At 42.0% G+C, this 72,089-nt stretch overlaps 3 protein-coding genes and 1 pseudogene across 4 annotated transcripts in view; all 4 read left to right on the plus strand.

The window, feature by feature from the left end:
- The first annotated feature begins 2,708 nt into the window (after window positions 1-2,708).
- On the plus strand, window positions 2,709-15,969 carry IFIT3 (interferon induced protein with tetratricopeptide repeats 3). Of its 2 annotated transcripts, none has more exons than XM_054503506.2 (2): window positions 2,709-3,118; window positions 13,670-15,969. In XM_054503506.2, the coding sequence occupies exons 1-2, from the start codon at window positions 3,114-3,116 to the stop codon at window positions 15,135-15,137; spliced, it is 1,473 nt and encodes a 490-aa protein (XP_054359481.1). In that variant the 5' UTR covers window positions 2,709-3,113; the 3' UTR covers window positions 15,138-15,969. The 2 variants fall into 2 exon arrangements, with proteins under 2 accessions (XP_054359481.1, XP_054359482.1); XM_054503507.2 differs by lacking the exon at window positions 2,709-3,118 and adding an exon at window positions 7,181-7,663.
- Window positions 15,970-21,798: 5,829 nt separating this feature from the next.
- On the plus strand, window positions 21,799-37,950 carry LOC129045065 (interferon-induced protein with tetratricopeptide repeats 1B-like; annotated as a pseudogene).
- Window positions 37,951-53,036: 15,086 nt separating this feature from the next.
- Window positions 53,037-60,305, plus strand: IFIT1B (interferon induced protein with tetratricopeptide repeats 1B). Its single transcript, XM_054503508.2, has 2 exons — window positions 53,037-53,208; window positions 58,419-60,305. Exons 1-2 carry the CDS (start codon window positions 53,204-53,206, stop codon window positions 59,836-59,838), a joined length of 1,425 nt encoding a protein of 474 aa, XP_054359483.1. The 5' UTR covers window positions 53,037-53,203; the 3' UTR covers window positions 59,839-60,305.
- A 6,865-nt stretch (window positions 60,306-67,170) lies between these two features.
- The window catches only part of IFIT1 (interferon induced protein with tetratricopeptide repeats 1), a 12,165-nt gene continuing 7,246 nt past the window's right edge, over window positions 67,171-72,089 (plus strand). The window contains exons 1-2 of the mRNA XM_054503509.2: window positions 67,171-67,537; window positions 67,766-67,948. Of these exons, the coding sequence (XP_054359484.1) occupies window positions 67,944-67,948 (5 nt within the window). The 5' untranslated portion in view covers window positions 67,171-67,537; window positions 67,766-67,943. The remainder of the gene's footprint in view (window positions 67,538-67,765; window positions 67,949-72,089) is intronic.

Genomic DNA, 72,089 nt, shown 5'->3' on the forward strand with positions numbered 1-72,089 from the left:
TTTGCTATTGCAAATAGTGCCGCAATAAACATACGAACCAACATGGCACATGTATACTTATGTAACAAACCTGCACATTGTGCACATGTACCCAAGAAATTAAAGTATAATAAAAAAAAAGAAGTTTCTTCCTTCAGATACCCTAAAAAAAAGAATATGAAAAAATACTCAATGTCACTAATCATTAGAAAAATGCAAATCAAAACCACAATGAGATATCATGTCATACCAGTCAGAATGACTATTATTAAAAAGTCAACAAAAATGACAGATGCTGGTGAGGTTACAGAGAAAAGGGAACACTTACAAACTGCTAGTGAGAATGTAAATTAGTTCAGTCATTATGGAAAGCAATGTGGTAATTTCTCAAAGAACTTAAAACAGAAGTACCATTCAACCCAGCAATCCCATTATTGGGTACATACCCAAAGGAATATAAATCATTCTGCCATAAAGACACACGTACAAGTGTGTTCATCATAGCACTATTCACAATAGCAAAGACATGGACTCAACCTAAATGCCCATCAACAGAAGACAGGATAAGGAAAATGTGGTACATATACACCATGGAATACTATGCAGCCATAAAAAAAGAATATCATGTCCTTTGCAGTAACGTGAATGGAACCGGAGGCCATTATCCTAAGTAAACTAATGCAGGAAGAGAAAACCAAATACTGCATGTTCTCACTTATAAGCGGGAACTGAACATTATGGACACAAAGAGGGGAACAACAGACACTGGGGCCTACTTGAGGGTAAAGAATGGGAGAAGAGAGAGGACTGAAAAACTACCCATCATGTACTATGCTTATTACTTCGGTGACTAAATAATCTGTGCACTAAACCCTCATGACATGCAATTTACCTAAATAACAAACCTGTACATGTACACCTGAACATAAAATATAAGTTTAAAAAAAAACCTACAATGAGATATGATCTTACCCTAGTTAAAATTGCTTTTATCCAAAAGACAGGCAATAACAAATGCTGGCAAGGATGTGGAAAAAAGGAAACTCTTGTACACTGTTGGTGGGAATGTAAACTATTATAACTACTATGGATAACAGTTTGGAGGTTCCTCAAAAAACTAAAAATAGAACTACCATATGATCCAGTAATCCCACTGCCAGGAATATATCGAAAAGAAAGGAAATCAGTACATCAAAGAGATATCTGCACTCCCAAGTTTATTGCAGCACTATTCACAATAGCCAAGATTTGGAAGCAACCTAAGTGTCCATCAGCAGAAGAATGGATAAAGAAAATGTGGTACATTTACACAATGGAGTGCTCTTCAGCCATAAAAAGAATGAGATCCTGTCATTTGCAACAACATGGATAGAAGTGGAGGTCATTATAAGTGAATTAAGCCAGGCACAGAAAGACAAATTTTACATATTCTCATTTGTTTGTGGAAGCTAAAAATATTAAGACAATTGAACTCATGGAGATAGAGATTAGAATGATGATTACTAGAGGCTGGGAAGAGTAGTAACGGGGGAAGTGGGGATGGTTAATGGGTACAAAAATACACTTAGATAGAATTAATAAGATCTAGTGTTTGTTAGAACAAGAGGATGACTATAGTCAAAAATAGTTTATTGCACATTTCAAAATAACTAAAAGAGTATAATTGGATTGTTTGTAATACAAAGAATAAATGCTTGAAGTCATTTACCCTGATGTGATTATTACTCATTGTATGCTCACATCAAATATTTCATGTACCCCATAAATACATATATCTACTATGTGTCCACAAAAATTTTTAAAAATAAGAATTGGCTTAAAAAATCCAGTTTCCTGGGCCCCACCCTAGAATGATCGTCAGATACCTAATGTTGACAAAAAAAGTCAAACTCTGTAAAACATTTGGAGAGATTTATTCTAAGCCAAATATGAATGACCTATGGCCTGTGACACAGCCCTCAGGAGATCCTGAGAACATGTGCCAGGCCACAGCTTGGTTTTATACATGTTAGGGAGACATGAGGCATCAATCAATACATGTAAGGTGTACATTGGCTAGGTCCAGAAAGGTGGGACAATTGGAAACAGGGAAGCAGGGCAGCTTCCAAGTCATAGGTAGATTCAAAGATTTTCTGATTGACAATTGGTTGAAAGAGTTATTATCAATAGAAAGGAATGTTTGGAGACATTCAATAGAAATTCAATAGACAATCAATAGAAAGGAATGTCTGAGTTGTGGAGACCAAGGTTTTATTATGCAGATGAAGCCTCCAAGTAGCAGGCTTCAGAGAGAATAGGTTGTAAATGTTTCTTATTACACTTAAAAAGAGCATGTTCTGGCTGGGTGCAGTGGCTCACGCCTGTAATCCCAGCACTTTGGGAGGCCGAGGTGGGTGGATCACCTGAGATCAGGAGTTCAAGACCAGCCTGACCAACATGGCGAAAACTCATCTCTACTAAAAATACAAATATTAGCCAGGCATGGTGGTGGGTGCCTGTAATCCCAGCTACTCGGGAGGCTGAGGCAAGAGAATCACTTGAACCCAGGAGGCAGAGGTGGCAGTGAGCTGCGATCATGCCAATGCATTCCAGCCTGGGCAACAAAGTAAGACTCTGTCTCAAAAAAAAAAAAAAAAAAAAGAGTGTGTTCTATCAGTAATTCCAAAAGGAAAAAGGATGTAATGAGGCATATCCAGCTTCCCCTTCCCATCAGTTTTCAGGTTCACTTTGGAATGCCCTTGGCCAAAAGCAAGAGTCCAGTCACATGGTTAGTGAGTATGGCCTTAGAATTTAATTTTTTGGTTTACATTAGGAATGCTTCCACATTCTCTCAAACAAATTTTAGTCACAGTTTTGAATAATGTACTCTGGCTCAGCCATTGCAGGTCTCAAGCCGTTAGGTTTCATTTTCCTCCTCCTGACGATTTTAATTTAGTTTCACTTTCCAGTTTCCTTTTCCTTCCCCTAAAAGCAATTACTTAAAAACGGAGAAAACATCAGCTGATGCGTGCCCTACTCTCCCACCCCTTTATATAATTCCTTCAGTATTTACTTGAGGCAGACAGGAAGACTTCTGAAGAACAAATCAGCCTGGTCACCAGCTTTTCGGAACAGCAGAGACGCAGAGGGCAGTCATGAGGTCAGTGAAATAAGAATGCATAATCATGCTTCTTTTTGAATGCAAATTGTAAGTTGAGTTCCTTACTGTGTAGGCACGTTCCTGAATTGTCCTGATGTTTATAGATTCAATATGTCTTTATCAGTCTGAGCATTTATAAGATGTTTGAGGGGTTTTTCCCTGTGGCTTCTTTTGGTGTACACACAGGATCCTTAAGTTTCTGGAACTGTTCTCCATGGAACTATATACGGGGGAGGCAGAGTGGGGAATCCATCAGCTCGTTTCCTCCCTGTGTGCAGCTATTTCCTGGGATGAGAGGAAGGCTTGGCAGGAGCAGTGTATTTCACTCAGCCACAAACTTGGCTGATTCAAGGGTAGACCTAAGGGAATTACTCTTTTGGGCTTTTCTGTTATTTTCATTTTGTTTGAAAAGATAAGTCACAGGTTTTTTCCTTGTAATTTTAAAAAGAGGAATTTATTTTCAACAGATATTGTGAAAGATATAATCAGTACTGCAAACCCACTCATGAACAGGGCAATTTTGCCCTGAAACGTTGCATTACTTTAAGGTGGGAAGTAGAAGAAACAATTCTTACAAATGGGCATTTTTGTCATTTCTTATATAAAAACGAACCCAAAGCTTAGCATTTATTTTTATTGATGTAGTGAATGCTGGTCAGCAGCAGAAAAGAATTTCTCCTCAAAAGTGTAATGACCTAATCTATAATCTAAAACTAGTCTAATCTCTGATGATGGGAAGCAGATCAGTGGTTGCCTGGAGATGGTGGGGATTGAGTAGGAAGGCTCCCAAAAGAATCTTTTGGAATCATAGGAATAGTCTATAGGGAGGTAGTGATGGTGGCTACATAAGCACAAACATTTACCAAAACTCATCAGACTACACACTGAAAATGGGTGCATCTTATTGTATATAAAGCATAATCTCAGTAAACTTCATTTTTAAATATATATATTGACCTCCTGGAGTTCTTCAGGGGATAGCATGTCAGGGAGAACTAAGAGAAAAGGATGCCTTTCCCACCAAGCATCTCTAGGGAAGGAGTGAGAAGGTAATTGCCAGGGAGGGAAGACCCCATCGACCATTCAGGGGGGCAGAAAAGGAAAACTGGATTCCCTACCTTACTCTGCCCCAAGGACTTGAAGATGCTCTGCAATGTCGTGTTTGGGGATGAGATGGGTAAGAGGAATTCACTGCCAAATACCTCAGGCTAACCCTTTTATATAGAATAAGTTCCTGGTCAAGAGTGATGTTAACTGTGTCTCTGTGAGTGGGATTGACCAGAAAGCCAGGCACTACCCAGCATCTTAGTAGCCAGCTTGCAGGAAAGGTTTTACAGGGTCCTGTCTTTAGGTGTGTCTATAGCCACTGACCTGAGGAGGTCTGAGGGGGGCTCTCTGAACTATGCTGGACTCAGGTTCACATCAAGGTGCTCCTATTTCCAGAGGCTATAGGAACAGGAAGAGGTTGGGCTGCTCCTCCCCAGCTGTGTTAAAAATTTCCAAATGGGAAAATCACCTGGAGAACTCACTGGCACATGCCAGCTGATGGGCATCCTCCTCTGCCCCATCCACTGAGGAACTCTGTTGCCCCCTGTACACACTCACAAATTCACTTAAAATTATAACACAAATATATTAATACCAGAAGTCATGGTGGTAACATTTCTTTGTGATCTGTAGTTAGTGGTTTCATGCACGTCCGTGTGAAGAGACCACCAAACAGGCTTTGTGTGAGCAACGAGGCTGTTTATTTCACCTGGGTGCAGGCGGCCTGAGTCCGAAAAGAAAGTCAGGGAAGGGAGATAGGGGTGGGGCCATTTTGTAAGATGTGGGTAGGTAGAGGAAAATTACAGTCAAAGGGGGGTTGTTCTCTGGCAGGCAGGTGTGGGGATCACAAGGTGCTCAGTAGGGGAGCTTTTGAGCCAGGATGAGCCAGGAGAAGGAATTTCACAAGATAATGTCATCAGTTAAGGCAGGAAGAGGCCATTTTCACTTCTTTTGTGGTGGAATGTCATCAGTTAAGGCAGGAACTGGCCATCTGGATGTGTACGTTTAGGTCACAGGGGATATGATGGCTTAACCTGGGCTCAGAGGCCTGACAAGTGGGCACTGTGTTAAACACATTTTACACATGACCTCATATCACTCTTCCAACAACCCTAGGAAGTAAGAGCTATTATTTCTATTATTAGCCTCATTTTCTAGATGACCAAAATGGTGCTTAGAAGGGCAAATTACTTGCCCAAGACATCAGATAGAGAGCAGGTGTCAGAGCAGAGTCATTAATGGAGGCACCAAACTCTACTGCTGATCATCTGACTCTATGCCCGATGGCCAAAAGGTGAAAGATCTTAATGCTTTCAACTACGCTCACTTTAGAGAGGGGGCCAGGGATGGGCTTCCTATCTGGTGAGTGAGGGCCAGTCTTTGATAGTTACCCACCCCTCAGAGTGGCCAAAGCCACAAGAACTGAACGCAGATCTTGGAGAAGGGTGAAAGTGGTTCTCCCCAGGGCATAATTTTCTATCATTTGGATGAAGGCAAAAAGGAAATTCATCCCAGGGCATTTTAAGGTTAAGGGAATGAGACTCAGTGATGTGACTCAAGAAATATCCCAGAACTAAGCAAAGAGGTCCCTGAAATCCAGGTGTCCTGTGGTTTTCTTCCCTTCACTCAAGATTGTCTGATAATGCTGCTTAATTCACCACATTAGCTCCACAAATAAAGGGGAAAACTGCTTTTTAAAATATCTCTATGACAGCACTTCTCAAAATGTGGTACAGGAACTCCTGCACTGAATTTCCAAGGCACTTGTGAAAACACAGGTTGCTAAGCTCACATCAGATTCACTGCACCAGAATCTCTGGGAGTAGGACCGCATAATCAGTACTGTCAACATACAATAATCAGAAGGCTCAGGATCCAGTTAAAAGAGTTTATTCAAGCGAAAAGTTGAGGGCAGCAGTCCCAGGAGTGGAGCTATACCCAAGAATGGTGAACAGTACTTCCAGTGTAGAGAAAAATGAGGACTGTTTACATAGGCAAAGACAGAGGTGTTGAACAGAATGACAGCTTCTCTTGTTGTTGTTGTTTTTGTTGTTGCTGTTGTCGTTGTTTTTGAGACAGAGTCTCACTCTGTCACCCAGGCTGGAGTGCAGTGGCCCCGATCATGGCTCACTGCAGCCTCAGACTCCTGCGCTCAAGGGATTCTCCCACCCAGCCTTCCAAGTAGCTGGGACTATAGGAGCACGCCACTACCCCTGGTTAATTTTTTTGTATTTTAGCAGCGATGGGGTTTTGCCATGTTGGTCAGGCTGGTCTTGAACTCCTGACCTTAAGTGATGCACCCACCTTGGCCTCCCAAAGTGCTGAGATTACAGGCGTGAGCCACCGTGCCTGGCCAACATTTTCCATACAGAGGCTAACATACAGATATATAATTTGATTGGCTACTATTGATCACAATCCAAGGGAATTGCTTAATATTCTTTTGTAAAGAGGTAACATGGCTGGCCGCAGTGGCTCACGCCCGTAAGCCCAACACTTTGGGAGGCCGAGGAGGGCAGATGCTTGAGCTCAGGAGTTGGAGACCAGCCTGGGCAACATAGTGAGACCCCGTCTCTACTAAAAATACAAAAATCAGCCAGGCGTGGTGGCATGTGCCTATAGTCTCATCGACTGGAGAGGCTGACGTGGGAGGATCGCTTGAGCCTGGCAGGCAGAGGTTGCAGTAAGCTGAGATCGTGCTACTGCACTCCAGCCTGGATGACAGAGTGAGATCCTGTCTCAAAAAAAAAAAAGTAACAATCAAAAGGGTCTCTATTTCCATAACATGAGGTCTACGTTTTAATAAAGACTAGGTTATCTGAGGCCAGGCACGGTGGCGCACGGCTATAATCCCAGCACTTTGGGAGGCCAAGGCGGGCAGATCATGAGGTCAGGAGTTCGAGACCAGCCCGACCAACATGGTGAAACCCTGCCTCTACTAAAAATACAAAAATTATCCAGGCATGGTGCTGCACGCCTGTAATCCCAGCTACTCAGGAGGCTGAGGCAGGAGAATCACTTGAACCCGAGAGGCAGAAATTGCAGTGAGACTAGGGAGTCTGGTTAACATGTAAGCCCTCACCACACAGGTCAAAGAGCAACAGTCATGCACCTGAGAAAAAAACAGTCACGTTACATGAGTCAGTTTTCAGGGCTTAACTTTGCCTCTTGACATAACACATTTGGAAGCTTCTAAAATTTTATTTTCTTTTCACAGTGCCTTTTTACAACTTTCAAACCACAGTTTTCCAAATCTGTCTGGAACATGTTCCTGGCGTGAGTGAGCTCAGTTCTCACAGATTCTGTTTCAGTTTCCCCTCAAGAGGGATCTTGATAGGGTTCCATCAGTTTCACTTTCTTTTCCCGTTTCATAAAAGCACAGACCTAACAGCACCCTGGGTGGAAACCTCTTCAGCATTTGCTTGGAATCAGTAAGCTAAAAATAAAATCAACCGGGACCCCAGCTTTTCAGAACTGCAGGGAAACAGCCATCATGAGGTAAATAGTCCCTGCTTCTCTGATAGGAAACAGAATTTCTTATGTACAACTTCCTGACTTATGCTATTTCAGTGTTTGCTTAGAGATGAAATATGCATTTATCTAATTCAAGCATAAATCTGCCTTACCAATTCATGCATTTTTATTTCTGTAGCTTTTTGTGATGTATAGAGTTAGACAGCCAAAGGACACAGGGAAATGGGAGCTGGGAGCTGGGAAGGGATGGGGCATATTGAGAGATCCTAGAGAGCCCATGCTCAGATCCTTTCAGGTAAAATCGGGCCAGTGAAAGCTGGGGCCTGGAGGGAAGTTACTGGAGGTCCTGGTTCATCTTTTGTTTCTTATATTTAGAAAGCCTAAGTCAGAGGTTTGTGGTTTTGTTGTGACTGTGGTTATTTTTAAACCATGCTTGCTTCTCAGCAAATGTGTCAATAATTAATTCGGCACTGCAAAATTCCAATTTATGTTGAAGTCACTTTTACCTTGAAATGCACTTTTTCATAATTGGGGGATATGTCTACTTGAGTTGTCCTCTAGCAGGTCTAGTGACCTGCTAAGCCTCCCACGTGATCAATGAACAGGGAGAAAGTGTTGCTTGCAGTCTCTCAAACCGTGTTCTGTGAGTGGCCTGAGTCACATCAACCTGAGTCTTCTAATAGAATGCAAATTTCTAGGTCCTGCATTCTGAAATCCTGATTAAGTAAAACAGAAATAAGGTCCAGAAACAAACATATATTTAAAGAGGACCACAAGTACTTCATAGGCACACTGAATGGCTTACAGAAGAAATGTCCATCTCCAAATCCTCTCTTCCTTAAATGCATACAAGGCTTCCTGCATTGTATGTGTGTAAATGTGAAGGAGGAAACCCCAAGAGGCAGGAGGGGGGAGGTGTGGGAAGAATGTTGAAATAAAGCAAAGCTTGTGCCTGGGCACAGTGGCTAAGCCTGTAATCCCAGCACTTTGGGAGGCTGAGGCAGGAGGATTGCTTGAGCCCAGGGACTCGAGACCAGAATTGGCAACAAAGTGAGACCTACAAAAAAACAAAAATAAAATAAAAATAAAGCAAAGCTTGACTGTTTAAGGGGTAATTTAAGTATGGGAAACTGGTGATTGGAAATCACTGCCAAAAAGGGAAGTCTTCCCAGAGCCTTGCTGCTCACAGTGTGGTCTGAATCTGAGATCCCCCGGGAGGTTGTAAGAAAGGTAACATCCCAGCTTATCTGAATCCAGATCTGCATTTTAAAAAGATTTCCAGATGTTTGCGTCCATATGTACATTAAAGGTTGAGAAGTCCAGCTCTGGAGAGTTCCTTCACTTGCTTTCTGAAGTGATGGACTCCTTGGATTGGGCCTGTTCTGATCAACCAGCTGAGTGCAGGTCTGCCAGTTCCTTCACGTAGTCAGTTGGAGCATAACCAGCACATATTGGGGACAAGCTGCACATGTGCAGACAAGAGTGGGGAAATCCCCACTCTTACCACTTCAAGAAGGCCACTTTCTGAAAATTTCAAGATTCTACTCTAGTAATAGCTTTGACTGGGAAGGAGATGTGGTATCTACCCTGGAGTCTGTGGGCAAGACAGGTGGTCATGATCTGGGTTAGGTGAGAGACTGTAACTATGTTGATTCTGGGGATTTCCTAAGGACTAGCAGCACTAGCTTTAACTGCTTTAGTAAGCGAAATCTTGTGTCTGCAATCTGAGGTCATGGGAAATCTCTTTCTGGACCTGAGGGAATCCTATCTCCCTAAGGTCTTCTACTAGATGCAGATCCAGGTAGGACTGGCATTCTACTCCCCACATTTCACCTGAACCTAGCTATTCTTTTTTTTTTCTTCTTTTTTTTTTTTTTTTTTTTTTGAGACGGAGTTTTGCTCTTTCGCCCAGGCTGGAGTGCAGTGGCCCGATCTCGGCTCACTGCAACCTCCGCCTTCCGGTTTCAAGCAATTCTTCTGCCTCGGCTTCCCGAGTAGCTGGGATTACAGGCGCCTGCCACCACGCCCGGCTAATTTTTGTATTTTTAGTAGAGACGGGGTTTCATCATGTTGGCCAGGCTGGTCTCGAACTCTTGACCTCATGATCCACCCGCCTCAGCCTCTCAAAATGCTGGGATTACAGGCGTGAGCTACCGCGCCCGGCCACCTAGCTGTTCTTTATCAAGTGACTGTAGTCATCATCCCACCTGCCTGCTTGTATTTCTTTAAATATCTGCATTAATTACTGTTAACTAACTTATTTATACATATAAGAAGTATTCAGAGTAACTTTCAAAAACGCATATGAGATAAATTATTAAGTGAGGAAACCTTGGCAATTGGAGTATTTGTTTTAAGAGGGCAATAGTATTATAATGAAAACCTCCTGACCTCTGGGTCTGGGGTTCATGTTTCTTCTGATCGAGGTCTTAGGCCTTCCAGTCCAATATATTTTGCTCCAAATTTTATTTCAAGGAGACATCAGGTATCAAATACCTCATCCAATTGGAGACTTTAGGGAGTAAGGCTTAGGAAAAATCAAGAGAATCAAGGGACCCAATTTTCCGTGGGTTTTATAATCATAAAGCCACATGAGTAATTGACTATCTTCCTGAATAAATTGTTCCATGTTATCATTAAATGTCTCAGCCTGGCCATCTCTGGCATTGGTAAAGCATTGGTGGGGATGGAATATCCCTGAGAGATCCATATTCAGAGCTCTTTCACAAGTCCAGAAATGTTCAGTGTGCTTTTCTGCTTGTCCAACGCTTTCTTGAGCAATTGATATCTTCTGAAGCTGATACATGACAGGGTGGAAGTATGATTCATCTCAGAGGGAGAATCTTGAGCTATAAGTGCTTAAAATTTAGTTTGGTAAGATCCCTGGTGCTTTGATATGTCAAAGCCCTCTGCCCTCCAAAAAAAAAAAAACAGAGAGAGAGAGAGATAGTGTCATCAGACTTGCAAGGTGGTTTCTGGTTTCGTTGAGGCAAATACATCCAACAATACATCCAACGTCACCTGTCATTCTGCAGGTCCACTGGATACTCTCTATTAATTACTAGAGTGTTCAGCTATTATTTTCAGGCACCCATATGTACCTACAAATCTGCAGATACATTCTATTGATCTGAGACTCACCCTTTCTCCTTTTAACCTTCCTAATTCACCCATCAGCAAAGTTAACTCACGTTTCCACGACTTTATTATGATTTAGTGGCATAACAGATATAAGCAGAGTTGTTCAATTATCATCGTTATAACTTACTTTTGGTATTCGTTTTTTAAATAATTGCTAACTTGACTTTTGACTTGTAGTCCTTCATACAGGGTGGTTAGAATCCCCAGGTGAAGGCAAATTAAAAACCCCTAGAGCCAGGTGTGGTGGCTCACACCTGTAATCCCAATACTTTGATATGTCGAGGCAGAAGGATTGCTTCAGACCAGGAGTTTGAGACCACTCTGGGCAACATAGTGAGACCCTGTCTCTGCAAAAAAAGGAAGGAAGGGAGGAAAGAAGGAAAATAGGTGACCACTCTGGGCAATATAGTGAGACCCTGTCTCTGCAAAAAAAGGAAGGAAGGGAGGAAAGAAGGAAAATAGGGAAGGAAGGAAGGAAGGAAGGACCCTATAATAGACAGGGAAGATACTGACACTGGAACCCTAGACAGGGACCAAGAAAAGGAGAAGGACTCTCCCCAAATCGAAGCACACACATAAAGAGGCTATCTGGATGTAGATGGCAACTTCCCTCCTCACTCCCATTGCCCTTGAGTTGATTCTGCATCTCTCACTATAAAGCATTTCATGTGCAATCACATTGGGTCAAAAACGGTTTAGATCAGCATTACTGGAGAGAGAGACAGGAAGTATAATAGATCAGTGCACTTGCAGTAGCGGTGTGGGGGCCAGTGCTGGTCCATGGTAAATTGCAAATAAAGTCAGTGGCTCCTTGTAGAACCAAATGCATTCAATTTAAAGAATTTTGTTTATTCTGAGATTACTTTTTCAGTGGCAAGGAAAATACTTTCTTTCTTTTCTATCTTTTAAAATAAAATATTGGTCAGAATAGATGGTTGGTATCTTTTCAGATACATTAGCAGCCGTATTTGGTTCATAACTTTTTTTCTGAAATTGTGCTTGTCTGTGAAATCCAAAAATAAGGACACTTGGTTTAATGATTTCTGGAGGTTCTTTCCAATCTTATGGTGCCATGACTCTACTGGTAAGAAGGAAGAAGCACAAACTCAGAGTGAGGGACATACAGCCCAAGCCCCAGGCAAACGTAGATAATGGGAATACACTTTGAGAACTCTTGCAATTTATCCAGCTAAATAAGGCAAGTGATCTCCTTTAGTATCTTCCAACTACAAAACAAAAATGTGTCCATTTTGTTTGTTTGTTGCAACAAATTCATTCTGTCTGGGAATCTGGCCTGTGTGATGGGGAGACTACTTCAATCAGACTCAAGCTGAGCCTCCGTGGGTCTGTTTGTAAGTGGTGGAAAAGATGAAGGGAAAAATACCTAAATCACATAACATGTTGGCAGACATACCTGGGCTTTTATTTCTTTACATGTCTCCTAACAAAATTGCAAGCACCTGGGGGGCAGAGAAGGTTGCGATAATCTCTATTTTTCTTAGTATCCATAATATCTAATAAAGTGACAAAAAGAGGTAGCCCAATAAAGAGTCATTGGATAGCTAAACAAACCTTACCCAGAATGTACAAGGAATGAGAACTGACTTGGTATTTTTTAATTTTTATTCTTATTTTTATTTTTTTTGAGGCAGGGTCCCACTCTATCACCCTGGCTGGAGTGTAATGGTGTGATCTCAGCTCACTACAACTTTTGCCTCCTGGGCTCAAGTGATCCTCCTGTCTCAGCCTCCCGAATAGCGAGGACTACAGGCATGTACTACCATCCCTGGCTAATTTTTGTATTTTTAGTAGAGGCAGGCTTTCGCCATGTTGCCCAGGCTGGTCTTGAATCCTGGGCTCAAGTGATCCACCGGCCTTGGCCTCCCAAAGTGCTAGGACTACAGGCATGAGTCACCATTCCTGGCCTGACTTGGTAATTGAGCAGAGTGAGAGAGATCTCATTTCCTGTCACTGAAGCTGCCTCCTCTTACCCATCTTACCTCACCTCCTGCATATCTGCTTACACGGTGTAAGGGATGTGCTTTGTGGGTGTCTGCACAGACTGTAGCTATAGAAAAGTGAATGTAGGAAGCAACTTAAAATTTTTCCAACCTTGCGATGGTACAAAAGTGATAATTCCATTCTTTTTTTTCACTTACGATACAGTATTCAATAAGTTACATGAGATACTCAACACTTTAGTATAAAATAGGCTTTGTGTTAGGTGACTTTGCCCCACTGTAGGCTAATGTAAGGGTTCTGAGCACATTTAAGCTAGGCTAAGCTATGGTAGGTTAGATGTATTAAATGCATCTTTTTATTTACAATGTTTTCAATTTATGATGGGTTTATCAGGATATAACCCCATCATAAGTCAAGGAACATCTATATATAAAGAGATTTATTATGAGGAATTGGCTGACCTGATTATGGAGACTGGTAAGTCCCATAATCTGTTGTCTGCAAGCTGGAGACCAAGGAAAGTTGATGGTGTAGTCCCAGTCCAAGTCTAAAAGCCTGAGAACCAAGTAAGCCAATGGTGAAAGTTCTAGTCCAAGTCTAGTCTATGAGCAGAAAAAGACCAATGTCCTAGCTCAAGCAGTCAGGCAGAGGGAGAATTCTCCCTTCCTCTGCCTTTTTGTTCTATTAAGGCCCTCAACAGAATGGATAACGCCTACCCATACTGGGGAGAGCAATCTGCTCTACTCAGTCCACCAATTCACATGTTCATGTCTTCCAGAAACAACCTCATATACACACCTAGAAATAATGTTGGACCAAATATCTGGGCATCCTGTGGCCCAGTTCAACTGACATATAAAATTAATGATGACAGGGTGCAGTGCTTGGCAGTGTACATCACAGTGACCATGTTTATTTTCTCCACAGTGAGGTCACCAAGAATTCCCTGGAGAAAATCCTTCCACAGCTGAAATGCCATTTCACCTGGAACTTATTCAAGGAAGAAAGTGTCTCAAGGGATCTAGAAGACAGAGTGTGTAACCAGATTGAATTTTTAAACACTGAGTTCAAAGCTACAATGTACAACTTGTTGGCCTACATAAAACACCTAGATGGTAACAACGAGGCAGCCCTGGAATGCTTACAGCAAGCTGAAGAGTTAATCCAGCAAGAACATGCTGACCAAGCAGAAATCAGAAGTCTAGTCACTTGGGGAAACTACGCCTGGGTCTACTATCACTTGGGCAGACTCTCAGATGCTCAGATTTATGTAGACAAGGTGAAACAAACCTGCAAGAAATTTTCAAATCCATACAGTATTGAGTATCCTGAACTTGACTGTGAGGAAGGGTGGACACAACTGAAGTGTGGAAGAGATGAAAGGGCGAAGGTGTGTTTTGAGAAGGCTCTGGAAGAAAAGCCCAACAACCCAGAATTCTCCTCTGGACTGGCAATTGCGATGTACCATCTGGATAATAACCCACAGAAACAGTTCTCTACTGATGTTTTGAAGCAGGCCATTGAGCTGAGTCCTGATAACCAATACGTCAAGGTTCTCTTGGGCCTGAAACTACAGAAGATGAATAAAGAAGCTGAAGGAGAGCAGTTGGTTGAAGAAGCCTTGGAAAAGGCTCCTTGCCAAACAGATGTCCTCCGCAGTGCAGCCAAATTTTACAGAAGAAAAGGTGACCTAGACAAAGCTATTGAACTGTTTCAACGGGTGTTGGAATCCACACCAAACAATGGCTACCTCTATCACCAGATCGGGTGCTGCTACAAGGCAAAAGTAAGACAAATGCAGAATACAGGAGAATCTGAAGCTAGTGGAAATAAAGAGATGATTGAAGCACTAAAGCAATATGCTATGGACTATTTGAATAAAGCTCTTGAGAAGGGACTGAATCCTCTGAATGCATACTCCGATCTTGCTGAGTTCCTGGAGGGGGAATGTTATCAGACACCATTCAATAAGGAAGTCCCTGATGCTGAGAAGCAACAATCCCTTCAGCACTACTGCAACCTTCAGAAATATAATGGGAAGTCTGAAGACACTGCTGTGCAACGTGGTTTAGAGGGTTTGTCCATAAGCAAAAAATCAACCGACAAGGAAGAGATCAAAGACCAACCACAGAATGTATCTGAAAATCTGCTTCCACAAAATGCACCGAATTATTGGTATCTTCAAGGATTAATTCATAAGCAGAATGGAGACCTGCTGCAAGCAGCCAAATGTTATGAGAAGGAACTGGGCCGCCTGCTAAGGGATGCCCCTTCAGGAATAGGCAGTATTTTCCTGTCAGCATCTGAGCTTGAGGATGGCAGTGAGGAAATGGGCCAGGGCGCAGTCAGCTCCAATCCCAGAGAGCTCCTCTCTAACTCAGAGCAACTGAACTGAGACAGAGGAGGAAAACAGAGCATCAGAAGCCTGCAGTGGTGGTTGTGATGGGTAGGAGGATAGGAAGACAGGGGGCTCCAACCTGGGATTGCTGAGCAGGGAAGCTTTGCATGTTGCTCTAAGGTACATTTTTAAAGAGTTGTTTTTTGGCCAGGTGCGGTGGCTCACGCCTGTAATCCCAGTACTTTGGGAGGCCGAGGTGGGCGGGTCACGAGGTCTGGAGTTTGAGACCATCCTGGCTAACACAGTGAAACCCTGTCTCTACTAAAAATACAAAAAAATTAGCCGGGTGTGGTGGCGGGCACCTGTAGTCCCAGCTACTTGGGAGGCTGAGGTAGGAGAATGGTGTGAACCTGGGAGGAAGAGGTTGCAGTGAACCAAGATCGTGCCACTGCACTCCAGCCTGGGCGACAGAGCAAGACTGCACCTCAAAAAAAAAAAAAAAGAGTTGTTTTCTCATGTTCATTATAGTTCATTACAGTTACATAGTCAGAAGGTCTTACAACTAATCACTGGTAGCAATAAATGCTTCAGGCCCACATGATGCTGATTAGTTCTCAGTTTTCATTCAGTTCACAATATAACCGTCATTCCTGCCCTTCCTGCCAAGGGTCATAAGTGGTGCCTGCCTAACAACAAAACTTGCAGTCTCATCTTATTTTCATCCAGACTTCTGGACCTCAAAGATCAACTTTTGACTAACCCTGGAATATCTCTTATCTCACTTATGGCTTCAGCCATGTATTTATATGTATTCTTGATAGCAATACTATAATTAATGTGTATTCTTGATAGTAATGCTACAATAAATCCAAACATTTCAACTCTGTTAGAATAGAGGTAATTGTGTGGTTTGTGTATGGGACTATAACAGTAATATTAATTCCCAAAATTTCTCCTACTAGGAACAGTGGGTAATTGCTAAGCCATACCATACTATTCTCGACATGTTCATTTGAGCCCCTCCCTTAGAATGAACACCCTCCCCCTGAAGCCAGCCTATCCTTACATTATAGGAACTATGACTGTCTTTCCAGCCTAGGAGCCCCAACTAAGCCCCATGCCCAGTTAGCAGCTGCTGCTGTTGACAGGGTTGCTGTAAGCCCAGGAATATCTGGGCAAATGCCTCCCTGACAGAGTGTGAGGGACACCAGTGTGAGGCTGGTCAAAAGGGCAGAGATCCATCCAGGTCTACAGCAGTCCCTTTCAAACTGCCAGCATCTGACATGGTGAGCTCCATTTTGTTCAGGTTAAAGTCAGACCTGGACAGCAAGGGTCTCTTAAACACATGTGGAATAGTCTCCATGGACTCTTAAGATTGTCTTCTGCAGTCCATTTTTAATTCACTCACAAATGTAATATCTAGTCACAGGGGTGTAAACAGAAAGGTAAAAGTATATAAATGTATAAGATGATCATTTGAACACTTTCCTTTTAAATTCCTTATCCCCTAGGAATTAATGTAATATTTGAAATAAATTCTGAAATGATTCCCTAGCTGATTTAACACCTGGAAACTTGCTTGTAGGTTCATAAGTGGCAGAAAGACTGTGGCCCTAAAGGAGTTCATCTCTCTGAATTTAGAATATAGACCCTACACCAGGAACCCACAAACAGTTGCCCTCTGGTATTTACAGACATAGTATATGCACCTTGGACCATTTCCAAACTCAAAGATCCAGACCTGCTAGGGATTTTGGGTTTTGCCAAGGCATTATACCATATTAAGAGGCTAACATAGTACATCATGGTGACTATAGTTAATAATTATATGTTGCATACGTGAAAATTGCTGAGAGAGTAGATTTTGTGTTCTCACTACAAAAAGAAAGGTAAGTAGCTGAGGTAACGCATATGTTAAATAATTTGATTTAGCCATTCCACAATATATACATATATTAAAACATGCTCTACACCATAAATATATACAATTTTTACATGTCAACTAAATTTTTACTTTTTATTAAAAAAGGCTAATGGGGGGTAATTGCAGCTAATGAATAAACATCCAATAGGTCCAGCATTCCCATGTCAAGTGTCCTCTGCCTGTCATCCTTTATACAGTAATTCTAATGAAATGCTAGATGGAATGGGACTTACCACTCAAGAATACCACAGATGATCACCCTTAAGATATTATAAGATGGGCAGAGAGCACAGACTTCCACTCTTAACTCTTGCCTGGCTGATCACAATTCATATCCCAGCCCAGGTCCAGGGACCTACTTGCTTCCTTACAAATGAGGAGACCCTGGTTCTAAGACTTTTGCTGAGAGCAGAAATAACCTCCCCCATCCTCCTGCTCCTTAAACAAGAGAAGCTTTAGGGCAATTGTCTAAAAGGAAACAACATACCAGAAATACAATTCCTGGGTTAAAGCAAGCAAAGCTGCTTTTCTAATAACTCCCATTTTCTATGCATACCCTGGGTCCAGCATCCCATCTTCCAGGTGTGGTTAGAAAAGAGATCAGACCTTAGTGACTGCTGGTGAAGTGAATTGCATGCTGCAGCCCCTCATCAGCATCTTTGTACAGCTCAGTTTCGTGTTTTCTGCAGAATCAGGAGCTGACAATCAAAATGGCCCTTCACTCACACTCATTGGTCAGACTGGGCTTGTGATAACAATATAGACTAATCACTGACAAGCAGGGATGGGGAGAACTGAAGTCAGCTATTGGCTGTGTCCCGGAGCAGTTGGGCATTCTGCCACTGGATGCTGCTTTTGTAATCTTGTCATATGACAAAGCACTATGATGTTCTTTTGTTTTCCTTGGATTGGCTTAAGGGCTGGTGAGAAGCAGGAAATATTCTACCAAGGGAAGTCTACTGACCTGCAAAAATTTATCAAAATACACAGAAGCAGGAATGGAAGGTGGAAAAATTACAGACTGTGATAATCAGCTCCAAGAGCATGTAGGAGTAAAAGGAGGTAGGTAATACCTCTCCTCACTCATTGTAAGAGTCATGGCTGACACTCCTATAACAAAAGGCAAGTTAACAAGAGAAAAGCATAACAAATTTACTTAATCAAAGTTTTATGTGATATGAGAGCCTTCAGAAATGAAGACCCAAAGATCCAGGGAAAACTATTTTTGTGCTTAGGTTCCATGAAGAATGGGCAGCTCTGTAGAGATGTGTTTGGACAAAAGTATGATCTAATGGTAATAGACTGGATTCAAATTCTTCTTGGACTCTCTGTGTAGCATTTCTTCTTTGCAAGCATAGGGCAGGATTCCTCTGGATTAAAGGTCTTCAAATGAGAAGGGAGAAGGGACAGAGTGACCTTCCTAAGTTTTATGGCTTGCTTTGGGGAGAGGGTTTCTAGTTTCTATGATTGTCTTGCAGAAGAGGAATTCTAGTTTCCATGGTTCACTCCAGGGGAGAAAGAAGCATGAAAGACAGGAGGGCAGGAGAAGGTCAAAGAGATCTTTCTTCGGAGGCCCTTCCAATGTCTTTCAGTTCAAAGTACTCAGCACACCAAGGATCTATACTTTCGGCATCATGTTCTGAGAGCCGACAGCTACAATGAAGAAGTATGAGAGCAGTCACTGAGTAGGGACGGAGCTTTCAACTAACTTAGAGGAGCAGGGCTTTACCCTAGCAAGCATTCCTGGGGCCTCCCGATTGCCATATGGGGCAGTACTTATGTGTGGGACAATGATATGAGGAGCTACACTCAGGAAGCTTCCTGATCTCAATTTTTATTATGATTTGTTTCTGATTTGGGATCTTCCTAACTGAATTAAAGAACTCACATTAATTTCTAGCTTAATTCAGGCAGGAGTTAGTCCAAGTATCATTTGACAAATTTTATTAGTCTTTTGAAAGTTCCTTGGCTTTGGGTTTAGACCTATTTCAACCTCACCTCCACCACTTAGTATCTCTACAGTGTTGGGAAAAATCGCCTAACCTCTGTGACCCTAAAATATTCCTATATAAAACCTGGGAATAATAAATTAGACCTCACAGAAGATTAAATGTGTTTCCTTACAAGCATTATGGTAGACCAGATATATATACACAGAACAAAAAGCCTGTGTCTCACAATGAAAAATGCTATTTAATCTGCAAAACGTATTTTTTAAATGCACAGCTGCATTTAAAAGAGAGTAAGGAATTCCCTGAAGTCCAGAAATGACAGGAAAGTGAAAATCCACCAGAATAAGCATGTGTTCATTTGTGTTGGTGATCTACATCACTTTCTCATGGACTACATTACCTTATGAAGGAGATGGAAGACAAAGTCTGGGGCCTACACGTGGTACATTGTATCATAGAACTCACATAAAACCAGGACCCATTCAGCGGTTAAACTGGAGAACAAACTCCTTGCAGACCTAAATGATGGGGCTACACATGCCTGTTTTTGGCTTTGGCCCTAAGTAAAGCAGGGAGGAAAAAAGTCATTGATAATTTCTAATCTTAAGCGGAGAAGCATGATTGTTTCGGGCTGAAATTCTCACTATCCATATGGCAAGAAAAAAAAAAAACCTCAGGTAGAAAATTTCATTTTAAGCAATTCTGGCTTGGTAGTGCTCCCATGCACCTAACAAAAGCAAATAAAAACACCCCTCAAAAGGAAATACTTTTTACATAGTTCTCAAAGAATTTCCAAGTTTGATAAAGTTCCAAGGAATATTAGGTCATAATACAAAATCAAAGAATACACACAAATAAATAAGCCACAATGTGCAAAAGTTGCCAGATAATAAACGATAAGCCAGAGCAACAAAACTGCAGATATTGTAATTGAATAGAGAATAAAAAAGAATGTATTTAGTATACTTTAGGAGGCTGAGGCAGGTGTATCACTGAGGACAGGAGTTAGAGACCAGCCTGGCCAACATGGTAGAACCCGGTTTCTACTAAAAATACAAAAATTAGCCAGGCATGGTGGCGGGCATCTGTAATCTCAGCCACTTGGGAGTCTAAGGTGGAGAATGGCTTAAACCTGGGAGGTAGAGGTTGCAGTGAGCCGAGATCGCACCACTGCACTCCAGCCTGGACAACAGAGTAACTCTATCTCAAAAAAAAAAAAAAAAAAAAGAATGTACTAATGTATTTAGTAAATTTCAAGATAAAGAAAGAAAAAATTAAGTTTTAACAAAGGAATAGGCCGGGTGCGGTGGCTCACGCCTGTAATCCCAGCACTTTGAGAAGCCAAGGTGAGCAGATTGCCTGAGGTCAGGAGTTCAAGACCAGCCTGGCCAACATGGTGAAAACCCATCTCCACTAAAAATACAAAAATTAGCCAGGTGTGGTGATGGGTGCCTGTAATCCCAGCTACTCAGGAGGCTGAGGCAGGAGAATCTCTTGAACCCAAGAGACAGAGGTTGCAGTGAGCTGAGATCATGCCACTATACTCTAGCCTGGGTGACAGTTCGAAACTCCGTCTCAAAAAATAAATTAATAAATAAAGGAACAATAGTGTATTAAATTTGATTAGGCATATTTGCACAAGAACCAAACAAAACTTAGAAATATAAAAACTGAAATAATAGAAATTAGAAACTCAAAGGATTTGTTGAAAAGTAATTTATACACAGCTGAAAAGCATTTATTGATTTAGAAGACAGATTTGAAGAAACTACTCAGAATACAGCACAGAAAAACAATGAGATGGAAAATCAACAGAGATATTCAGGGACATGGAGAACAAAGTGAGGAAGTTAAAATGCATGTGATCAGAGTTGCAGAAGAACAAATAAAAGGGAATGGAGGAAAGGCAGTAGTTGAAAAGACAATGACCGAAATTTTTGGAATTAATGAAAAATGCTAATCCTCAAATACATGAATTCCACAAAAGATCACCCAAGCAGATGTCACCTAAAAACACAGTAGTATCTTTTAAGTGCCTTTGAGGCAGAAAGATTTTTAAAATGACAAAAAACAAAAGAAATATGTGTGAAGGAATTGGTATTAGGTTAAGCTCAGACTTCTCAATAGCAACCAAAACACAGTGGGAAATAGTTTCAAAATGCCAAGAGAAAATAATTGTTAGCCTAGAATTTGACTTTTTATCCCTTTTTATTTGAAATGATTTTAGACTTAAAGTTGTAAAAATGGTGCCCAGAGCTCCCATATACCCTTTACGCAGCTTCCCATCATGTTAACACCTTACATAACCATAGAATAATCTTTAAGACAGGAAACAGTGACAACATATAATCAACTAATCTACAAGTCTTGTTCAAATTTTACCAGTTGTCCCACTAATATTCTTTTTCTAGGTCGACATCCAACCTGGGATCTTCCCCAAAATTACCTTTGTTCACAGTGTCTTAATTCACCCTGCAACACAAGCTCTGCTCAACTAGAGTTTGATGAATAAAATGATTTTCTCTTTGCCATTGTCCCCTTATATGAATATCTCATAAAGCATAAAGGTCAGGGTGGTTCCTGTTAGAATATTCACTTCCCTTGATTTCCTGCCAAATATCATTTCACAACCCTCCTGAGCTCCCTCTTGATTATAAAGGGAAAGGCATTGACTCCAGTCTGATGCAATAAACAGAAGAGTTTTTGATGACCCTGCACCTTCTTTTCTTCTGATTTATGTGGAACATACCAGCAACAAAATCCTGAACCAAGATCCACCAGGGGATGGACAGTTGTCCTAGGTATGCCCAAGAATGATGCAACATCCCCAGCCATGCGCATGATGGCTGAGGAATCTGGGGACAGCTATTGTGTGGAAAGAAAGTCTTACAAAGGGAAATCCTCACAGGAAATTGCGTAGGTTGGAGAAAGAGCCACACTCAGTCAGGCTTAGCCTGTCTTTTCTCTCCTTTGGTCTCCCAGAGGGAGCTGTTATCTTCTAATAGCCTGCTGCATTGTTTTTTCTAAAGAGAATTCTAGGAAATTGACATCAGAGTCTCCAAGACTACCCCTAGATTTGATGATTCACAGGAAAGATGAGCAGGATTCAACATATGGTCATACTCACAGCTAAGACTTATTATAACAAAAGTATACAGAGCAAAATTAGCACAGACAAAAAGTGTACGGGGCCAAGTCCAAAGAAAATCAGGTATAGGTTTCCAAGAGTGCCAGTAGAGTCATCAGGTTGTGCTTAATTCCTCCAGCATCAAATTGTGACAACACATGTGAAGCCAGTTAGACTGTGTGCCCAAGGGTTTTACTAGGGACTGATCATGTATGCACCCTCTGCCTAGCATGTACCAAAATTCCAGACTTCGAGAAGGAAAGCAAGTGTTAGCATAAACTCCATCATTTGCATAAACAGTCTTAGCGTAGTAAGCCACCCATATCATTTATAGAATAGCTAGAAAACTGTTAAAAATCCAAGTTCCCTGATGTTAGCCAAGGGCCAACCTTGCAAGCAAGTCTTTCTAAAGATAACAGTCTCAAACTTGCCATGCTAACTCTGCATGATCCATCCCCTTAGTCCTCAGCAAGGCAACTTTATAGTAAAATTATTATTTCTAGGATCTCTGTCAGTATTGATCCCAGTTTTTTCCAATACACTCAGTATTTATCCTCTATTAAGGATCCTGAATTTAGCCAGCTTAAACAAATCTGATTAATTATAAAGGTCTATCTTAGAAGTCCAGATAGCTTCCTCCGTACATGTCTGTATTAAACTTTTTATCTGGTGGCACATCACAGCTCAGGCCAGGAAAGTAAAGTGAACCTGATCACCTTCTTGGGCTGAGACAGTGTCATGATAGTCAGGTACACACAGACACAAAGCACAATCCCAGAGGACATGCATGGCAGCCTAAGCGGGACATGCCTTAGGCAGTACAGGTTAACAACCCCCACCACACGGCCTTCCATGGTGGGGCCTACCACCGTAAGGTTTCCATTGCAGTCCAAAAAATACACTGAAGTCCTTGCTTTCAGAGGAACTGCCTTCAAGCTATCAGTTCCAAACACAGGAGTGAGGAAGACATCTGAGGTTTTCTGGATGGAAAGTTCCAGAGTGGATCCCCACCTCCACCCCCAGTGCTGTCTGTTGTGCTCAGAGGCTCAGCAGTCTGAATTCAAAGCATTAAGTAGGAGTTTGGAAAGACAGCGTGGGAAGATTTCCGTCAGACAGAAGGGAAATCTTCCAGGAACAGTTCTGAAAAACAAAAAGATTGTTAATGACTTCCTCTCCTTTATGCCTCTCTGGGGGCTGAGTTTCTATTTTTTTCATTGCGACAAAGTCAAGTGTCCTATTCAGCAATCATGTATTTTTGTTCAGTTATATCCCATTCTCACGCAGATCTTTCAACTGGAAAAAGTGTATACAAAAGGGACAAAAGGACTTTCACCAAAAAACATTTTCATGCAATTTAAGCATAAAGAGGTATCATGCTCATATTGTCTGTTACTGAACCAAACTGGGGTCCACTTGTCCAGCCCAGTAAAGCCAAACACCCACAATGGGGTTTTGCAACAAGAGAAAGGAGGGCATTTGTTTGCAGGTTGCCATGCAAGGAGAATCCTGCAGCTCACGCTTAAGACCCTATTTTTAGTTTCTATAGAGAACCAAACATCACCTGACTCTAACTTCCTTGGCTGTTGTTTTAAGCTATTATTACCTTCATGGTTATCAGCTTGCAAACTTACTTCTTAGGGCCGGGTAGTGCCTGGAATTTCCCTTGAAGGAACTTGAGATTTTCCTTTATTTCCATGCTTGCGTGGGGGTCCTGACAGGCCAGTAAGAAGGAGCCCCTGCTCCATCTTATGTCCAGAATGAACTCCTGAATTTTCAAAAACTTTCAAAATTGGCTAACATAAACTCCCACCTCTTTCATCCAAATTATACAGTGAGCCTAGAAATTAGTAATCCTTTTCCGGGGTCAATTGCATTTAATAATCAAACTTCTGAAGGTGAGGAAATGCCACCCCAAAATATACCGCTTTGGACTTCCAAATGAAGGCACTTGAGAAATAGCAAATGCAAGACAGGACTTTCTCTGAGCTCCCTTTATCTGCATAAAGATAGACCCTCCAAAAGGAACTCAGATGTCATGAATCCCTTCCCAGGGAATCTTATCAACCAGGAAGATTAAACTTGGATCACTGGAGAGGACACTGGGGGTTGATCCCGTGTCCAGACAGACTTCGTCACAGGCTGTCACATATTCTTCTGAGGGCCCATTCATTTTTCATCAAAACAATTTGCTCCCCCTAAGTAAGTTGCCTACATCTCCCCTCCCCTCTCCTTTAAAAAGAGGGTATATAAGCTTCTAGATCTCACTGGGTTTGGGGCGTTAACTTTCCTTTCATATGATGCCCCATGCACGTAATAAGTTTGTATACCTTTTGTTCTGTTAATCTGCCAGTTTTCAGTTTATTTCATAGATTCAATTATCAAGCCCTCAAAAGGTACAGGGAAAATGTGTCCTCCCCCTACCTTACTAAGGTGTGTGTGTGTGTTAGGACAAAGGTGAGGGATGTAGATTCAGGCTGTCAGTCCATTTTCACAGATTGAAATTAATTGGGAAAGTTGAAAACAGCAAGTCAACAGCAATAAGATAGTCTCAAGATGGGGAGAGTCCAGTCTGTCAGGAGTGGTTGGAGGGGTCACACTCCCTGTGATGTGTCCTCCTACAACTTACAGCTTTCAACAGGGATTATAACTCAGTAATGCAATTAGCCTCTGTATCATGAAGGGGCTCAGACTATGCCACCCCAAAACATGCCATTTTGACATAAGAGTTATTTTGAGTTAAAGGGAATTGAAAAAAAGCAGACCCAGGATGAGCTATCTGCCCTACTTCTGTCTGCCTGAAAGCAGAATATAAATGTCTCTTGTGATGGTATCCCCAACCCCTACTTCCATTCAAGAAAGGGGATAACAACCTTATCACTGGACAAAGTCTACACAAACAAATCTTAGTAACTAGCCCTCATCTACCATTAGTTTCCCCAAATATTTGTCTTTGCACAATTTGACACCCCTCAAAGCTCAAAGCTCCTTCTTTTTTGTCTGGCCACTTCTCTACAAATGTATTGTTCTTTTGTTAAGATGCTCAATAAGTCTCAAGTTCTAGCTACTTCTTTCATTTGCTCATCACTGAGTTCTCTGGTGTGAAGAGACCGATGGGGTTCAGGAGAATATGATATTTATTAATTATTTAGGTGCACCAGCCAGTCGGATTAACATCTAAAGGACTGAGCCCTGAACAAAGAGTGAAGTTACCTTTTTTTTTTTTAAGACGGAGTCTTGCTCTGTGGCTAGGCTGGAGTGCAGTGGCACAATCTCAGCTCACTGCAAGCTCCGTCTCCCAGGTTCAAGTGATTCTCCTGCCTCAGCCTCCCGAGTAGCTGGGACTACAGGCACATGCCACCAGGTCCAGCTCATTTTTTGTATTTTTAGTAAAGAAGGGGTTTCACCATGTTGCCCAGGATGGTCTCGACCTCGTGATCCGCCCACCTCGGCCTCCCAAATTGCTGGGATTATAGGTGTGAGCCACCATGCCTGGCCTGAAGTTACCTTTTAAGCATTTCTTGCAGGGGGTTGGGGGGAGATCTGTGCAGGGGGAAGCATACTACAGAAGAGAGAAACAAAGGCCGTTATTCAATTGAACATGCATTACATCATTTCTTACTTTTTAAGGAAAAGCTTGTTTTGTGACTTGAGTTTATCTGTCTAGTGACCTTGCAGCTGCACAGCTAGGGAAACAGGGTCTTCACAATGCCTGGGAAGGGAGGAGAGATAAGGCTTACTAGCCACAGAAAAACAGGCAGTTAATTTTTTAAAGGACTCCAGTTCTTTCTCTTTCTCAGGGGGAGTTGGGTTTTCTTACATACAACTGAGTTTTTGCTTACACACTCTTTAATTTCTTTTAATTCCTGTTTCAGTAGGGCCCCAGCCTATGAATCTAAGATGGGAAGAGGAAATAATGTTTGCTGAGCCAGGCGCAGTGGCTCACGCCTGTACTCCCAGAACTTTGGGAGGCTGAAGTGGGTGGATCACTTGAGCCCAGGAGTTTGAGACGAGCCTGGGCAACATGACAAAACCACGTCTCTATAAAAAATACCAAAATTAGTGAGGTGTGGTGGCACATGCCTGTAGTCCCAGCTACTCAGGAGGCTGAGGTAGGAAGATGGCTTGAGCCCAGGAGGTTGAGGCTACAGTCAGCTCTGATCATGCCACTGCACTCCAGCCTGGGCAACAGAGCAGAAACCCTGTCTCAATAAAAATCTTTAATGCACAGAATGGTTTTTTCCTCTCCTACAATCACAAATATGCAATCAGCAACTGGATTTCACATGGCCTAATCAGAGAAAAATCCAAATAGTCCAGAAAAATCCAAAAAGTATCCATGATGATTTTATAAATTAGGGCTCCACAGAGCAGTGATTTGCAAGGATCCCAGAATCTGAGTTCTGTCCACGGAGCCTATGTCTGCTTTCAGTTCAGCACAACACAAACTAAGGCTGAAACAACCTAACAACAGGCAGCCACAGGTTTCAGGTTAGAGTCAGAACAGGCAATTAGAATATGTGAATTCTGGATTTCAAAGGAGCCAGCTTCTTTTCTTCCTGCAGCAACAAAACCGAGATAACTTTAGGGTCAGAGAGCCATGGTCCAAGTCCAAGGGACAAGAAATGCTTTCCCAGGCCCTTTTTATTTTGTCAGGCTTAGAGTCTTAATTGACCCACTCAAAAAATATGCGCATCAGCCTGGAACATCATCAGCCTTAAAGAGTCAGACATCTGACATCACAAGGGCTCTCTAGCAACTAAAAATTTATTTTTCAAACTCAGTGTGTCTCCATCTGGAGACAACCTCTGAGAAATAAAAATAAAATCCTAAGCCCCACAAGTAACTGAACATACTATACCCCCTCTTGGCCACGGGGACCCCAGTGAAACCTTAAAAACTGAGTGCCCGGCCATGATGGAACGTAAAGTCAGACACACTCCTTCCTTATTAATCTTTAACCAGAATTCTTTCCTAAGGAGTAAGCAGAAACCAGCTCTGGAAAACAAGAAATAGAGGACACATTCCTTTATTGCCTTTAGCCAATCATCTGAGGCCACTGCTCGACTCCCCCTCCCTCTTTGCAGTTTCAATGTGACAGCTCACCAGTTTCGCAAGGCAACCCTTTCTAAAAATTGACCTCTATCTCCAGTCCAGTTTTGGCCCAATCACAGAGGAAGGGCAGTGCGGGTTTTCATGTCCTCTACTTCACCTTTTGACACAAGAAGGCCAAAAACTCCACCCATGGGTCACGCTAACACCATTTTTTGTACATATGATTCATGAAAAGGCACGAGGTTCAATTGCACATGTGCATATTTTCCCTTTCATGAATATTCATGACTCCCCCTATAGCTTATTGAATATGTGTATTTGGACACCTCATTCAGCAACAATTTTTGTCTTAGTCTTCCCTCCCACAAAGTGCCTGTGGCTTCTGGTTGGAGGCTATGCTTTCCAGCCTGTCAGAATGGCTAGCTTTGTAACTGCCCAACGGTTTTTTCCTGCCCACTGCACAAAGACCATGGCATTGTGGTAGAGAAAATTTTAATAGACACATGCAAGGAAAATAAATCTTGGGACCCCCAAGTCACTAAGCCAAAGGGAAAAGTCAAGCTGGGAACTGCATCTGGCAAACCTGCTCCCATTTTATTCCTAAATGAGATAACTACAAAGATTAAAAAAAAAAAAAAAAAAAAAGCTACATACTTCCTTCACAATTTGCCCACAAGGAAATTCCTTGTGGGCCTCAATATCTTTACCCTAAAAACAGTTCTGTTGAATTTTACCCTAGCAACATAAACTGATAGCTTGTCTTCACCAGTACAGGACAGAAAGTCATAACTCTGCTCGCCTGAGACAAATGCCTATCCGGTTGCTTCCTCTGCCCTATCGTTCATGTAAAACTGCAGATTCACTGAGACAGACTAAGGCATAAATTGTTAGAATAGGTAGTTAGACATGAACAGGGCAGGAGAGGGCCCCCTCTCCTACCAGGCAACCATCAGGTGATGGTCAGGCAGTTGTTAAACCATCTCTGAAATGATAATTGGTTGAAGCCAATGCCGGGGAAGGGCCATCTCCCAATAGAAATACCTGAAATTGGTAATCAGCACCTTCCAAGTAAGATCTCAGGAGTTGGACAAGTGGGCTCAAGCATGTGCACTAAGAGGCAAAATGGCAGAGTTTAACTGGTATATGAACTTCTTCTAGGAACACTCGACTGGTAGGGAAACAATGCCTCAAGTGAGCATGTGTACAATTTCAGTAAACACACTGAGTATGCAGCCCCTCCCAAGTGCTGGCAGATCCCTGCACACGTAGACAGCGCAACCCAAGGGAAGAAACAGGGGAGAAATAACGAAAGACCCCAGAAGCATGACAACTTGCAAACCCCAAGTCAAAGGTTAAGCCATGCACTTGAATCTCTTAAGTTACCCACTTGGCCCTCTTTCAAGGTCAAGAATATAAAGCACACTGGGAGGCCCAGGCGGGCAGATCACAAGGTCAGAAGATCGAGACCATCCTGGCTAACATGGTGAAAACCTGTCCCTACTAAAAATACAAAAAAATTAGCTGGGTGTGGCGGCATGCACCTGTAGTCCCAGCTGCTGGGGAGGCTGAGGCAGGAGAATGTTGTGAACCAGGGAGGAGCTTGCAGTGAGCCGAGATCACACCACTGCACTCTAGCCTGGGTGACAGAGCGAGACTCCGTCTCAAAAAAAAAAAAAAAGAATATAAAGTGCATTCAAGTACTTCACTTCCCCTTGTTCCTGCTCTAAAACTTTTTAATAAACTTTCTCTCCTGCTCTGAAACTTGCCTCAATCTCTCTCTTTGCCTTTTCCCCTCAGTCGAATTCTTTCTTCTAAGGAGACAAGAATTAAGGTTGCTGCAGAACTGTATTGATTTGCTGCTGCTAACCAGATGACTATTCCTCTACCCCACCACCAAATATAAATTGTGTATTCAGTGAAAGGCTGGTCAAAGATCCAAAAGAATGCAACCTTTTGTCTCTTATCCACCTATCACCTGGAAGCTCCCACTTTGAGTTGTGCCACCTTTCTGAACCAAATCAATGTATATCTTACATGTATTGATTGATGTCTCATGTCTTCCTAAAATGCATAAAACCAAGCTGTGCCCTACCTTGGGCACATGTCCTCAGATCTCCTAAGGGCAATGTCATGGGCCATTGGTCACTCATATTTGGCTCAGAATAAATCTCTTCAAATATTTTAGCGTTTGACTCTTTTCATTGACAGACACAAGACTAGTCATGCCATGTAGGAGATGGAGTTCGTATTCAAGTCATTCTCCTTCAAAGCTCATAAGTTAGAAGTTTTGTTTTTGTTTTTATTTTTTCTGAGACAGAGTCTGACTGTGCCACTCAAGTTGGAGTGCAGTAGTGCAATCTCGGCTCACTGCAACCTCTGCCTCTTAGGTTCAAGCAATTCTACTGCCTCAGCCTCCCGAGTAGCTGGAATTACAGGCACCCACCACCACGGCCTGCTAATTTTTGTATTTTTAGTAGACATGGGGTTTCACCATCTTGGCCAGGCTGGTCTTGAACTCCTGACCTTGTGATCCACCCGCCTCAGCCTCCCAAAGTGCTGGGATTACAGGTGTGCACCACCATGCCCGGTGTAAGTTAGCAGGTTTTCAAAGTGTGGACATGGCTAGGCTTGCTGCTGACTGGTTGGGCAAAGACAAAATCATAGACAGTTGAAGCTGTCCTCCTGCATGCTGAATTGCTTCTGGATGGGGCCACAGGAGGAGGATTGGTGGGTTCAGGTGGGTCCAGGTGGAGCCATGGGTATCAGACATGCAAAAAACCTGAAAAGATGTGTCAAAAGGCCAATTTTAGGGTCCTACAATAGTGGTATTATTTGCAGGAGTAATTGGGGAAGTTGTGTATTGTTTAACCTCAGGAATAATGGCTATCACTCTTTTATGTCTGCCCCCTAGTAGGATTCAGGCTCCGCTCCTCCCTGCAGCCTGAGGGACTCTCATTAGCTTTACAAAAGTGATTGAGTTTGGGGGACAGCCTATTACCATTTAAACTATAACCTAAATGTCTTCCAAAGTTAGCTCAACCCAATAGCTCAGAAATAATTATGGGAAAGGCAAGATGGGGGTTGGTGAGTTAGCTCAGATCTCATTCCCTGTCATAATTTTCTCACTGATACAATTTTTGCAAAGATGGTTTCAGCCTGAAGGCTGCAATCCCCTTATGAGAAATAAAGCTCTCCTTTCAAAATTTATGAAGTTTGTTATTCTTCAGTTGAAATTATAAAGGATACAACTATTAGAGACATTTGAACCAGAGAAACTCCATCTTGAATAGGGGCTGGGTGAAATAAGGCTGAGACCTACTGGGCTGCACTCCCAAGAGCTTAGGCATTCTTAGTCATAGGATGACATAGGAGGTCAGGACAAGATACAGGTCAAAAAGACCCAGCTGATGAAACAGGATGCGGTAAAGAAGCCAGCCAAAACCAAGATGGTGATGAAAATGACCTCTGGGTCATCCTCACTGCTCATTATATGCTAATTATAATGCTAAATTTAGCATTATAATTTAGCATTAGGATGGCAACATTCAGAAGTTAACCTATATGGTCTAAAAGTGGGAGGAATCCTCAATTCTGGGAATTGCCTGCCCTTTTCCCAGAATACTCATGAATAATCCATCCCTTGTTTAGCATATAATCAAGAAATAACTTTAAGTATACACAGTTGAAAAGCCCATGCTACTGCTCTGCCTATGGCGTAGCCTTTCTTTTATTCCTTTACTTTCTTAATAAACTTGCTTTCACTTTACTCTGTAGACTTACCCTGATTTCTTTCTTGTGTGCGCTCCAAGAACCCCCTTTTTGAGTCTGTATTTGGACCCCTTTCCTGTAAGACAACTAAGGAACAACCAAATGGAAGAGTTGCATAGGGCAAGGTATGGGGTGAGTAGGGGGAGGAAGGGTTAGGCATGGAGCTTCCATGCTTTTGCTTGGGATGCTACTCTTCCAGCACCTCAATGTGTTCACCAACTCAAAACCTCTCAGAACCCCATCCTTTAGAGCAAGGTGTCCCCAGTCTCTGGGCTACAGACTGGTACCGGTCCGAGGCCTTTTAGGAACTGGACTGTACAGCAGGAGGTGAGCAGCAGGCGAGCAATCAAAGCTTCCTCTGTATTAACAGCCACTCCCCATCACTCACATTCCTGTCTGAGCTCCGCCTCCTGTCAGATCAACAGAGGCATTAGATTCTCAAAGGAGCACGAACCCTATTGTGAACTCTGCGTGCGATGAACCCAGGTTGGGCATTCCATATGAGAATCTAATGCCTGCTGATCTGCCACTGTGTCCCATCACCCCTAGATGGGACCGTCTAGTTGCAGGAAAACAAGCTCAGGGATCCCACTGATTCTACATTATAGTGAGTTGTATAATTATTTCGTTTATATTACAATGCAATAATAATAGAAATAAAGTGCACAATAAACGTAATGTGCTTGAATCATTCTGAAACCATCCCGAAACCATCCCTGCCCAGTCTGTGGAAAAACTGACTTCCACAAAACCAGTCCCTGGTGCCAAAAAGGTTGGGGATTGCTGCTTGAGGAGTTTTTATGGAGGTTCACAATATATAGGTAAGATTTTGATGACTGATTGAATCATTGGCCACTGGTGATTGAACTCACTTTCCAGCCCTTCTTCCCTCCCCAGAAGTTGCGGGATGGGGCTGAAAGTTCCAACCCTCTAATCATGCCTTGGTCTTTTTGGCAACCAGCCCCCATAATGAACTATCTAGGGGCCCCCAGAAGTGTGACTTCATTAACATAAACTCAGGCATGTGTTGAAAGGGGTCTGTTATGAATAAGAAAACATGCTTCCTATCACTGTTGGAAATTCCAAAGAATTTAGAAGCTCTGTGACAGGAACCAGGGACGAAGGCTAAGGAGATATTTCATATTATACCATAGCAGTCCTATTTACATGGGAAACAAGATCACCAGGCAATCCTCCCTGAATATAAACCCCTCACTTGCCTAAGAAGCACCAAAGGACACAGGACAAACCTGAGGAGCCGCTCAGCTGGAACCAAGCACTACGTAGTAACTGTGTCTCTCAAGAAACTATGAGGTCAACCTCTTGGTGCTCCTGGACTTTTGTTTCTAGCATATTTTTAAACTCCTGTATTTTTCTTGAATGCAAATTTCCCTGCAGACTCCTCCTAAGAAAGGCAAACTTTCTAATTCTTCTATTATGCTTTCTTATTAAGTTAACAGACACAGACCCAGAAAGAAAATAAAGTTGTGTTAACAGTAAAAGGTTTGAGAGGAGCTGAGTGAGACAGGATGATGGGAGGAGTGAGTTTTAATCTATGCAGGCTAAGATGGATCACTCAAAGGTAGGTAGTAAAATAAAAGAATTTTAAAGGTAGCTATGTTCGATTCTTATTTGAAAGCATCAATGCTTGGGTTTTTATTGTGATGATTACCATTAAAATAAGATTTATCTTTTCAACAGATGTTAGGAAATATAAAACCTAACCAAAATTAAGGTATGTCTTATTCAAAAGGTACACATTCCTCTTTTCCTGTTTGGTTTTGTGCTGGTAAGTTGCAGAAAGTATTTTCTTCTCAACATTATACTGACTGACTTGCCAGAATCTTTTCATCTGATAGTGTCAGGAGAAGGAGAACTGAGAAAAAAAAAAGAGGACCCTATTCGCAGATGCATTTTCCACCATTTAAATACCTGTAACTGCCTGCTGCAAAGAGATCTGCAGGAAGGACAGAGACCACTTCCTATTAGCTCCTCCATGCGGTGAGAAGATAATCTGGCCACCTAAGCCACAGTCCCAGGAAGGCCATTAAATGCCCTGTAGAATCAAAACCACAGTGAGATAGCATCTCATCCTAGTTAGAATGGCTACTATCAAAAAAACAAAAATAACGAATGCTAGTGAGGATGCAGATAATGGGGAACCTCATATACTGTTGGTGGGAATGTAAATTAGTACAGCCACTATGGAAAACAGTATGACCTTTCCCCCCAAAACTGAAAATGGATTTATTATACGATACAGCAATCCCACTGCTGGATATATATTTTTAAAAATTGAAATCAAGTTATCAAAGTGATATCTGTATTCTCATGTTCATTGGAGCACCATTCACAATAGCCAAGATATAAAAACAAACTAAGTGTCCATCAGTGGGTGAATAAAGAAAATGTAGCTTATAAACACAGTGGAATAGTATTCAACTATAAAAAAGAATGAAATCCTGTCATTTGCAACAACATGGATAGAACTGGAGGTCATTATGTTAAGTGAAATAAGCTAGGCACAGAAAGACAAATATTGCACATTCTCAATCTTATGTGGGAACTAAGAACAAAGTGGATCTCAGGGACATAGAGAGTGGAATGTTGGTTACCAAAGGCTGGGAAGGGTAGAGGGGAGGGAAGATAAAGAGGGGTTTGTTAATGGGCACAAAAACGTCATTAAATAGAAGGAATAATTTCTAGTGTTCGATAGTACAGTAGGGTGGCTATAAGTTATTGTATATTTCAAAATAGCTAGAAGAATTGGAATGCTCTCAACACAAAGAAAAATAAATTATTGAGATGATGGACATCCCAATTACCCAGATTTGATCATTACACACTGTATACATGTATCAAAATATCAGTTCTTTCAGTGAATGGAGCAAAGGAGGATGCCCATCAGCCAGCAGGTGCCAGGGGTTTTCTCAGGTGAGCTGCCCTTTTGTCCATTTTTGGCACTGCTGGAGAGGAGCAGCCCAACCTGTCCATGGTCTTGGGCCTCTGAGAATAGAGGAAGCTTGATGTGGGCCTCAGTCCAACTTAATCTGGAGAGTCTGCCTAAGGCATATTTTAGAGAGGGAGGACACATTTTTGGGCACATATGTTTTATATTTTTGTACCCCAAAATATATATAACTATTATGTCTCAATAAAACAAATAAATTGATGAATTAGTTAATTAAAAATAAAAATAAATGCCCTGTAGGGCAGTATTTGAGGAATAGGATATTGGTGAGAGAGATTCACTACTAAGAGGTTCCTACTTTTGTTAACTGCATTCCTGGTCACGAAATCATGTTAATCCTAGTGCTACACATGGGGCTGACCAGGAAACCAGGTTAACCTTCCCAGGGCCTTAGCAGCCAGCCTGCCCAAGAGGCTTTTCAGCAAAATGCTCGGGTGTGTCCAGAGCCCTCTGACCTGAAGGGCCTCAGGGAGAACCTCTAGATTATGCTGGACTGAAGCCCTCATCAAGCTGCCCCTATTCCCAGAGGCTCAAGACCATGGCAAGGTGGGCTGCTCCTCCCAGAAATGCCAAAATTTGACAAAATGGGAGCTCACATAGGAAAACACCTGTCACCTACTGGTTGATGGGCATCTTCCTCTGACCCATCCACTGAGGGCCTGGATCTCTCTCTCTCTCTCTCTCTCACACACACACACACACACACACACACACACACACACACACACATGCACACACAATGATAATGCCAACCCTAATGCTAATGACTAAGTTCTATGTTCTGCTTGGTAATTAGCTCACTCTGCCCTGATCTCTTATTGCGTTACCTCAGCATTTTCACTATAGCTCTGTAACTAGGAATGATTATAACTCTTACTGGGTCAATTTTGCAAATGAAGTATTTGGAAATCAAAGTTAATTACTTAAAATCACACATGTACTAAGTGGGGCAGAATTGGGTTGTTAACCAGGTTCCCTGGCTCTCTGCTTCCTAATCATAAAACATATGAGAATGAACTATCTTACTGCCCTTTATTTGCTCAGTTTTTAAAAGAAATAGGAATCTGGAGGATTTTAAGTGCCTAGCATCTATTTAGAGAGTAACAACTACTGTTTAATAACATTTCACCCCAGAATGTGCCTGTGGCTCACAATCTAGAGAGGAAAAGATGGCCCATGTCGGGGAGGACACACCCATAATCAACACAAAAGAAAAATCGCTCCTGCTTGTTGCCAAGGCAGCCAAGCATTATTGTTCAGATTATTCATCAGCCAAAGGGGTAAGGGAAGAGAATGAAACCCAGTCTACATTTGGCTCACCAAGATAAGTGTCCTGGCAAGGGACACATATACTCACAGAAAAGGGCACTCTTTTCTAATCTGCACAAGCACCATAGAGACTAGAAGTGGTGCATGTGAAGCTAAGAGTGATGGTTTAAAAAGAATTGGATTTTTAGAAGAGACAGGTTTTCTTCATGTTGGTCAGGCTGGTCTCGAACTCCCAACCTCAGGTGATCCACCCACCTCGGCCTCCCAAGGCATGAGCCAGGCATGAGCCACCACACCTGGCTCATTCCTCATCAAATATGGGGATTCCCTAAGGTACAGCAGTCAATCTAAATGATCTTTCCTGCTTCAATGTTTTCTCTGTGTATTAATTTCCTAGGGCTGCCATAACATAGTACTACAAATTGGGTGGCTTAAAAAACAGAAATTTGTTCTCTCTCAGTTTTGGAGCCCAAGAGTCTAAAATCAAGGTATCAGCAGAGCCATGCTCCCTTTGAAACTCGCCGCAGCATCCTTCCTTGCCTCCTCTTAGGTGCCATGCTCTCTCTTCACATGGCATCCTTCCTTGTGTTTTTATATCTTCCCTCTGTGTGTGCCTGACTCTGTCTCATTTCCTCTCCTTATGAGGACATCAGTCACATTGGGTTAGCGTCCTCCCAATGTGCTCATCTTAACTTGATTATATCTGCAAAGACCCTATTTCCAAATAAGGTCACATTTACAGGTACTGGGGGCTAGGACTTCAGAGCATCTTTTTGGTGGACACAATTCAACCCTCCAATATGTCATAGATAGGACTGGGCATAAAGGAGTAATTGGCTCAAAAGCTGCTCCTAACCAATTCTCTTTTGGCATGTTGATGACTCTAAGAAATAATTCTTTGTAAGAAAAAGGAGAAGACCATGCCTGATACTGAGTTTATTCAGAAAAGTCACTTTGCCCACCGTCTTGTTTTAGGGGGAAGAATAAAACTAGAAATGTTTATTTCACTATTTCTGCCTTGGGGAAAGAAGCAGTTGTTTTCAAATCTTAATGGACCAAGTTGGAAACCTAGAGAAAGGTGAGAAAGAGCTTCTCCTTGCCCCAGGTTCATTTCTCCTGACAGCATTATTGCTTTTTTGATGCATGTCATCTGCTATGGCATCCTGAGAAATGAAAGTGTCATATAGCATTGAGGAATTCAAAACCTATCTAACTGCATTAGTTTTCGAACTAATCTAAGTCACTGGCAGATTTAATCCCTTTCAGCCAGTATTCAAGCAGACAAAATGCATTTGCTGATATCATGATGTTGATAATTTTTAAGTAAGCCTTCATAGCCTAGTATGGTTCCTCCTTAGGATATTGCAGGGGCAGCACCAAACACTTGGCAATATGGAATGACGTTGACAATGTTAAGCTTTACCTAAGCCCTATGCTCCTGGAAAACAGCTATGGGGAAAAAAAAATCCACCCCCCACCCTCCACCCGTCTTTTTTTTTTTTTTTTTTTTTTTGAGACAGGATCTCATTGTGTGTGTCACCCTGGCTGGAGGGCAGTGGTATGATCACAGCTCACTGCAGCCTCAACCTCCTGGGCTCAAGCAATCCTCCTACCTCAGCCTCCCTGAGTAGCTTGGACTACAGGTGTGTGCCACCATGCCCAGATAAATTTTTTTTTTGCATTTTTTGTAGAGCTAGAGTTTTGCCATGTTGCCCAGGCAGATCTTGAACTCCTAAGCTCAAGCTAACTGCCCACCTTGGCCTCCCAAAGTACTAGGATTGCAGGTGTGAGCCACTGTGCCCAGCTATTTAACAATGTTTCTACCTATCTTTTCATTAGATAACACTCCATCAGAAAATCACGCAAATACTTCCTGTTTATTTTCACAGTAAAAATGCTGATTATCGTGGAGTCAAGGATAGGCTTGAGCAGTTGAGATGTCACTTTACATGGGGGTTGCTAATTGAAGCCCTTGAAATTCCTGATTTAGAAAACAGGGTCTTGGAAGAGATTCAGTTCGTGGACACAAAATACAGTGTGGGAATGCATAACCTACTAGCTTATGTGAAACACTGGAAAGGCCAGAATGAGAAAGCACTAGAGAAAGAAGCTGAATGAGAACACACCAACCAAGCAGACATGAGTGACCAGTATCATCACATGGGCAGGTGACCTGGGGCAACTTTGCCTGGGCGTATCACCACATGGGCAGACTGGCAGAAGCCCAGACTTACCCGGATAAGGTAGAGAACATTTGCAAGAAGTTTGCAAATGCTTCCCGCTATAGAATGGAGTGTCCTGAGATGAACTGTGAGGAAGGATGGGCCTTGGCAAAGTGTGGAGGAAAGAATTACGAACAGGCCAAGGCCTGCTTTGAAAAGGCTCTAGAGGTGGGCCCTGAAAATCCTGAATTCAGCACTGGGTATGTCATCACTGCCTATTGCCTGGACGGTTTTAACACAACAGAGAGTAATGAGACATTTTCTCTGCACCCCCTAAAATGGGCTGTCAGTCTAAATCCAAAAGTTGCATACATTAAGGTTCTCCTTGCCCTGAAGCTTCAGGATGAAGGACAGGAAGCTGAAGTATAAAAGCACATTGAAAAAGCTCTGATCAGTATGTCTTCACAGACCTATGTTTTTTGATATGCGGCCCAGTTTTATCAAAGAAAAGGCAATATAGATAAAGTTCTGCTCTTAAAAATGGCCTTGCAGGGAACACCCACTTCTGCCTTCCTGCATCACCAGATAGGGCTTTGCTGCAGGAAACAGAAAAAAAAAGCTAAAGGCAGGATAGAGAAACTATAGACGAAATAATAAGATTAGTTATATCTCATGTTGAATTTGCTGTAGAGCAAAGGCCCACATTTGCAATGGTTTATGTGGACCTAGCCAACATGTATGCAGAGGGAGGTGAATACCAAAAAGTTGAGGACATTTATCAGAAAGCACTCAGCCTGCATGATATTAATAAAAGCTGTTGCAAGAGATTTATTATCGTTATGGCCCCTTTCAGGAATGTCATGGGAAGTCTGAAGCTAACACAATTGCCTAATATTAAAAAGAGCTGGGCTGGGCACAGTGGCTCACTCCTGTAATCCCAGCACTTTGGGAGGCCAAGACGGGAGGATCACAAGGTCAGGAGATCGAGATCATCCTGGCTAACACGGTGAAACCCCGTCTCTACTAAAAATACAAAAAATTAGACGGGTGTGGTGGCAGGCGCCTGTAGTCCTAGCTACTCGGGAGGCTGAGGCAGGAGAATGGCGTGAACCCGAGAGGCGGAGCTTGCAGTGAGCTAAGATCATGCCACTGCACTCCAGCCTGGGCAACAGAGCGAGACTCCATCAAAAAAAAAATAAAATAAAATAAACAGCGGGGGGGGGGGGGGTGCAGCTAAATATAGAAATTGAGTCAAGTGCTAGAGGAAAAAAATTTTAGTGCTTTACTGAATTGGCTAACAAGCAAGTTTATTCGCTTAAATCTGATGGGGAGAGTTTGAATCTCATTGTGCTCCTTCACACATTGAAAAGGGAAAAGAAAGTGAAGCCGTACTGTCCTATGAGACAGCCTGAGACTGGCTACTGGCCTGAAACCTATCTTTTGAGATGTTAAATGTTATCATATCTAAATCTAAATATCAGATAAATCTTCCCTGATTGCTGCTTTCAAAAAGTTATGACAGGAAGCAACACAAAACTGTTTGGTGGCACACATCGCATCATCAGCTCAACTCCCACTTTCTGGCTAATGAATACCTATCCACGTGGTTGTGGCAGCAATATCAGCACTTCTCCTTTATCACTGCACCCCTTTGTCGCTCTTGATATGTCTTGCGTTAGGTACTTGTCACCTGCCAGACCAATCAGACTTCTGAGAATTTGCAACTGGAATTGACAACTTCCATTTTCGGTCTACTAGGTCAGCTGTTCAAAGGAGATTTATATTCAGGGAGCACAGGAAGTCAACTTTTTCATATGGGCAAAGATGTTGACCCACAAGAAGATCTACAAACAAAGCACATGGGCAGAAAGAGAGAAAAGATTCTTGTGTTCACCACAGTATCTCAGCTCCATTTTCACTTCTTAAGGCCCATCTCTCTCCTATACTTTCAGACTATTGAGATACCTTATAATATAAATTATTATAGCTTTATAACAAATCCAATCCTTTGTTTAAGATAGTTCTCAGTCCTTGAAAGCAAGATAGTTCTAAAGTATTCATATATATGTATATATATAATATATGTATATATAATATACGTATACATAAGATATGTGTATATATTATACACGTATACGTAAGATATGTGTATATATTATACACGTATACGTAAGATATGTGTATATATTATACACGTATACGTAAGATATGTGTATATATTATACACGTATACGTAAGATATGTGTATATATTATACACGTATACGTAAGATATGTGTATATATTATACACGTATACGTAAGATATGTGTATATATTATACACGTATACGTAAGATATGTGTATATATTATATACGTATATATATAATATATATGGATATATATATAATATATATAATTAGTCAGTCATTCTGACCTAAGGGAAGTTAAGTTGCATAACAAAAAGAGAAAGTGAAAAAAGTCCCCCTATTTGAGATGCACAAGTAGTGCTAGGTAGTGTATAATATACTCTTTGCTCTTTCTCTGTATCCAAAAATCTGTGGTAAAATTAACCGAGATAACAAATTTGTGAGTAGAGTTTTAAATTGTTGCAAACTCTAAGAAGCTGTGAATTTACATGTCTGAGTGGAAAGCAAGAAAACTAAAACTGCCTGTGCAGAAATAAGAGGCAGAAGAAGCCATAACATCTACCTACAAATAAAAGACACATCAAGGAAGCATTTAGCCTTCCATGAATTGCACAGAATTGGAGAGTGTTGACAAATTTCACAGATATTTAAGGGCTGGGAAAGGATATGGAGCCCTTCATGTAGCTGACATGGGTGAAAAATTCCTTTCTAATTTTGGTGAGGAGATTTATTAGTTTTATTCAAAAGAACATTACCAGTGCATGGGGTTTCCAAGGAGCTCTCCTGGCCTCTCCTTGAATTCCTTACCTAATACCACCACAGACCTCTGTGCAGGTGCAGATTTGACTTTCCTTCTGGAACACAGCTAAAGATAAAATCTAAAGACAGAGATCTTGTAAATTTGTTTGAGTTCTTTGTAGATTCTGGGTATTAGCCCTTTGTCAGATGAGTAGTTGCAAAACTTTCTCCCATCCTGTAGGTTGCCTGTTCACTCCGATGGTAGTTTCTTTTGCTGTGCAGAAGCTCTTTAGGTTAATTAGATCCCATTTGTCAATTTTGGCTTTTGTTGCCATTGTTTTTGGTGTTTTAGACATGAAATCCTTGCCCATGCCTATGTCCTGAATGGTATTGCCTAGGTTTTCTTCTAGGGATTTTATGGTTTTAGGTCAAACATTTAAGTCTTTGATCCATCTTGAATTAATTTTTGTATAAGGTGTAAGGAAGGGATCCAGTTTCAGCTTTCTACATACGGCTAGCCAGTTTTCCCAGCACCATTTATTATGTAGGGAATCCTTTTCCCATTGCTTGTTTTTGTCAGGTTTGTCAAAGATCAGATGGTTGTAGATGTGTGGTATTATTTCTGAGGGCTCTGTTCTGTTCCATTGGTCTATATCTCTGTTTTGGTACAAGTACCATGCTGTTTTGGTTACTGTAGCCTTGTAGTATAGTTTGAAGTCAGGTAGCATGAAGCCTCCAGCTTTGTTCTTTTTGCTTAGGATTGTCTTGGCAATGCGGGCTCTTTTTTGGTTCCATGTGAACTTTAAAGTAGTTTCTTCCAATTCTGTGAAGAAAGTCATCGGTAGCTTGATGGGGATGGCATTGAATCTATAAATTACCTTGGGCAGTATGGCCATTTTCACAATATTGATTCTTCCTATCCATGAGCATTAAATGTTCTTCCATTTGTTTGTTTCCTCTTTTATTTTGTTGAGCAGTGGTTTGTAGTTCTCCTTGAAGAGGTCCTTCACATCCCTTGTAAGTTGGATTCCTGGGTATTTTATTCTCTTTGAAGCAGTTGTGAATGGGATTTCACTCATGATTTGGCTCTCTGTTTGTCTGTTATTGGTGTATAGGAATGCTTGTGATTTTTGCACATTGATTTTGTATCCTGAGACTTTGCTGAAGTTGCTTATCAGCTTAAGGAGCTTTTGGGCTGAGACGATGGGGTTTTCTAAACATACAATCATGTCATCTGCAAACACGGACAATTTGACTTCATCTTTTCCTAATTGAATACCCTTTATTTCTTTCTCCTTCCTGATTGCCCTGGCCAGAACTTTTTACAAATTTATAAGAAAAATTTTTTTTACAAATTTACAAGGAAAAAAAAACAAACAACATCATCAAAAAGTGGGCAAAGGATATGAACAGACACTTCTCAAAAGAAGACATTTATGCAGCCAAAAGACACATGAAGAAATGCTCATCATCACTGGCCATCAGGGAAATGCAAATCAAAACCACGGTGAGATACCATCTCACACCAGTTAGAATGGCCATCATTAAAAAGTCAGGAAACAACAGGTGCTGGAGAGGATGTGGAGAAATAGGAACACTTTTACACTGTTGGTGGGACTGTAAACCAGTTCAACCACTGTGGAAGACAGTGTGGCCACTCCTCAAGGATCTAGAACTAGAAATACCATTTGACCCAGCCATCCCATTTCTGGGTATATACCCAAAGGATTATAAATCATGCTGCTATAAAGACACATGCACACATATGTTTATTGCAGCACTATTCACAATAGCAAAGACTTGGAACCAATCCAAATGTTCATCAATGAAAGACTGGATTAAGAAAATGTGGCACATATACACCATGGAATACTATGCAGCCATAAAAAAGGATGAGTTCATGTCCTTTGTAGGGACATGGATGAAGCTGGAAACCATCATTCTCAGCAAACTATTTCAAGGACAAAAAACCAAACACCGCATGTTCTCACTCATAGGTGGGAATTGAACAATGAGAACACTTGGACACAGGAAGGGGAACATCACACACCGGGGCCTGTCGTGGGGTGGGGGGAGCGGGGAGGGATAGCATTAGGAGATATACCTAATGTAAATGATGAGTTAATGGGTGCAGCACACCAACGTGGCACATGTATACATATGTAACAAACCTGCACGTTGTGCACATGTACCCTAGAACTTAAAGTATAATAATTAAAAAAAAAAAAAAACAGAGATCTGCTGATTAGAGATTGTAAAGACAACACTTCCCCAATCAGACAGCTCTTAGCTTCTGGCTTCTAGCTCTGTCCTGCAATTGTTTCTAAACCACTTCTTATTCTTGTGAACAAGAGGGCTATAGTTTCCCATTACTGGCTCATCTAGGCCTATAGAAACCAAAGGACATATTGTTCCTTCTTGGTTAAAAGTTACATAGAAAATTTACTAGAAGTTAGATTGCATTATTTATAGAAGTTGGCTAACAGGCAAGTTCATTCGCATAAATCTGATGGGGAGAGTCTGAATCTCTTTGTGCTCCTTCACACCTTCCCCTGGTGCTGGAAACGAAAGCTGGTTTCCCTAGTAACCAGCACCTATTATGTGTGAGAGAACTGTGACTGTGAGTTTTGAGCGTTTGTGTGTGTATTTGGGTAATTACTGCTGACTGAGGTTCTCAGTACAGCATGAACTTTATTTGTGCCAGAAACAGAAACTTTTTTTTTTTTTCCAGAGACAGGGCCTCGCTCTGTCACCAAAGCTGGACTGCAGTGGCATGATCATAGCTCAATGCAGCCTCGAACTCTTGGGTTCAAGCATTTGTTCCACCCCAGCCTTCCAATTAGCTAGAACTACAGGTGTGCACCACCATGCCTGGCTGATTTTTTTTTTTTTTTTTTTTTGTAGAATTAGGTCTCACTATGCCCAGGCTAGTCTCAAACTCCTGGCCTTAAGCAGTCCTCCTGCCTTGGCCTGTCAAAGCTCTGGGAAGAAACTATTAAACAAACAAAGTTTATTTTGAAGTGTCATCGATTGACTCTCTTGACGTTGGGCTGCATATGAGTGCTTTCTATGGGGCACATGACCTGGAGGAAAGGAGGGAAGAATGAAAATAGTGTGGTGAACTTGTGAATTCATATTCCACTAGCACAGAGCTATTAAGAAATCTTCCCCAGTGATCCTATTGCAAACTCTGGCTACACTTCTATGTATAATCCATATGCACCACACCTCACAAGCCTTTGGCTACATCATATTTGTGTGTTAGTCCTAAATTTTGATAGCTTTAGCCCAAACAGATCAGAATACCAGAAAGGGTCCCCAGCTGTCTCAAGCATTCCAAAGAGGACTTCCACAAACATGCTCAGCAGACATTGATCACCTACTTCCTCTCCAGCACCTCCACCCACCAACTCTGCTCTCTCTTCTGCTGAAGGATTTCATGGGCTTACTGCTCTCTTGGGACCATTGTCTTAAGTGGGTTATAGAAAATATATACATATTTAATATTTGCTTTAAAATATACTTACTGATATCTCAATGTATATAAGATATAAACATGGTGACAAAAAGCAAATTAAAATTAAGATGGTGAGAGAAAAAAGGAATAGCCAGGTCTAACACATCAGGTAAGTTGTCCACTTTTCCTGCTCTGGTCCTGGCTTAGTGCTAGTTATAACTCAGGTTCAAGTTGCTGAGGATGGAGAAAAAAATTTGGAGGAGTCCAAAGTAGACAGAGAAAGATATGCCCCCAGAGCATCACTTTAACTACACACAAACATATAAACTTACACACACATACAAACTCACACACTCACAAACACAAACACAAAACTCACACACACACACACAGACAAATGGTTAGAAGGCATCTGAATCTGCTCTCCCTGGCTCTGGAACTCTTGGGAGCTGCCAGGTGTCTACCACAGGGATTGGATTATTTATATTCATTAAGCTCAATGTCAATCTTTTTCCATGGGCAGTGCTGACTCCACAGCCTTCTCCACAGTCTACGGCAAAGGAAAAACTCCTTAGAATGATTTGTACACACAACAGAAGCATTCTACTTGTACATTCTTCTTATACATACAAAAGAAGCATTCACTCCAAGCTCAGGGAAGAGAAACTCAGTCTCCTACCTTTCTGGGACCCCAGAATGTCTCTTAAGTGCCCTTCCAACTACTGCTTGGTAAATAGGACACTGGGTGAACGAAACCACTGACCACAGGCCACGTCTTCCCTCTGCAAGCTTCTAGATTCAGTTGCCAGGATGGGCTCCTGGACTTTGCCTATTCTACTGGACACTGATTAAAAGTCATCTCTGTGCTCTTTCATTTCAGGCAGCTGGGGAGGGGATGGCAGTGAGCAGCCAAGAAGCTGTTTCTCTCCACCCTGGGAACCAAGCCATTGAGCTAAGTTCTGAAAACTAGTATGTTGGAGTTATCTTTATCAAGAAACTTCAAAAAGTTCATGAAATAGCTGAAGGAGGAAGATTAATGAAGAGAGTCATAAAAGAATATTCTATGGACAACAGATAATGCTTTTTAATGAGTTCTTCCTAAATAGAAGTGTTTCCTATATAGAGGTATTTGCGCCCTCTACTGCCTTCAGCTGCTACTTCTCAGCAAATTATCCCCTGAATATAAAGTCTTAGATATTAGCACACAGATCTTTTGAGTTTTTTAAAAAGGAGATTCATCAGTATATATGGATGGAAGGAAAGGCAGAGAGAATGGCATTCATAGTCTCCTCTGGAGCAGGAATGCATACTATATTCCCCACATACAGCCAAAGGTCACTGTGCCCAGAAAATGTAGGAAGTTTCTTAATGAACTATATTAAAGCTATAAAAGCTGCAGCTCAAGAAACTGGTATGTGCTACCGAAGGCAAGTGCTGCTTCCATCAGGTGTGTGGCGGAACCCCCAGCATCTGACACTGCAGGCTTTTATGTAGAGCTGGGTGGTCTGACATGAAGCCACTATGCAGCTATTTCAATTTATATTTAAATTAATTAAAATAAAATCTAAAACTCAGTTCCTCAGATGCACTAGTTACACTTGCAGTGCTCAATAGTAATATATAGCTAGTGGCGGCACAGTTTTAGACTGTTTTCTTTTTTTGTTTGTTTGGTTTTTTTTTGAGACAGGATCTGTCTCTGTTGCCCAGGCTGGAGTGCTGCAACACAGTCATGGCTCACTGCAGCCTCAAACTCCTGGGCTCAAGCAATCCTCCCGCCTCAGCCTTCCAACTAACTAGGACTACAGGCTCACACCACCACATCGGGCTAAGTTTTTTTTTCAATTTTATTTTTTGTAGAGACAGGGTCTCTCCATGTTGCCCAGGCTGGTCTCAAACTCCCACGCTCAAGTAATCTTCCCAATTGGCCTTGCAAAGTGCTGGGATTACAGGTGTGAGCCAACCAACCCAGCCTAGAACATTTTTAACATTGCAGAAAGTCCTTTTGGAACTAATGTAGGGTTTTTCAGTCTAAGCACTATTGCCATTTGGGGCCAGATAACTCTTTGCTGTGAGGGGCTGTTATGTACATTATAGGATGTTTAGCATCAGCAATGACCTCTACCCAATGGATGTCAGTAGCACCCACATCTCCAGTTGTGATCATCCAAAGTGTCTCCAGGGGCCAGGTGTGGTGACTCATGCCTGTAATCCAGCACTTTGGGAGGCTGAGGCAGGCAGGTCACCTGAGGTCAGGAGTTCAAGACTAGCCTGGCCAACATGGAAAACCCCATCTCTACTGAAAAAGTACAAAAATTAGCTGGGCGCGCTGGTGGGCACCTGTACTCCCAGCTACTCGGGAGGCTGAGACAGAATTGCTTGAACCTGGGGGGCAGAGATGGCAGGGAGCCGAGATCGCACCACTGCACTACAGCCTGGGCGACAGAGTGAGACTCTGTCTCAAAAAAAAAAAAAAAAAAAAAAGTTTCTCCAAGTATTGCCAGATGCCCCCAGGGGCAAAATTGCCCCCATTTGAGAACTGTTCATTTAAAGCAGTAATCAGCCCAAGTAGGGATTGGCCAGATCCCACCATAAGGAGATATCACAGAACTCATACAGACAGCCTGGATAAGTTGATGGGTAAGAGTATCTAATGAAAGACCAGCCACTCCTACATCATGTGCCACTGCCACTTCATGATCTTAATGCATATGGCTTAAGACATATGGGTTAATAAGGCTAAGCTTGTGGCCTGCTTACAGATGGGGAATCTTGATAATTCCATGACTCTCCATTTTAGTTCACATCAGAACTACAACTCTTTATTTACTTTAGGGCTGGAGATCAATAACATGATCCAAAATGTCTTCTATGAGCCTCACAAAGTAGTATTTCTTTTCTCTGTGCTTACACAGTATCTAAATTGTACATGTTTTAGTACAATAAAATCAAATATGTTCTAATCTGTCTCTGTCTCCCACAAGACAGCAAACCACTAGTGATGGAGGGGAAGAAAAGGCATCTCCATTGTTTTACCAACTGGTGTTCTCAGAATGCCAGGCATAACACAGGTAAGCATTACTGGTTTGCTGAACGTTTGAACTGACGAGAAGCCCCTGACAATGAACGCTGCTTTGGAGGCTTGTGAGTACTACTTGTGAAGATCGCCTACCATCTGACCAATTATTTTTACTGTTGGAAACTTAAACATCCTTGGAATTCTCAGAGCTATAAGCATAACATGGGTGTTGATCTATGTTCTTTTTAGCCTATCTAATTTAAGATTCTAAATTTTGGTTGCATGAATACTACGCAGCCAAAGAACAAGATCATGTCCTTTGCAGCAACATGGATGGAGCTGGAGGCCATTATCCTAAGTCAACTAACATGGGAACAGAAAACAAGATACTGCATGTTCTCACTCACCAGTGGGAGCTAAACACTGAGTACATGTGGACACAAAGAAGGGAACAACACAAATATGGGACCTACTTGAGGGTAGAGAGTAGGAGGAAGCCCCTCAGAGAGGCCCCTATCACATAAAACTTCCCGTCTCTGGTGTACTAATTTGATAGTCAGCTGGCAGTTTCACCGTTGCACATTCCTTCTTATCTGCTTTTGCAGGATTACCATGACTTGAGATACAAGAACAGGTTTATGGTCCTAGACCAAAGCCTTTCCCCTAGTGTGTGCAGCCAGCATCATTGCACACTGCAAGAGTAGCCACGGGGACCCTTTGGGGTCAGACCTGCTCACAGACTAGACAGTCTTGGGAGTATTCTTCCAGTGGGGGAGACAACAGGATTATGATTTTGCCAAACACTTCAGGTTAAAGACCAAAAGTTAACCGAGGAAGTTTTTCATGAACCTCAGGAAGAGATAAACGTCCAATTCTCTGTTATTTCAAAGCAACCAATGTGTACTGTTTTTATTAAAAGCAAATTAAGCGCTTATCAATCTGTCTTCTGCTACGTGACAGGTCACTTGAGAAGAGGAAACATGCCCTATGTGTCCCAACATAGTACCTGGCCTGTACCTAATGATAATTCATAGCTTGCTGATTTTAGAAATGGACAAGGAGCTTAGAGCAATGAAGTCTGCCTTGGCCATGCTAACAATATGTTTGGATCACAGGTTCCTTAAACCTCTATGGGTTTCCCAGAACCACGGGAATGGCATTGAACTTGTTTTTTCAGCTCAATTTATAATCCTAAATTTCAATTGCATCTAGAAAACATCTTCACCTCTTCATATTTCCTTTATAGACATGGACTTTTCAAGTCCCAAGATACTTCAGACAGTCTAAAAACAACTTGCTTTCCAGGAACCTGAGGACTTTTCCAACAGACATTATAGGATCTATGAAATATCTTGAGTCTAGTTCAGTGATGTAAATGTTTCCTACAATTTATATAGACAATCCCAGGTGAATGAATATTTGACATGTAAAACAATGAAAGCACAGAAATTCAGTTAGAACCGGAACACGTGGGGCTGGGCGTGGTGGCTTACGCCTGTAATCCCAGCACTTTGGGAGGCAGAGGTGGGCAGATCATGAGGTCAGGAGATCGAGACCATCCTGGCTAACACAGTGAAACCCCGTCTCTACTAAAAATACAAAAAAACATTTGCCGGGCGTGGTGGTGGGTGCCTGTAATCCCAGCTACTTGGGAGGCTGAGGCAGGAGAATGGCGTGAACCCGGGAGGCGGAGCTTGCAGTGAGCCGAGATTGCGCCACCACACTCCAGCCTGGGCGACAGAGCGAGACTCCATCTCAAAAAAAAAAAAAAAGAACTGGAACACGTGGGAGTCAGCCAGAAAAGTAAATCAGAGTAGCCCAAAGATAGCCATCAAGACCCCTGAGGTGGTATGAAGATTACCAGGACTTTCAGAGCAGAGAAGTTCCTAGTAGCTGAGTATTTTCTCTGTGGACATGATTGGTGCAAGTTTGCAAACATGAGTAGTTTCAAAAGCAAACATCAGACACTCTCTGTAGAGGTCAGTGCACTTTGACCTACATCCTTTCTGGTATTACATGGATTATTAAGGTGCACAAGGGGAAACCAAAGCATAGAAAAATAAAGTTCTAGACTCAGAGCCTCATAGAAAGATAGGTATTTATTAGGAATGAGTCTCTGATCCAAAGCATTTGGACCTGAAAGGGATCCAGGGATCATTTGGAAAAGTATCTGTGAAACTTTAATGTACCAACAAATCATCTGGACATGTTAAAAGGCAAGTTCTCATTCAGGAGATCTGTGGAGGGGCCTGATATTCTGCATTTCTAGGCTTTTAGTACATGATGATGCCACTGTAACAGACCATATCCTGAGTAGCAAAAATCTAGTCTAGTGGTTTTAAATCATGCACAAAAAAATCACTTTGGGATTACTTTTTTCAGAAAACTTACTGATAATACTCATGCCTGGGCTTCACTTCCAGAGATTCTGATTGACTGGGCTGGAGATTGGCTCAGGCATCTGCATTTTTAAAAGATTTCCAAGGAATTTTATAGTTTGCAGCCCAAGGTTGTAAACCACTGTTCAAGGCCAACTTTTTTATATACCTGATGAGGAAACTCAGTGTTTAAGTGAAATCAAGTTCGCTCTGCTAGTTAGTCAAACACAGAGCTGGTTCTGGAATGTTGATAGTGGTTAAGTTTTATTTCTCCAATGCTTAAGTTTCATTTCTACAAGTAGGCATCCTGCCCATTAGAAATGAGTTTCCCTCTCTAGTTTCCATTGTTTTTTTCCTATTTGTAGACACACACATTACACACACACACTCTCTCTCTCTCTCTCACTCTCTCTCTCTCTCTCTCCTACACAATGTGTTGGCTGTTTCCTTATTGTTGCTCTGTCCTGTGTGGTTCATGGCTGTATTTATCCAAGGACACACTGGTCCAGATCCTGAATACCTAATCAGTTGAGCCAGAGCCTCACAGAACCAGGACTGCTGCCAGATTCAGTGACCACATGACAAACACTCACTCTGTTTCTCTGACACGCTGTTACTAAGCAATAATTTTATGCATGAAAATTCCAACGTCATACTACTCTCAGTGTCAGCAGCTCTCTTAATGTTCATTTCAGTATTTGCTTATGTTTCTATCCCTTTTAGAGTTGAGTCAGGGCTAGTGCCTTACAGAAGATATTTGTATCTGAAAACACAATTGGCCTCCTAGAAGCTTCCCATCTGATACAGAACTGGAGAGAGAGACCTGAGAGGAAATGAGTCCCATTCCAAAATCTCTTCTCCCCCTACACAGGTCCATCCTCACTAGGGAGGGGCTGAATGCCTGCTGCCCAAGAGGTACTGCTGGGCTCTATGTGTAGATATGGCCAGGGCTCCCTGACCTGAGCCTGAGATGGGAATATCTAGATTGCCCTGGCTTGAAGCTCAGAACAGGACACCGCTATCTCAGCCGCTGCACAGTCAGATATGACATGAGACACCTCTCTCTCAGTGCCCACTGGGAAAAATTGTAGTCGGGGAAGGGCTCCAGCTAATGGTCAGCACAGACTGCACAGATAAGGGGACTTGTCCCACACTGTGAAAGCAACACTCACAGTTACTGAATGCTGTTAAATGAGACATGCTTTCCATGCAATATCCCACTTCATCTCAACATAACCCCATGACGAAAGTCCTAGTGCTATTCTGATTCCATGGGTAAGTAAACGTGGCTTAGAAATGTGAACCAACTATCCCAAGATCACACGTCCAGTAAGCAGCAAAGTCCATTAATGACCCCAGGCGGTCTGATTCCAGGTGGCCTTCACTACTGAGCAATATCATCTTGTGTGCACAAAGACAAGTAAAGGTAAAGGGTTTTAATATTTCTCATTATGCCCAAGCTGCAGAGCAAGAAAGGAAACCTCAGAAGAAAACATCCCATTGGCCCCAAATATGGAATAATGGTTGTTCTATGATGGGGCGCTATTGTCTTGTACTCAGAGCACATGGACCCAAAATAAACAAGATGGCAAATATCTGTGAGGAACCCCCTCCATCAGGTGATTCTGTCACCTGACAGGTGTAGAAGGTTTTTTCTAAAGGCCTAGGTTTGCTCAACCCCAGATGAAACAATGTTTGACTAACAATCATTCTTCCCTTTCAGCAAACTTGGTCTTCCACAGCAGGGCTACGTGGGCCTAGTTTCCTTTCCCTCATTCCCCTGAATGGTTCTAACCTCCATTTCTGTGCTGTCATTATGCTTAGAGAATTTTTCTGCCTACTTTTATTATTAGAGTATACTCAAGGAATAAAATGGGGATTCTCATTACTTAAGTAATGTTGAGATTTGGTGGGTTTATGTAAGAATACATGGATCTAAATGATATCTTGTGCTTGTAAGATGTGAAGACGGGCCAGGTGCAGTGGCTTACACCTGTAATCCCAGCACTTTGGGAGGCCAACACAGGTGCATCACCTGAGGTCAGGAGTTCGAAACCAGGATGGCCAACATGGTGAAACCCCGTCTCTACTAAAAATACAAAAAATTAGCTGGGTATGGTAGTGCACACCTGTAGTGCCAGCTACTCAGGAGGCTGAGGCACGAGAATCACTTGAACCTGGGAGGCGGAGGTTGCAGTGAGCAGAGATAGTGCCACTGTACTCCAGCCTGGGCAATACAGCGAGACTCTATCTTAAAAAAAAAAGAAAAAGAAGTCAAGAGGTCCAGCACATTCTTCTAGGAACTTGTCTCATGCGAATGGGGAGATGTGGTCTATCTCAAGTTGCCTAAATCCTTCCTTGAATAGACGTGGAGATGGGTTTTTAATTCACACAGAGAGACAGATTATATACTGTACTCTTTCTTAAGCGTATTCTTTTCCTAAGATATCTGCTCTCATTTCAACTGTGAATGCATAAAATCTTATTTGACGCTCCTTTTCTGGGTAGTCCTTCTTGTCTATGTAATTTTTGGCTTTAGAAAGGTCAGGAGCAGTAACTGGAGCAGTAACTCAGAAGCTCCCTGAAAAGAAAGAGAAGAGCTGCCCCAGACATCTGAGAGCATCATGAACACCTGTGACCATGATAGGTCAAGACAAAATACAAGGCCACTCTGTAATCGGGTCTGAGTGCAGACAAAAATATGAATATTTTCCAACTGGATTCAAAAATAATCAAGCAGCCCCTTAAACTGGCCAATAGGAGTGACTGCTGCTTCCTTTCAAATTACATCTGTCGCCTTGGTCTAGTCTTCTCTTTTTCCAGACACAATTTAAGACACCCAATTATAGAATCATTTCTGCTTCCTGACAGCCTCCCATCCCATGCCCATGACCACACCTTACCACATGGGAGCCTGGGAAATATAGTCTAGTTACAGGCCCAGGACAAAGAAGAAACAGCACAGTCAGGCTACAGTTTCATTTGGTAATTAAGAGAAGACTGTAATGAAGTTAATAACCCTACCTTGAAATGCTCACTCAAAAGGAAATCGCTCTCAGTCTTCGCCCTTTTGCTTATCTTGGTGCACTACCCCTACAAAATCAAGATCCAGAAACTTACAGGATGACATTGTAACAATTCACAAGAGGAATTCAGAATAGCAGCTTTCCAAATTTTCCTTTTTCCCTGCTAATTGTGTGGGCAATTACATCAGCCTTGGTATCATATACATTTTTCATTAAACATGTGAACATTGTTTGATTGACTCTCTTATGGTTGTTGCTTTGTAACAGATAATCTTCAAAATAGTAGAAACAGAAGAAACATAAGGACAACTCAGAAGAACTATGTGAATTTGGATTTAGATTTTTAACCCCCATGACCCCATCACATTCCCTGACTACATTGCATATGTTTCTCTACTGACCAGCTCAAACATTGTTGTTTGAACCACCGATGGTGAACAGTAAAGATCATCAAAACAGTTGAGTAGGCTTCACTATAGCCAGGGTTGGCAGTAATGCAAATGCTGCTGGAGGATGTAACCAGTATGGGACCCTTCTTACAGACCAATATCTCAAAATTGAGGAGTTGTTTTGCCTAACACAGCCCCACAGAAGAAGACCTAATCATCTGCAACCTCATTCTTCCGCAAATTGACAATGACTTTCTACAGTATTCTTTTAGGCACAAACCACTGACCCTGGTCTAAGGAGCTTCCATTGTAGACGTCCCTGCAACCACCTGGCTGGATACATGTGATAGTACCAAGTTTGACAACAGAGTCTGACATGATTCACAAAAATATACGTTCCTGTCTGCCACTGGTTTTTCCACAACACTGAATGTCATCATAAAGTTCAGTTATCCTCTATCTCCTACACCACATTGACCCCAGCAAGGGAATTTGCGTATCAAAACTGCTTCTCACACACCCATCCCCTTAGCTGCCAAAACTCAGCATGTATTTGTAATCAAAGCAGAGACAGCCCTATTTCTCTGTATCATTTTCACCCTGCCAATTCACTGGGCATCGAGGGTGTAAAAAACTGCCTGGATATACCTCCCATATATAAGCACCGTGCTTATCTGAGAAGCCCTGGAACTCTGTGGACAAACATTGAAGGAGCCTCCAAGCCTGAACCAAAGCACTACAGAGCACCTGCTATCTTCATAGCACCATGAGGTAAAGGCTTTCTCTGCTTCACTGACCTTATTTCTGCACACTTTGAATTCTAAAACTTTCCTTAAGGGCCAATTTTTTGACAGGCCTTCTCCTAAGGGAGCTGTCCCACTGGTGGTTCTGACCCTGATAGGCACCCTCAACATGATAACTGAGAAGAGTTTAGTAAGGGGGCTATTTAAGACGATATGGGCAAAGTTTAGGGAAATCAACAGGAAATAGTGCTTGTTGGTTGCAGGGCAGCGGGAAGAGGCGTGTTGGTTTACAACAGTGGTAACATGATAACCCTGGGCCTACAGGAGCAAGAAGAGAGCCAGACCCAAGGAGACTCTAAGCTATAGCTGTAGGGGAGGGGCTTCTCAAGAGGCCTTTGGTGAAAAAAAATCACTGACAACCTCAAGCAGAGCACAGTGGGAGCTTAGGAATTAATTCCACAACCTTCACCTCCTCCTGCAATTTAATATCTGGCTGGTGCTCCCCAGTGGGCCAACTCCAGAAGAAGGTAAAAAATAAAAGAGTTTTGGAGTTAATAAAGTCCATAGAATCAGCTTCCAAGCACAGAGCATGGTGAAGAATGTAGGAAAGTGGATCCAGAGGGGCAAGATGAGAATATATGTAGAGGCAAGTTTCCTAACTCCTGTTACAGAGCTCGCATAGTAAGCGTAGCTGGCTTAATAAAAGCAGCAATGCTCTTAAGGAAATAAACGAGAAAGCAATCTTATTTCCAAAGATGTCATTTCTGTAGCACTTTCTAATAGAGGGACAATTACCCAGGCAACACTTAAAGACTGTTCACCAGAGAACAGAGGCCTGAGCCTAGAGAGGAGACTGGCATGGGGACCAGTCAGGGCAAGAGCATTGAGATCCTTTTAATATACAAAATACTCTTTTAGGCATCCAGGTGAGAAGAAGCAGCTATTTTTCTTTTTATTTGATAGTTTGGTTAAATTCAGGTGGGAAAAAGAAGCTACTTTCAGAGATGGCCGTTTTTCTGTTGTTTGTTTGTTTTTGATAACAAGTCAAATTTTGTGATTACTGTGAAACTATGAAATTGTGATTACTATGAAATTTGCTTTTCACTGAATTAACTGTTCTCAGAGTGTGGTCCCCTGACTAGCAACATCAGCATCACCTGGGAAGGTAGCAGAAATGCAAATTATCAGGCCCTACCCTAAACCTGCTGACTCAGAAACTCTAGGGTGGGGCCCATCAATCTGTGTGTTATAAGTTTTCCAGGTGATCATGTTGCCTGCTAAAATTTGAAAAACCACTATACTAGATGTTAGAAAATAAGAAATTTTGTAGGCATTGTGATATGTTTGTTCCACAAAATATATATTTCTTTTTTTCCTGGTGTAGTTAGAACCGGTGACCTGCGGAAAAGGCTTTCACTCAAAAGTATTCTGACCTGCTAGAGTTCTCCCATCTGATGTTGCAGTCAGTGGGAGAGGAAGAACTTACAGAAAAATGGGCTGCTCTTTTGAGATCCCTTTCTAGCAAACATGTAGACCTGTCTTGAGAAGAAATTATAAGTGAAGGATTGCAAAAAAATTCACCACAAGAGTACCCAAGTCTCTCTTTTTAATATAATGGGCTCCTGGTCATAAGATGTTAGTTGTGGCTGAGCATGGTGGCTCACGCCTGTAATCCCAGCACTTTGGGAGGTCGAGGTGGGCGGATCACGAGGTCAGGAGATCAAGACCATCCTGACTAACAAGGTGAAATCCGGCCTCTACTAAAAAATACAAAAAATTAGCCGGGTGTAGTGGCGGGTGCCTGTAGTCCCAGCTACTCAGGAGGCTGAGGCAGGAGAATGGCGCGAACCTGGGAGGCGGAGCTTGAAGTGAGCCAAGATTGCACCACTGCACTCCAGCCTGGGCAACAGAGTGAGGCTCCGTCTCAAAACAAACAAACAAACAAAAAAAAGGTGTTAGTTGTGTCTGCATCTGTGGAGTTGACAGAAAGCAAGCCTTTCATTCCCTGCTGCCTTGGTAGCTAGTCTATGTGAGAGGTTTTGGAATGGCCTGTGTGTATGTTTCTAGAAGCCACTGACCTGAGGTGGCCTAAGGGGAATCTGGACTATCCCAGACTGAATAATGCCCACATCAAAATACTCCTGATCCCACTGGTTGAGGGACAGAGGAGCAGATTGAGCTCCTCCTTCTATTCATGTTTATTGATCAAGACAGCTGAAGTGGAGCTTAAGTGGACAAGATCCAGGGAAATGCCTGACAAAATATGGTGACGAGTCCCTGTCTGCCACAGGCATACAGGGATTAGGTCACTACGTACATGCACAAACTCGTCTTTTTTTTTTTTTTTTTTTTTTTTCCAGACAGGGCCTCCCTCTGTCACCCAGTCTGGAGTGCAGTGGCATGATCACAGCTCACTGCAGCCTCCACCTCCCTGGGCTCAGGTGATCCTCCCACCTCAGCCCAAGTCACTGGGACTACTGGTGCGCATCGCCAGGCCTGGCTAATTTTTGTATTTTTTGAGAGACACGGTTTCGCTATGTTGCCCATGCTGGTCGTAAACTCCTGGGCTCAAGCAATTCACCTGCCTTGGACTCTCAAAGTGTTGGGATTACAGGCATTAGCCACCACGCTGGGGCCTAATTTGATGATAATATGTATACTACTAATAACGGCACTTTCTGTATGCTCACCAGGTAAAAGGAGGACTTTAAGCTCTCAGCATTTCCATTTTAGAGAGTGAGGACACCTCTAGGGTGATATTCTACTCCGTAGTCTTCCCAGGGCCCAAGTCAAGAAGATACATGTTGATGAACAACCACCTATAAGAAAAAGCAATAATTCTCTTCTGGAACTTGGCAGGGCAGCCTTGTAAGATTGTGTAAGTTGTGCACTTGAAATTCTACAATTTCAGTGAAAGCCAAAATCTAATATACTTTTTTCCACCTATCAATGCATGGCCATGATTAGATCACTCAGAGGAAGACTGATCTCTTTCTACTGCTCACAAATGTGCTGGGTGGGCCAGCAGCTGAGATGCTGAGATTGGGCACATATTTAGAAAGCTTGGAATGGCGTATCTTCAAATATTCCAGCAGCTCTAGAGTAATGGAAGTCTGTGTGGATTATTTTCCCTGGGTAGTTGTCTGTTCTCATCATAGCACAAGCTACACTGGGCATGAGTGGAGGATTTGGGTCAAAAACTCTTCCTGATTCCATCCTCTTTAGGTGTGGTGACTATTTTCAGTGAGCATTCTTAAGCACAATATTGATTTTACTTACTCCTGACCCCACCTCACCCAGCATATGTCCCACACACACGCCCACACACAGGTTTCATTGGGTAATCTTCCTGGGCCACAGCTGGAAGGAAGATTTCTGGGACTCCTCATCTCAGCAGTCAACTATACAGTCCTATCCTAAAGCAAGAACAGACAGTGCCAGGACTCTCACATTCCACAGACTCAAGGATGGAGAAGATGGTTTGGGATTGTGGGCAGGAATGCACTCAAGGAGGGTCTAAGCATAGTAGGGAGTTTTTTAGATGGAGACTCTGAGGGAAAAATGAGGGCTGTATTGGGCTGCCAGCTGTGCTCGAAGCAGCAGTCATAAGCCTGAGTATCCTCTGCCCAACTTTGTGGTGCTATTCATTATCTTGTGAATCCTTTCCTTTCTTCCTTTCTTTCCTTTACTTTCCTTTATTTTCTTTATTATTAATTTTTTGGAGACAGAGTCTGGCTCTGTTGCCCAGCCTGGAGTGCAGTGGCATGATCTCGGCTCACTGCAACCTCCACTTTCCAGATTCAAGTGATTCTTGTGCCTCAGCCTCCAGAGTAGCTGGGACGACACTGGCTAATTTTTTGTATTTTTAGTAGAGATGGGGTTTCACCATGTTGCCCAGGCTAGTTTTGAACTTCTGAGCTCAGGCAATCTGCCTACCTTGGCCTCCCAAAATGCTAGGATTACAGGTGTGAGCCACCACACCTGGCCGTGAACTTTTTCTTTCCCTTTATTTTCAAAAAAGAATGTTTCATCATCCGTTTTTTGTGATTAGATTATGGTTATATTACATTATATTATGGTTATATTGAGTCGGGATTTATATAAAAATTGTTTTTGCTATACATTGCCATATATAGAGTAAAAGAAAATTTCATAATGGTCCTCTCTGGGATCATTCCTTGGGCCTAATGGATAGGAAACATGTCAAGTATAGACTGTAAGGTAATTAGTTGAGAACACAGAGGTAAATATACTTACATAGGATGTGAGGACCACTTTTTCAACTATTAAGGACAAATTTCTTTTTCATCCTTCATGTTCTTATAGGGAGACTAGGACTTCAGTTCCACTTCAGAGGAGAGTAAACTATTGGGGAAAAACACCCTTCTGGTCCCACTGACTTCATATTATTCTCTCTTCCTCATGGGTGGCTGAGAGATTACTATAATTGTTGAGATTTTGATAGCCTGTCCTCCGCTAGGCTTTAGGGTTACTTGATGTCAGGAACACTGACTTACAAAAGTGGGACTTGCCACTTCTTCAAAGAGACACATCTGACCTATGTAATGTTCATTCATGCCTCTCCTTCTGTCCCCATCAGTAACGCTGCCCTTGTGAGGCGGTTCCACCCATTTGGAACCCCTCCATTTAGGATTGGTTGAGTAAGTTCACACAGGCAAAGGAGACAGGAAACCCTACCACATTCTCCAACCTGGCTTGAGCATTCATGAAGTCCAGCATTTGAAACCGTATTTGGCCCTCATGTTTTACTCAGAACACTTCATGGGAGGAGAGAAAACCAAAATGTGTTTACATGTTAAGAACATGAAAAAGATGAGTAAGGAACCCACCTTTCTGTGAACCTTCTATCCACATTTCTTCTGACAGCATTAGTCATGCACTGCAAAGTCGGGAGGAAGCAGAAAGAAGACAGGTTTTGCAGTGTTGAGGGTGGTGCTGAGATTATTTTGATGTTAGCAGAATTAACCTCTTTTGAATTGACTTTTAGACTTCATGTAACCTATCTGTTGGTACTACGAGATGATTAGCATTTCCCCATGGTTTTTATGTCAACCTGTTCTCTGTCCTAATGACATGACTGTAGAACCCAGAGAGGCACCAGATAATGGAGTCAGGGATATTAGGATAGAGAATATTTGACTATTTGAAGTGCTGCCTTCATTTTCAGTGGACAGAATACTTTAACAAAATGTAATTAATTGCTGCCTATTTTTACAGTGAAGAATCTGATGGAAAGCTTATTGAAGATAGCCTGATTCAGCTAAGATGTCACTTTACATGGAAGTTGTTAATTGAAGCCCCTGAAATTCCTGATTTAGAAAACAGGATCTGGGAAGAGATTCAGTTCCTGGACACCAAATATAACGTGGGAATACACAACCTACTAGCCTATGTGAAACACCTGAAAGGCCAGAATGAGGAAGCCCTGGTGAGCTTGAAAAAGGGTGAAGACTTAATCCAGAAAGAACATGCCAACCAAGCAGATATGAGAAGTCTGGTGACCTGGGGCAACTTTGCCTGGGTGTATTACCACATGGGCAGATTGGCAGAAGCCCAGACTTACCTGGACAAAGTGGAGAACACTTGCAAGAAGTTTGCAAATCCTTCCCGCTATAGAATGGAGTGTCCAGAGATGGACTGTGAGGAAGGATGGGCCTTGGTGAAGTGTGGAGGAAAGAATTATGAACGGGCCAAGACCTGCTTTGAAAAGGCTCTGGAAAGGAACCCTGAAAACCCTGAATTCAATACTGGGTACGCAATCACTGTCTATCGCCTGGATAGCTTTAACACAGCATCAGGGAGGAATGAGGCATTTTCTCTGCACGTCCTAAAACGAGCTGTCAGGCTAAATCCAGATGATGTATATATTAGGGTTCTCCTTGCCCTGAAGCTTCAGAATGAAGGACAGGAAGCTGAAGTAGAAAAGTACATTGAAGAAGCTCTGACCAGTATATCTTCACAGACCTATGTCTTTCGATATGCAGCCAAGTTTTATCGAAGAAAAGGGTCTGTGGATAAAGCTCTTGAGCTCTTAAAAATGGCTTTGGAGACAACACCCACTTCTGCCTTCCTGCATCACCAAATGGGGCTTTGCTACAGGGCACAAATGATCCAAATCAAGGAAGCTACAAACTGGCAGCCTAGAGGGCAAGATAGGGAAACTGTGAACAGATTGGTTCAATTGGCTATATGCAAATTTGAAAAGACTATAATGTTAAAGCCAACATTTGAGATGGCCTATGTTGACCTGGCTGAAATGTATGCAGAAATAGGCCACCACAGAAAGGCTGAGGAACATTTTCAGAAAGTCTTACGCATGAAGATCTTTGAAGATCAGCTAAAGCAAGAGATTCATTTCCGCTACGGCTGTTTCCAAGAACATCTTGGGAAATCTGAAGATATAGCAATTACCCATTATTTAAAAGGTTTGAAAATAGAAAAAATGTCCCATTCCAGGGAAAAACTTCTTAACGCTTTAGAGAAATTGGCTAAAAGATGTGTTCACCAGAATGTACGGGTTGTGGAAAGTGTCAGCCTCCTTGGACTTATCCACAAATTGAAAGGAGAAGTAAGTGACGCTTTGCTGTGCTATGAGAGGGCTCTGAGGCTGGCTGCTGACCTGAACCCTATGTTTTAACATAGAGGTCACCATTACCCATTTAATGGTCTTATAACTAAATAGAACAACTATGAAATTGAATAATGCAAACTTAAAGCTGTTGGAACTTTACCTTATTTTGAGCCTTGAGAGGAATGTGGCTGTGTGGAGTGAGTTATGTAGCGTGCAACTGCAACTTCTGCTTTTTCCTATAAATGATCAGGAAAGGCCTTGTGGCACCAGACATAAGACCCCCTGAAAGTATCATCCCTCCTGATGGAATGGTAAAGCAATCTTTCTTGGAATGTAGCAAGTAGTAACCGATCAAATTGCTATAATGTGTGTACTGACCTTATATGGAAAATGCTGCAACCCTGTTTACTGCCTATGTAAGTGAAACCTTAACTTCCCCACTTTGGAATGCTGACTCCAATCATTAGGTGTCTGTGTTTCCTGAGTGGTTACCCTCAAGCTTTCTGCTCAAATAAACTCTATACTTTATCATAGTTTCTGAATTCCATTATTTGAGATTGAGACAACAGTCTTTCCCAATTGCTGCCTTCAAAAATGTATAACCTGATGAAATACAAAATACTTTGGTATCACACATACTCTATTGCCTGGCCACCCCCCTCATTTTTTCCTCTTCAATCCATGTGTCTGCGGCAGGAGCATCTATTCTTCCACAACACATCCCTGCATTCATTGACCAAGGCTTATTAATGCCGTTTTAGGCACCTACATCTGCTGGAACAATAAGAATCATTTTCCTTAAAATTTTGCCTTTGGAATGAGCAGTTTTCATCCTCAGTCTCCCAAACAAAGGAGACCTAAACAGGGAAGGTTTCTATTCCATGTGGCCAGGGTCACTGACCTGCAACAAAACCTAAGAGTAAAATAAATGAGCAAAGACAAGAATCAGAAAGGAGGGAATTTCAGGAGTTCTACAGCATTCTAGCTGGAGTTCTATTTCCCAAGGCCCTACTGTAGCCAGGACCTGCTGGTCAGTGAGCCAAGCCTATAACCTTATAATAAATTCAAATTTTTGTTTACATGTGCCCAGCTGCTGGCAATCACAAGGGATCTATGTGACCCAAACACACTGCTGGACATTTATTCACACCTGAGATCACACCTAAAATCACACATCTAAGATTACACCTAAGAGCTTTGCTAAGATCACAGATTCTTGGAGTGTATTTTATTGGTGATATTCAAAAACATGTATTTTGTGTTTGATTTCAAATAGAAAAATGTAGAACCAACTTACACAGCATTAGAAGGCCTGAAGCAGAGGAAGTGATGGAATAGAAACCTGACCAAGAATTTTTATAATTTTTATTTATTTATTAGAGGCAGGGTCTTGTGATGTTGCTCAGGCTGGAGTTCAGTGGCTATTTACAAGCACAGTCATAGCACGCTGTAGCCTTAAACTCCTGGCCTCAAGAAATCTTCCCTCCTCAGCCACCTGAGTAGCCAAAACCATAAGTGCATGCCACCATATACCACTTCCTACCAAGAATTTAAAAAAAAACTAGGGAGGCATTTACTACTACAGGCCATGGAATTTTAAGATTGACTTATGTTACTTGGATCCTTGAGAGCGGGTATTGACCAATGATGGAGATTTGGGAGTGTGGGGAGGCAGGGGAGTGGAGTCATTTAGATGACACCTGGAAAGCACAGGAGTAACACCTTTTTCAACTTTGTTGATACTAAACAAAGAACACACTTATTCAATTTAACCAGAGGAAACTACTATTGACTTTTCCCTGTAAACAAGGTGTGATACAGGCTCACCTGGCCTCTGAATTCCTTACTTGTAACTGCCACAGAGCTTCTTGTAGGGGAGATTTGCCTCCACTCATGGAATTAATCTAAATGAGACATCTGAGGACATATCTCTACTAATTAGAAAACAAAGAGACAATGTTCTTCTAATTGGACAACTCTAAGCTTTTGGTTTGGCTCAGTTCTGTAATTGTTAGTAAACTGACAGCTATTTGCTCCTTAACTACTGGTTACTCTTGGCAAAGAGAAGTAACAAGAGATTTACAGTCCTCTTGGCTGAATTCATCACAAATGAAATAAAATTACTCAGCTAGTTAGTAAGTTGTCAGGAAATTAGGTTTTATTGAATCAAATTCACTCATTAATTAATATTGAAACCTTCCCACCACTCCAGGTACTGGAACCAAAACCTTTTGCAACTGCATCTACTTAATAGAGTTTATGAGTCTGTGGGTATATGAGTGTGTGTGTGTGTGTGTGTGTGTGAGAGAGAGAGAGAGAGTGTGTGTGTGTTTGTGTGTGTGTGTGTGTATGTGTTTGGATGAGCACCAAGTAAGTCTTAAAACTATTTTAGGCTGGGCGCCTTGGCTCACGCCTGTAATCCCAGCACTTTGGGAGGCCGAGGTGGGCGGATCACCAGGTCAGGAGATCGAGACCATCCTGGCTAACATAGTGAAACCCCGCCTCTACTAAAAATACAAAAAATTAGCCGGGCATGGTGGCGGGCACCTGTAGTCTCAGCTACTAGGGAGGCTGAGGCAGGACAATGGCGTGAACCCAGGAGGTGGAGCTTGCACTGAGCCAAGATCGTGCCACTATACTCCAGTCTGGGCGACAGAGCAAGACTCCATCTCAAAAAAAAAAAAAAAAAAAATCTATTTTATCAACATCAATTCACCATACCCTGGGAACGTAAGAGGGAATCAATAAACAATTATGGATTCGTTGGCTGAATATCATCTAAAGTGCTGCTTTTATCAGTGGCTTCTACATGCAATATGGGCCAGCGAAGAAGAGAGAAAAAATTGGAGGGTACATAAAACTTATATCTACCTGCTTGTATTAAAATGAAAACAGTGGATGGATAAATGAAATTTTGTAATGGTTACCAATAAGAAAGAGAGGAAAAAGGAAAGGGACAGCAACAGGAGCCAGACTTCTTTGTATTTGTTTTTGCAACCATGTCAATATTTTGCCTAATTATAAAACCAAATTTATATTTAGAAAAGCAATCCACGTATGTATGCTAAATGTTTTATCAATTAATTGTACTGAAGGCCCTTTTATGCAAAAGAAAATATAAAATAAATGGATGGGTGGATAGAGAAATGAGTGGATGAATAGATTTGTAATAAGGTAAATATAGTAAAATGTTAACTGTAGAATCTAGTTATACAAGTGTTCATTGTAAAATACTCGCAACTTTTCTCTCTGCTTGACCATGTATAATAATAAAATGTTTGGATAAAAAGGGCAAATAGCAGTATCTAAAAAGTACAGCAAACTGAGACAAATGATCCAAAATATGTAGGGAATGGTGGATAAAATCACATAGGAAGGAAGGATTCCAAGTGATTTTTAAATGCGCTGTAATTTGACTCCACATTTTTAATAGAATATAGCTTATAGACAAAACTAACACGGAAAAAAATTCTTTTTTTTTTTTTTTTTTTTTTTTTCGAGACAGCGTCTTGCTCTGTCGCCCAGGCTAGAGTGCAGTGGCATGATCACAGCTCACTGCAATCTCCGCCTCCTGGGTTCAAGTGATTCTCCTGCCTCTGCCTCCGGAGTAGCTGGGATTACAGGTGGGTGCCACCACACCCAGCTAATTTTTGTATTTTTAGTAGAGACAGGGTTTCGCCATGTTGGCCAGCCTGGTCTCGAACCCCTGACCTCAGGTAATCCGCCCATCTTGGCCTCCCACAGTGCTGGGATTACAGGTGTGAGTCACCGCACCTGGCCGAGAAAAATTCTTAAACTCTACTTAGCACCATTCTGGAGGTGTTTTGTTAATTTTGTTATTCAGAGACGGTTGTTGGTGTATTATATAATAGATCACATGAATAATTAAGTTAGTATCACTTAGAAAAGGAATGTTTAGTTTGGGAGGAAAAATACGTATGTAAGATTTTTTATGTTAAGTAAAAACATCCAGTGTACCTGAGTTTGTAAGATTCATGTCATATTTTATCTTCAAAATATATACACAGTATCCATGTCATTTTCCTGGTTTTAATATTGTACTACAGTTATATAAGATGTCACTATTTGGGGAATTTGGATGAAAAGTACACAGGATCTTTTCTGAAATTTCTTGTGTCTATAGTTGTTTCAAAATATGCCTGAAATGTTAAAAAAAAAAATGAGCTGATAAAAATTCTAGTAGTACTTGAATAGGTTGCAGTAAACCAAACTGTGGGTCAAGGCGGGCTGAGTGGTATCATGGGCTGAGAGGTCTCTTGAAGTTTCATGAGAAGATATGTAAGTCATCAAATCATTTACAACGAAGAATTTCTGGAGTCCAAGTCCTCTCTCCATGGATGCGACTGGAAGTAGTTTAGGAAAAATCTCAGAAGCCAAGAAAATAGTTTTCATACAGTGGTCAGAACACTGAGAATTACATTCCTCAGAAAATAGGCCATAGCTAAAAATATCTTTGTGATTGAATACATTCGAAAGAGTATATAACATGTAATTAGCAGAGATATTCCAATTGTTAAATGTTAAATTATAAATTAAAAAGAGAAATATCTAGAAACCTGACTTTTATAATTAAATGAAAAATCTGAGGAAAATCAAAGATGCAGGAAAATGGAAATGGATTGATTGCTTCAGTTAAGCCTTTGGTTTTTATGATTCTAGCATGAAAGCATCTTGTGTGTCTTTCATGTCACTACAATGCCTTCATTTAACTTGATTACCAAAAAACAAGTACAGTAGCAACTTCTGCAGTACAAACTGATGGAAAGGACTGCTGAGGAGACAGAGAAGCCCAAGGAAGTAGTACCACCTAGGGGCTGAATTTGTTTCTAACAAGAAATCAGCTTTTCATTAGGTAACCAGGTCACTAGATCCTATTCTACCTGGCCATTAGCAAGCTGATAAGAGATTTTAGACTACAAGAGATGACCTTGGAAAAGATAGGGGAAACTTCTATGGAGCCCATTCCTTAATAAGTTGTGATTGGATATTTGAGATCCTTCAGCAGAAATGGCTTAGCATTTGTCTATATTATAATTTTAAAAAAATACACTCAGAATAACATTCTTTTTCCATATCATCCTGTGAATGAAGAGGAGACTGAGGAATTCATTACCCATTGTGTAGGTGAGGAAACAAGGCATTGAGTACTAAAATACTGAATCTGGGCCTCACAGAACAGGAAGTGGGTCCAGGGATTGAGTCCCATATCTCTCAGTCAGAGAATTTCAGACATACAATAGACATTAGGGATAATTGAGGCCCTGGTTCCCAGTGCAGGGCACAGGTCTACATCAAAATCACCTGAAGATTTCTTTCTTTCTTTTTTTTTTGAGATGGAGTTTCGCTCTTGTTGCCCAGACTGGAGTGCAATGAAATGGCACAATCTTGGCTCACCACAACCTCCACCTCCCGGGTTCGAGCGATTCTCCTGCCTCAGCCTCCCGAGTAGCTGGGATTACAGGCATGTGCCACCACACCCGGCTAATTATGTATTTTTAGTAGAGATGGGGTTTCTCCATGTTAGTCAGGCTGGTCTCGAACTCCCAACCTCAGGTGATCCGCCCGTCTTGGCCTCCCAAAATGCTGGGATTACAGGCGTGAGCCACTGTGCCCAGGCTGAAGGTTTCTTTTTAATACTGAGCCAGGGGCCTGTACCTAAGGATATGTTCAATTGTTCTGGAATGGGCGTAGTTAGCATTATTTTTGAGATTTACCTGGCTGATTCTAATGTGCAGTGAGGGTTGAGATCTGCCAACCTATTCCAAATGACTTATCAGCTGAGGAAATTGAGATTCATAGAGGTGAAGCAGTTTATCATAACTGGTCAGTCCCTTGCAGAACCCAGCTTAGATTCCTGGGAATGAACTCACAACCTAGTGCTGAAATTTCATTTTCTAAATGTTTGATCCTCTCTGGTTCCCATTTTCTATCTGTAAACACACACACGCGTGCGTGCGATTGGCTTTTCTTTCCTTAATGCTGTTCCATCCTGTGTCCCTCATGGGTTTGTTTATCCCAAAGAGACACTAAGCAAGATTCTGAATACCTAATCAGCCTGGGCCATAGCCCCGTAGAACCAAGACTGCTGCCAAATTCACAGCAATGGCAAGATAAACATTTTGTTCATATCTCTGCATGCTATCTAGTGCATTGGCAAATTGAAAACCCATTTTTTCCCATAAGAATTCCAAAGACATCTTGCTCCCCAAAAGGAGATGTTTTCTAATTCATCTATTTCAGCATTTGCTTATGGCCTGATCATGTATCTGAGTGCATGACAAAACCTGTCCTATTAATTCAGAAATTCTTATTTGTGTAGAACTTTCTAACTAGTTGTTGAACTCTCTATGGAAGCTTACAGAATTGGGGAGAGCTGACATGGGAGATGAGTCTGGCAGGGAGTTGAGCAGAAACTGTTTAGATCTGGCAGTGTGCCCAGTTAAGTGTTTCCAAAAGGAAAATACTTTTGCACCTGCTCCTCTTCTGCTTCTTATTTTAAAAGACAAAGTAGGCAGCTTTTTTTAAAGGAAGCATTGTTTTTATATATTGTTGTTGTTGTTATGATTATTTGAGACAGGGGCTCACTCTGTTGCCCAGGCTGGAGTGCAGTGGTGTGACCATGGCTCACAGAGCCTCTACCTCCTGGGCTCAAGTGAGCCTCCCACCTCAGCCTCCTGAGTAGCTGAGACCACAGACACACACCTCCACACCCAGCTTTTTTTTTTAGTTTTTTTGTAGAGCTGGGGTCTCACTATGTTGTCCAGGCTGGTCTACAATTCCTGGACTCAAGTGATCCTCCCACCTTGCCTTCCAAAATACTGGGACTTACAGGCCTGAGCCAATGCACCTGGACAACAATTTTTTATGTTTTATTTATTTATTTTTTTTAGACGGAGTCTCGCTCTGTCACCAGACTGGAGTACAGTGGTGCGATCTCGGCTCACTGCAACCTCTGCCTCCCAGGTTCAAGCAATTCCACTGCCTCAGCCTCTCGAGTAGGTGGGACTACAGGTGCGCACCACCACACCCGGCTAATTTTTTGTATTTCAGTAGAGAGGGGGTTTCACCATGTTGGCCAGGATGGTCTCCATCTCCTGACCTCGTCATCCGCCCACCTCGGCCTCCCAAAGTGCTGGGATTACAGGCATGAGCCACCGCGCCCAGCCAAGAATCATTATTTTTAACTTGATGACTGAAAATAATAATAATAATAGTCACCACTTATTTGCATGCTTCTATGTGCCAGGTAGTTGCTAACTATTTAAACTCAAATTCCATGAACTGTGGTTGAGGTTGTACTGGAATTTGATTCAGAATGACAGTGTCCATGCTGGAGCAATAGAGGGCTCTCTATTTCAAACCATACTTCCTTGCTTTTACCTCCTGCCTAAGTCATCAGGGGTTAGAAGTCTTTCTAGGTATTGGCCTCTTTCCTTCATTCCTAAACCAGATTGGTTGCTTATTTCCGTCAAGCTGAAACCAAAAGTAGCAACCAAAAGCCTTGTTACTCGATTAATTAAGAGTAGATTTTTATATTTGATAGTAGGTTCCTTCTAAATATAGAAACTGAAAATAGAGCTATCTCCTTCAATTCTCCTTTTTCTGTGTATTCATCCAGAATCCAGCCAGCAACTGCCTCGATAGGCAGCAATGGACTGATGTTCTTTAGGGAGGACGCGAATCTGGTTCCAAATGCTGGCCAGTCATTGGGTTTCTGCAGCACTAGAAACATCTACGGTTGCAGGTCTGCAGTTTGTCTGTTTTATCAAAATAGAAACAAAGTTTCATTCCTCCCCCCCCGCCCCTCCACCCACCCCCGGCCCCTCCGCACCCCACGCCCCCCCCGCCCCTCCGCCCCCCGCCGCGGCCCCTCCGCCTCCCCGCCCCCCCCCGCCTCCCCGCCCCCCCTCTCCCCCGCGCCAGCAGGAATTCAGCTAGCTTTAGTTTCACTTTCCCCTTTCGGTTTCCCTAGGTTTCCAACTTGCAAGGACACACCCACAGCTTACACCATTGGCTGCTGTTTAGCTCCCTTATATAACCCTGTCTTGGGGTTTAAACGTAACTGAAAATCCGCAAGACAGAATAGCCAGATCTCGGAGGAGCCTGGCTAAGCGAAACCCTGCAGAACGGCTGCCTAATTTACAGCAACCATGAGGTAAGGATTTCTTTGCTCCTCTGCCATAATGTCTAAAGTTTTTGAAAATATGGTAATTAAATACTATTTCAACAGGTTAGATCTCAGTGAGGTCAGGTTTTCTAATTCCTCAATTTGAATATCTGCTTATGGACTGAATGTGTGCATGCTGTGCACGTTCACACATACATAAATTGTTTAATTAATGCATTTTTATGTTTGTTAGCATGAACTTGAGGAAGCTTACCTCATGCTGTAGCCCAAAGTAGGCGAGGGAAATGGGAAAAGAGTTTTGCAGGAAGGGAGAAAATGATCCCAATCTGAGAGATTCTTTCCCACCAGATTCACTTCTATCTGATCTGGGGAAGGAATGGACAGCTTGTCTTAGAGGCATTGCTTTCTGCAGGTTCTTTACCATAGAGAAAAAGCAGGACCCACAAGAATGTGAAAGCCTCAGTCTTGCAGCCTCTCTGATGTCTTGTGGGTAATACAGTGGAGATGTGGTAGGAAAAGCTCACAGCCTTCCTCTATAGGCTTCTGGTCTCACTTTCTGCACTGCTGGCCTCTTACAACAGGTTTTCTCAATCAGGCTGAGCTTAAGATAAACAGATTGCCTCTTCCCTGGAAAATCCAGGCTCTTGGTACATCCTTGACTGAAGATGATCCACATCTGCTTGGGAAGATCCGTATCTTCCTTACCTAAAGGGCCTAATGTGGGAATTTCTCAGCTGATTTAAAAACCATTACTTAGGCCGGGTGAGGGGGCTCATGCTTGTAATCCCAGCACTTTGGGAGGCCAAGGTGAGCAGATCGCCTGAGGTCAGGAGTTGGAGACCATCCTGGCCAACATGGTGAAACCCCATCTCTACTAAAAATACAAAAATTTGGGCATGGTGGCACATACCTGTAGTCCCAGCTACTCGGGAGGCTGAGGCAGGAGAATCGCTTGAACCTGGGAGGCGGAAGTTGCAGTGAGCTGAGATTGCACCACTGCACTCCAGCCTGGGCAACAGAGCGAGACTCCATCTCAAAACAAACAAACAAACAAACAAACAAAACCATTACTTAATACTGATTTGTAAATTTTCCCCTCAGTGCTCCAGTTGGCAAAATTTTGAAGGGGTAAAAATTCCAGAAAATGCACATTACAGGCCTATGATGAACCCTCCTCTGTAAACAGATGGAGTTGGTACTGATAATTAAAATAATAATATTAAATGTTATAAAGGTAGTTATCACTTCTTGAATTCGTATTAAGTGCCAGCCTGGCTTCTAAAAGTGTTGTGTAAATTATTCCATTTAATTCTCAAAAGATACTTATGAGGCAGGTACTTACACAGTCATGCATCGTGTAACAATGGGGATACACTCTGAGAAATGTAGCTGTTAGGCAATTTCATCATTATGCAAACATCAAACCTCGACGATATAGCCTACTACACACCTAGGCTATAAACCTGTGCAGCATGTTACTGTACTGAATACTGTAGGCAACTGCAACACAATGGCAAGTATTTGTTTATCTAAACGTATTTAAACATAGAAATGGTACAGCAAAAATGTGGCATTAAAATCTTATAGGACCACCACCAAATATGTGGTCCTTTGTGGACTAAAATATCATTATGCAGTGCATGGCTGTATGATCCTGATTTTATAATAAGGAATCTTAGATTTAGAAATATTAAGATCACACAGACAATAAGTGGTAGCTTTGAGATATGGACCAGGATCTCTACATTCAATGATATTTCATTAAACCTTTAAATCAATGTTTCCCAAAGGGTGCCAGTGGGGGCTCATGTGATTATTTCAGATGGCAAACTCATTTGCTTTTATGTTTTCCTGCTTTTATGTTTATGTCAACATGTACTACAGGAAAAAAAAAATATATATATATATATATATATATATAATTTGTAGAATTTTATTCAGGTTAGCAGTGCGATTTTTTATTGTGATAAAATACATGTAAAATAAAAATTATCATTTTAATTACTTTAAAGTATACAATTTAGCAGTATTTAGTATATTCATGATACTACTGTGCAATCATCATCACTATCTAGTTCAAGAACATTTTTCTCACTATGTGGAGAAACTGCATAGCCATTAAGCAGTCACTCCCTACTTGCCTCTTTCCCCAGGCCCCAGCAACTGTTAATCTGCTTTCTGTCTCTATGGATTTGCCTATTGTGGATATTTCATATAAATGGAAACACATACTATGTGGCTATATTGAATTTTTATAATTTTATATTTCCTAAGCATTGCTTTTTGAATATTAAGTTGGACTTTCTCATTCCAGAAGCAGGGCTCAGTCACCCTTGAGACAGTTTCTAGTTCTCCACCTTTTTCCAGTTCCTCAATGTGACTGATCCAGATATCTGCTTTCTATGACTACCTCCTGGTGACCACTTCCCTATAGCATAGTAGGGTATGACCTATTTGACTTGCCCCCACTGACCCCGCCCCCACCCCACATGGACCAGGCAGATGTGCTGCAGTGACCACCTCTCAGTCACAGCATGACCCCTTGGCAAAACTTGCACCTGCTTGCTCTAAACCCACCAAATAGAACTCTGCACAGGAAACCCACCTAGGTAACGCCCTGGCCTCCCATAAAGGCTTGGGCCCACATTCCCCACTCGCTGGTTGAGCAGGCATGTCCTCAATGGCTCCCCCTTTCCCATTGGCCCTGCAAGGCATATTACCGTCTTCTCTCTGGATCTGTAAGTAATAAGCTGCTTCTGTTATTTCACATACTATTTTTTTCAATTGCCTCCTTTGTATTTCACCTGACCAACACACTCAAACTCTTCTTTACTGGTCATGGCTTTCCGAGAGAGTGGCTGTCTCAGTAGAAATAAACTAAACACAGGTCAGGCAAGAGCCACAAGGGCATCTGCCCGATATAAACAAGTTTCCTATAAAAGGGGACACCTAGACATAGATCAGACGCTTAGGCATTAGGCCGTTCATCAAAATAAAGAAGTATCCCAAGAAAGGCACATTGTAAATATCCATGACCAAATACCCGGAAGCTCTTTCAAGGCAGGGCTGTAGATTTTAGCCACTCTCATAAGAGAGACCTCAAGGCCAAATTAGGAAAAAAAAAAAAATACAACAGTGACCTTTTGGATCAGTTTTTTCATTTAGTGTAGTGTTGTTAAGGTTTATCCATGTTGTGTCATGTATCAGTACTTCATTCCTTTTTATGGCTACATAATATTCCACTTTATGGATATATTACATTTTTCTATCTATCAGTTGGTGAACATTTGGGTTGTTTCCATTTTTTGGCCATTATGAATAGTGCTTCTATGAACATCTGTGTGCAAGTTTTTATTTGAACACCTGTTTTTAGGTATCTTAAGTACATATCCAGATGTGGAACATCCAGGAAAGTATACCCAGGAATGTGTCATATGGTAATATTATGTTTAACTTATTGAGGGACCACCACATTGTTTTCCACAGCAGCTGCATCATTTTACATTCCCACCAGCAATGTATGAGGGTTTCAATTTCTCCACATCCTTATTGTTTTAGTCCTTTTTGTGTTGCTATAGAAGAATACCTAAGGCTGGGCAATTTCTAAAGAAGAAAGGTATATTTAGCTCACAGTTCCGCAGCCCATACAAGAAGTATGGTGCTGGCATCTTCTCAGCTTCTGGTGAGGGCTTTGGTGCTGTGTCAAAACACACTGGAGAAGGTCAAAGGGGAAGCACATACAAAGAGGGTCTAAACCCAGGGGGCATCCTGACGTTATAACCACCCATTCTCAAAGGATTAATCCATTCCCCCAAGAACCAATCCAGTCTCACAAGAATGAGAATTCACTCACTACTACTAGAATGGCACCAGGTCATTCATGAGAGACCTACCTCTATGATCCAAACACATCCCACTAGGCCCTACCTCCAAAATTGTGACACTAGAGATCAAATTTCAGTAGGAGATTTGGTGGGGACAATCAAACTGTATCCAAACCATAGCACTTGTCAATACTTGTTCATCTATTCTCCTTTTCTAAAATTATTATTGTAGCCAACTTACTGGGTGAGAAGTGATAGCTCATGGTTTTGGTTAGCATTTTTCTACTGGCTAATCATGTTGAGCATCTTTTCATGTGTTTGCTAGTCCTTTGTGATTCTTCTTT

The sequence above is a fragment of the Pongo pygmaeus genome, chromosome 8 (genome assembly GCF_028885625.2).
Source record: "Pongo pygmaeus isolate AG05252 chromosome 8, NHGRI_mPonPyg2-v2.0_pri, whole genome shotgun sequence".
Classification (NCBI taxonomy): domain Eukaryota; kingdom Metazoa; phylum Chordata; class Mammalia; order Primates; family Hominidae; genus Pongo; species Pongo pygmaeus.